General features: G+C 49.0%; 1 protein-coding gene across 1 annotated transcript; it reads right to left on the bottom strand.

The window, feature by feature from the left end:
- Positions 1 to 25034: 25034 nt before the first annotated feature.
- LOC115652711 (testicular haploid expressed gene protein-like) lies at positions 25035 to 56091 on the bottom strand. Its single transcript, XM_030565097.1, has 9 exons — positions 56040 to 56091; positions 54759 to 54789; positions 51664 to 51720; positions 50872 to 51000; positions 46809 to 46946; positions 42980 to 43100; positions 34967 to 35098; positions 32468 to 32643; positions 25035 to 25149 (listed from the first exon to the last, which is right to left on the bottom strand). Exons 1-9 carry the CDS (start codon positions 56089 to 56091, stop codon positions 25035 to 25037), a joined length of 951 nt encoding a protein of 316 aa, XP_030420957.1.
- Between the last annotated feature and the right edge of the window lie 14937 nt (positions 56092 to 71028).

The raw sequence follows: 71028 nt of genomic DNA, 5'->3' as shown, positions 1-71028 counted from the left end.
CGACCCACCCCACACCACCCCATAACTCCATTCCTCGCCTGTAACCCTACAGCACCAACACACCATAACCCTACAGCCCTGACCCACCCCACAACCCGCCCCATAACTCCATTCCTCGAGCCGTAACTCTACAGCCTGACCACCCCAACAAACCACCCATAACTCCACTCCTGCCCCGTAACCCTACAGCCCCGACCCACCACACCGCCCCATAACTCCATTCCTTGCCCCGTAACTCTACAGCCCCAACCCACCCCACAACACGCCCCATAACCACATTCCTCACCCTGTAACCCTAGCACCAACCCAACCCATAACCCTTCAGCACCGACCCACCCCACAACATGCCCTATAACTCCACTCCTCACCCTGAACCCTACAGCATCAACCCACCCCACAACCCCCATAACTCAATCCTCCCCCCGTACCCTACAGCACTGACCCACCTCACAACCCGACCCATAACTCCACACCTCGCCCTGTAACCCTACAGCTCTGACCCACCCCAGAACACACCCCATAACTCCATTCCTCACTCCATAATCCTACAGCCTGCCCCCCCCACAACCCACCCCATAACTCCTCCTCGCCCCGTAACCCTAGAGCCCTGACCCTCCACAACCCGTCCCATTACTCCCTACTCACCCCAGAAGCTACAGCCCCAACCCACTCCACACCACACCCCATAACTCCCTCCTTGACCCATAACCCTACAGCCCCAACCCACCCCACAACACGCCCCATAACTCCATTCCTTGTCCTGTAACTCTACAGCACCAACCCACCCCATAACCCTACATCACCGACCCACCCCACAACATGCCCCATAACTCCATTCCTTGCCCTGTAACCCTACAGCACCAACCCACCCCACAACCCTCCCATAACTCAACTCCTATCCCTGTAACCCTACAGCACTGACCCACCTCACAACCTGACCCATAACTCCACACCTCACCCTGTAACCCTACAGCCCTGACCCACCCACAACACACCCCCATAACTCCATTCCTCGCTCCATAACCCTAGCCTGACCCTCTCCACAACCCGCCCCATTAATCCCTACTCGCCCCAGAAGCTACAGCCCTGACCCACTCCACACCACACCCCATAATTCCCTCCTTGCCCCATAACCTACAGCCCAGAACCACTCCACAAACCACCCCATAACTCCCTCCTCGACCCATAACCCCACAGCCCCGACTCACTCCACAACCCATCCCAGAACTCCATTCCTCACCCTATAACCTACAGCCCCATCCCACTCCATAAACTACCCCATAATTTCATTTCTCTCCCCATAACCCTACAGTCTTGACCCACCCCAAAGCCCACCCCATAATTAGACTCCTCGCCCCATAACCTACAGCCCCAACCCACCCACACCCCACCCCACAACTCCACTCCTTGCCCCATAACCCCACAGCCCTGACCCATCCACACTCCACGCCATAATTCCCTCCCCGCCCCACGACTCTACAGCTCTGACCGCCCCATAACTCCACTCCTTGCCCCATAACCTACAGCCCTGACCCACTCCACCCCATAAGTCCCTCCTTGCCCCATAACCCTACAACCCCGACCCACTCCAAACACTCCATAACTCCATCCTCGCCCCATAACCCTACAGCCCGACACCCTATAACTCCACTCTTCGCCCATAACCTACAGCTCCGACCCACTCCACCCCATAACGCCCTCCTTGCCCCATAACCCTACAGCCCCAACCCACTCCACAACCCACCCCCTAACTCCACATCTCACAACACACCTTCCTACAGCTGCATCACACTGCCATAATCCTGCTGTCCAGAGCACAGCCCCACAATCTCACCGCTCTGCCCCATAACTATGCTGTCCATCTTCACACCCGACTCCCACCCCACCACTCCTCACCCCCACGCCACAGCTCCATTCACCCTATGCTCAACACACACCCATGAGCCTGCTCCCATCCCGCCCCATACCCCTGTAAGTGCTCCCCTACTCCCTCCCAGAGCCTCAATTTGCTCGCCAGACACTTCGCCAGCACCTGCCTTGCTACCCCAGGGCTCTGTCCCTTCCCACCAGCCTGCCTGGCCTGCCCCTTTTCATCTCTCTCTCTCTCTCTCTCTCTCTCTCTTCCTTTCAAGCATGTTTCTTTCCCGCTGGCTGGCTCTAGCTGTCACTTCCCCTCCTGGCTGGGCTTCTCGTGGCTCCTCTATTGCTGGGCTCCCAGCAGCAGCCCTGGCTGTCTCTGCTTTTACAATGCCAATCAGGCAACTTACAGCACCTTGACAACGGCCCCTTTCCCATTGGCTGTTCTCTCCTTTTTGCCGCTCCACCCCCAGCCGGCTGCTTTGTGGCCCCTTTAACTCTCTGTGTCCTCATTCCCGTCCCTTTCGATCAGATCAGTAGCATCAGCAGAATTCTCTGTGGACTAAAAGGGGTCAAAGAAATCCTGGAAGTTCCTTCAGCAGGAGGCAGGAGCTGCCAGACTGGCTGCAAGATGCAAGGTCAGGCCTGGGAGGTGGGGCCAGACTGTCCGTGGGGTGCTGTGCATGCACACAGAGTCTTTGGAGGATTGTCCACACACACAGCTCACTCACGGCTGAGAAACTCCAGGCCATGGATTTTTCTTGGGGAACTGCTTGGACAGACTCACACAGACACACACTTACTCGTGGCAGGACTACTTATGAGCCACGTGTGTTTGGGTGCAAGGCCCGGGTCATGGAACGGTTTGGAGCTCACCACTGGAAAGTTAGTGCATAGCTGAAAGGTCGTGCTGGCGCCCAGGTGTCATGCATAACATCAGAACTTACAGACTGCACAGCAGCAGGCCGCAAATCCCAGAACTGATTGAACCTGGTGATATGCTGAACAAAAAGCTCTCAGCCATGCTCGTAGCTGCTCCCATCGCTTCTCGCTGACTCAGCTATTCAAGGCTTCTGTGTGACACAGGCAGAGACAATCCTGGCATCTTATTATATGGATTAAGGCCAAAGTGAGCAGGTGCTGGTGGGAGAGAACACACAAAAAGTCTCCAGCCCACCCCTCCTGCTTGTGCTCCCAAGCACCCCTACAGAGGGCAGAGAGGAGATGGAGTCAGGGACCACCCCCGGGCCAGCACAGGCTAGCTGGGTGCACCGGGAAGGGCATGCGGCATTCTCCTTAGGGACGGTGCAGCGCACACAGTCCCCCAGCACGCAGGCAGGGAGGACGTATTATGATTCCTAAGCATAGCCTCCCCATGGCACAAGCTGGTGCCATGCAGCTCAGTGCTGCCCCCCAGTGCAGGGCTGGACCTTAAAGGCCCCTTGATGTGTTGCTCTTTAGCCAGCCACACGCAGCAGCTGGAAAGCTTGCTTCCTGCCTGCTGTCAGTACCAGGATGAAAGGGCACCAGGGACATTAAAAAAGCAACTGGATTAAAAGGAGCCATGGGAATGCATTTCGATGCAGCATTTCATTAGCCTGTGGGAGTAGCTTGGGCTAGAAAGCTGCAAGGCGAAGAGGGCCAACAAGAAGAACAGCAGCTTCAGTGCCCAGCAGGGCTGCCATTACAAGGTTAGCCAGGGTCAGGAACCATTCCCTCTCTCGGGAATTGCATTGCTCAGCTGGCTAGTTGCACTTTACACCTTCCCTGGAAGCATTTGGTTAGCAATGGGCATGGCTGGAGCTTCCCTGCTGAGGTCAGAGAGACGTTTCCTCCCGCAGAATGTCCCACCATTAGCAGCATGACATGGCCCACCACAGCCTCCAGCCTTGACCCGAGATCAGAGGCCTGTGGTTGGTTGCAGTATGTTCTTCCCTTCTTTGGGACCAAAGCTAGTTCCCAGGCCTGAGCAGGGCAGACAGGCTAACTCTGCACCAGCCAGCACAGCTCCTGTGCACTGTGGAGCCAGCACTGGTCAGGGCAGTCAGCAGAGTCAGGAGCTTCCCTCAGGCACGCTGCAGCCTGAGTTCATTCCAATACCCAGAGACACAAGGGCATGCATACAGCTCAGGCTGATACCTGGGTGTAACCTAATTACACGCTCAGCATGGGCTGAGGATCTTATCCTCCACCCCTGGGCATTACAAATGTGTTTGTTTTCATTCTTCTCTGGAGAAGACCTGTGAATATATAGGGGCAGGGGGAGAACAGGGCCTTACTACTTCCCAAGACAGCTGCCATACTCTTCTCCAAGCTGCGTGAGGAGACACCAGCTCTCCCACATTCAGATCAGATCAGTGAAAAAGTCCCCCATCTAAAGAGCTTGCTACCTCCTTTCCATTCCTCATCACCTTGGGGCCCTGCCCTCACTTTCTTAGATCAGGCCAGGGCCAAGCGGTACTCTTGGCCTGTTTCGTGCACTTGAATGCCCATACAGCCAGGACACCCCACTATACTCTCTTCCCTCCATGGCTGGCCAGAAACTGGTGCTCCGTGCTGTTGGGCACAGACCTGCCCAAGGTGATCCATGCTTTCGTGGCCAGCTCAAGGCTGAATTGATGCAGCTCATTCTATCTAGGGCTGACGCCACCAGCCCTGAGAACATTCCAGTCCATACTCATACACACAACGCAGCAGCCCGGGTCACCGAGAACACATAGTCCTGGTGTTCTGCTTTGCACAACAGCTACAGCCTACTGGAGCACAGACACTGCTGGCCAGTAGGAGGCAAGCTCATGAGTCCAGGAAACAGATCATCCCCAGCAGGTAGGCCTATGTGAGACTCATGCCCACCAGAGAGTAGAGTGACTGCAGACCTAGCCACTTACACAATGAAAGACAATCGTCAGCTATTAGCTTCCCCCCGGGAAGTGTTTCACTCAAACCCACACCCAGAGACACCCAGTCATACTACATTAGTTCTCCTACAGGCTGAAAAGCAAGACTATGATTGTTACGTCTCTTCTTAAGGTCTTGGGAGGCCAGTACAGTGAAGGGGGCCAGATGAGCCCAGATAGCACAGAGACCAAGCACAATGAGCAGACCCAGGAGAGTGGAACAGCAGACAGGGCTGGCTCTAGGCACCAGCACTCCAAACATGTGCTTTGGGCGGCACTTTCCAAGGGGCTTGGGGTGCAAAAAGCCGGGAGCCGGCCCTGAGCGGAGGTGAGCTGCGGCGGTGGGGGGACACGGGGAGGGCTGCAGGAAGTAACCCTCCCCCCCAGCTCACCTCTGCTCCACTGCTGCCTGCTCAGCTGTTTTGCGACAAGCCTGGGGGAGGGGGAAGAAGCAGACTGGCGGCTGTGAGCTCAGGAGAGCAGACAGAGCAGAGGTGAGCTGGGGCGGTGGGGGGCGCAGGGAGGGCCGCAGAAAGTAACCCCCCCAGCTCACCTCCGCCTCCTCCCCCGAGTGCGCCGCTGGTCCGCTTCTCCATACTCCCTCTCAGGCTTGCCTGGGAGGGAGGGGTAGGAGGGGAAATGCGGCACGCCCAGGGAGGAGGGGTGGCCGGGGATTTGGGAAAGGGGTTGGAATGGGGTGGGGAAGGGGTGGAGTTGGAGTGGGGCCAGGGGACACAGGAAAAAATTTTTGCTTGAGGTGGCAAAAAACTTGGAGCTGGCCCTGATAGCGAAGCACTCACTGGGCCATTTCCATATGATAGTTTTCTTTTTGAAAATTGCCAAAGTTGCATCTAAAGAGAAAGCCACGTGCTGCAGGCTGTCTCTGAGCTCAGGGGAAGTGGAATGGAAAGGGTCCCGTCCAGCTCTCACACTGTATAACTCAGAAGTACCATTGCAGTCAATGGCGTCACAATGGTGTAAACATAGTGAGAACAGTCTCTGGCCTGGCCTGCATAAGTGGAGCTGGTGTAATATTCATTCCTTTGTTCACAGCACCCTTCTCCCTCTTCAGTTTACCCAGAGTGCAACTGACATGAGTGAGTGAAAGTAACACTTCAATGGGGTGCAGTGCAGGTCTCTGTGTCTAACACCACACTGCGCTGCTGGTTCCAGGTCTGCTGCGGGGTGGGAATCAGTCACACACGAGCTTCTTTGTGCTGATCTCCTGATTAAAACAAGCTACAAGAGTGAATCCGTGCTCCTCACTGGAGTCTCCCCTTAAGAGACTTATTTCCCTGGTTAAAGGGTGACATCAGATGATGGGCAGAGGCCCTGCTGTTTGTTAGAGATGTGCTGTGGCTCTAAAGTTTCACTTCTTCTTTCTTTACAAAGTAACGATCAAACATCACACAGGGCAAAGGGCACACAGAACCCTCTCTCATGAAAATTACTGCACATTAAAATTTGACCTTCCTAGACAAGCTTGTCTGCTCCTGAACCTGAAATACTCCTATAGAGCTGAGGATGTTTGAAAAAAGGGTTGTTTATGTAATAAATCAAGACTGAGGTTTTAGTTATATAGCACATGTACTGCATCTCATACTATTAATATCAGTGTTTTCCGTCTGCAGTGCCCTGCAGTCACTAATCAGACACCAGAGAGACTACTAGTGCAAAGTGGTAACTGGTCAACTGTTTAGGACAGGACATGTCAAACAGTCCATCTAATTGAACTGACAGGGAGAAGTTTAAGTAGCTAGTTACCAGGCTGAAGTTGGGCCAATATCCCTGTTAATGATGATAAGTGTTAGGAAAAGTGTTGTGGCACTCGTGTTTCTAGTGACCACAATAGCTCCAGAAATAACTGCTAACTGCAGAATAGTAGATCACAGGCACAGGAGTGCTGTGCTTATTCACAGACAAAGAGCAACATTGGACTGTCTGTATGGATGACTTATTTCAGCTGCTGGCGTTTTATTGAAGGCGCATGGAATTGATGACAGGACACATTTTATTATGTAAGTGTTAAAAGGTGGCAAAGGCAAACACTAAGGAAATACAGCAGAGCTGAGGCATTATAACATTGTATAGTAGGCATCTACTGGGGATGACTCTTTTTAGATTAAAAGAAACAAGAGGCAAAGAAAAAACAATATGCAGTCTCCTGTGGAGAGCACAGTGTGTGTGACTCACTCTATACTAGCTGCCATCTTGGGCTAACTCACAGGGCACGCCCCTCCAGACAGGCTAGGGAGTTCACTTTACTCTTAAAGGTGCAGAACCTAGAAAATAGCCTACCTGCACCACAGGGATCTAAATTTTTAACCAAACTGTACCTATATCCACAGAGAGCCATTCTGCTTCTTCCTCTTGCACTTTGAAATAGTTTCCTCTTTGATTACCACCCTTGTCATCTAAAGCATATGTTGGTCCCACCATTGGATTGGAGGACAAGGGTAGTTTCACTACTCCAGGTTTCCCAGCATTGCTGCTCATGCAGTGCCAATCATATTCTGGCCATTTAGGCAATACTTACTTCTATGAATTAGAAAATCAAAAATGCCAGTGTTAAAAATGTGACTTAGATGATCTGTCCTACAAAATCTGCAGCAAAAAGACAGAATTTAGTCTTATAGTGAAGATAATTTCCACACTTATATTAAAGTGCACTGTGATCACAGCCTTCAATATGCACATACACTTGTACTCGCTACCACCAACCAAGCCCTATTTGTGTGCTTGGAGATGCGCAAACATCAACTCCCATCGTGCACAAATCTGCCTGCAGGTACTTTGCCCATGCAGGATTAGGGCTATAGTCCCTGCCCTAGGGAGCTTTCATACCTATTTTATATGTAAAAGATTCAGTCCAGTGACTCACATTTCTTTCCCCACTCTCTGATGTCTATATGAACTGGGAGCACATGACTGCTGCACACCTGGTATCAAAGCAGACCCTTGCTACAAGACAGCCACATCTCTCATTCTCTCTGATGCTCTCTCCCACCCTGGATTCATCTGGTTGTGATATAAGACTATTGGAAAGCTAGATCCTGCTGACAGAGTCTTTAGAAAGCAAGAACGTAAGAGTATGGGTAACACTGTCAAAAGCACCTAACTGACTTAGGGACTTTACTCCAGTTGATTTTTGGTGGGACTTTAGGCTCCTAAATCAAATCTGCACTTCCGAAAATTTTACCTTATGTGTGATTGCAATGGAACTTATAGCAATTCAAAGAAGTTAAGTGCATCATTCTAATTTCCTTCAAAATATTCATCTTTGTACAATTCTCTGTTCTCTAGAAATGGTTCAAGCAGCGCCTTGCAGAATGGAGAAAATCCGAAGGACTCCCATCAGAGTGTGGGTCCGTTAGAGACTAAGGAAGATGACTCGCTTTTTCCCTACGCACTGAAAACAACTGAGTTTGCTTTTCCTTCTCGCAATAGATTCTATGATCCAAAGTAACATCCTGCTATTTAACATGGTGTTTTATTTAAAGTGTACATAACCAGAAAAAAATAATGATATAAAAATGTATACAGCTCTTGTAACGTATTACAAGTGACTAAGAGGAGAGCAGCTGTACCCTGTGTGGAATAGAGTTCCATATGGCATATAAATGTAATGTCAGCTGCACAGAGCAGAACCAGTTAAGGACCTCTGAGCAAAGCTACTATGAAAGGGCAGAATGATAGCATGAAAAATGTCCTTTTCTTCTGATCCCCGTATGCACACTCAGTGCCAGCATTAACATCCTCTCGGTTCCCGGAACAGAAAACCAGATGTGTCATTAACTGAGCTTCCTCAGCTCAACACACAGAGCATTGAAAGTCACCACAGAGGAGAACTGAGGACATTCGTAATTACTAGATCATGCCAAGAACCCTTGATTTTATCTGAAGTGTGTCTAATAAATGTCACTAAAGGAAAAGGAATATTTCTCTGACATACTAATAAAATTATAACTTTTTGTTAAAACTGAAAATATTTGTGTTCTGGTCACACTAAAGTCAGTTCAACGCCAGACAAGCCCCCACCCTCAGCTCACCTAGTCTGACCTGTATATCACAGGCCAATGACCACCATCCTGCCACCCACATGCCAAGCCAAACAACCCGAAGTAGATGTTCACATTCTTCAGCCTGTTTGCATCAGCCTCGGGTGCTCTTAGCACATGCTCACCACTTTACTCACAGCCCATCCAAAGCATTCACTATGACAACACAGGGATTTTCTTCCCTTCCACAATAACTGTCTTTAAAAGGTTGCTGGCCATTTTGCAGGCCTTCCACATGTGGCAGACCGTGGGGCAGTCTCATGACTGGAGGAGTTTTGTCCCATCTACTGTATTTTTAAAAAGCTTTTGGATATGTATTATTTGTCCTCCAAATTCCAAGCTCAGGCAATGACGTGTGGCAATGCAGGTTACTGAGATGACTCTGATTTACCAGAGGTTCTCAAACTTTTTCTTTCTAACCCCCTCACTCCCCACAACATGTTATAAAAACTGCACAGTCCAGCTCAGATGCTCAGGCTCAGGGCTCCAGTCCCGCTGGGCACCAGCCAGTCTAATGCCAGCTCTGTTTGGCAGACCCCCTGAAACTGGCTTGTGGTCCCCAAGGGGTCATGGACCCTGGGTTGAGAACGACTGCTTTAGACCAAACCAAGGGGTGGGAATCATTAGTGTACCCAAAAGCTCAGTTCCCACTGTACTGGTGAGAGTCACTAGTCAAGCTAAAGCAGTGTTCTCAGCCTGGGGGTTGTGACCCCCCAGGGAGGTCACAGGCCAGGTTTGGGGGGGTCGCAAGTGCAGGACTGGCTTCCTGGTGCGCTTTAACATTGTGCTGTTTGAAAGCTTAATGCCTGGGCACTCCTCCAGCCCCTGGAACTCCCAGCCCTGAGTTAGGGGCCCAGGCTCCCCATAGAATGCATGGGCAGAGCTAGGGGCTAAGAAAGGGAATCTCGAAGCAGGAGCCACCTAAGCTAACCAGGACTGAACTGCAGAGGAAGGAGGTGGGGTGCAGGCACCTAACTTCCATTGCTTTTGACAGACGGATCTGTCTCTGCTCAGGCATCTCAGCCACGAACCTGTTCCTGGCATTGGCCCCACGCTCAGCCCTTTCTCATGAAAAAAACAGAAAGGGGCCCCTCCCATTACAGCCAGCAGCCATGAGACACCCAGATTCAAACCGTGCTCTGACTGATTGGAGCAGGGACTCGCAGCCAGGGCTCCCAGCTCTCAGGAGAGGCCCTGTGGGATATTCAGGGGAGGGGATAGCTCAGTCTCTCCTGTTAAAGACATTCCACCAGGTATAAATAGGCACCTGGCTCAGAGAAAGCAAGTGAGGGATTGACTCTAACCCAGCGACTGGGGCCCTCAACTTGAAGATGCCAGAGCCTGGTTGAAGTCCCTTCTCCTAAGCAGACAGAGCAGGGATTTGAATTTGGATCTTCCCTCTCCCCAGGAAACACCCTGCCCACCTGACTCCTGGGACACATCCCCACTCATCCTGTCTGGGTGAGATCGGAGCACACCTACCAGAGTCGGTCCCTCACAGGAGAAAGGCAGGGAATTGCCTGGCTGGAGCATCCTGCTGGGGCAGCATCAGGACTTAGGCACACACAAGGCTGCCCACCAGGCGAACCTTAGGTGTCTGTGGGCATTGAGATGGCAGCTGAGCAGGGCTTTTGAGAACATCAGTGGCACCTAAATATTGAAAGAGGCAGTTAGGTGTCCACATCCCTTTGTGAATCCAGCCCAGAAACCTGTGTCATAGGGTGACCTGGTCCTTCGGGGGGGGTGTGGGGAGGTGGGAGCTAAGCTCAGCCCGCCTTCCAGGCACGTGATGGGTTTGGACTTGGGGCTGGTGACTAGGCATCATGCGATGGTAGCCCCAGGCAAAGCTTCCCATGAGAGGGGGCTCAAGAGCCCAGGAAGGCCCTTGGAGAGCTCTTTGGAGCAGGGTTGGCAGCACTCCCCTGCGCAGAGAGCTGTGGGGGCTGAAAGAAAGAACTGGGGCTGTCCTGATACAAAGGTAAAGGGGAATGTACAGGCAAGCCAGAGTCAGAGCAGACTGGGGAAGGGGCTCTCCAGGCTTCCCAGAGAGAGGGGCTGGTAAAAGTGCCAGGCCATGAGGGGCAGAAGCTCCAGAATGGGAGCATTGGAGGGAAGCATTCAGGCAGAACAAGCTGGCTCTGGGAAAACGGGTACTGAAAAGCCGACAGCAAAGAGGGACTTGGACACTTGCCCTTATTTATTAAGGGGGAGGGGAAGTCTCTCTTCTATCGCCCTGATTTGCTCAGTGCAAGGCCCTGGTAAGGCACCTCCTATCAATCCAGGGAAGGCCCAGCATGAAGTTGCCAGTGTCTGTTTTGTTTAGCTGACCTGGGGTGTTTTAATACCATCTCCTGGAAGGGATATTTGACTTGCCCAAGCATCTGGGACATGATTTGAAAGCCTGAGAGCAGGGAAGTTGAGGCAGCTAGGGGCAAAGGTGCTGAATGAGGTGAGATCATGTTGCTCACAGTTTTCATAGAGATTTCTAAATATTAGCTGTGCTGGCCCACAGCTGGGTGGGGTAGGTGGGGTAGGTTTGGGAGTATGGCAACAAAAGTGAGAGGGAAGAACTATTGCAGTGTCAGACCAACAGGCCTGAGTGCAATGTAAGCTTTTCTCCCTGACAGGCTGGAGTGGAATCTCTGCTATTTCCTAACTGGCTGACATGCATTCCTTTCCTATCTCAAAGAGGACCCAATATGGCAGCTGTCATGAATGCTAAATATTTATTCCCCCCAGTGCTCTGAATACCAGCCCTTCAAAGAGCTGTGGAATTGCTCGGCCCAGCACTGGGATGTGTCACATCACCATGGAGAGTAGCAAAGGCTAGACATTCACGCAGGAGCAGAGTTACAGTGCAAGTAGCTAGAGTCCTAGCATCCTAGGCCCTTGTATTTAAAGCAATATCACACTTATCCTTGCTGGAGTTGGTCTAACTGATGCAGTGATGTCTGAGTCACTAGAGAAGAGAGAAAAGCAGCAGGTTATTTTTAGCGGGGAGGGGAGGTTTAAGAACTGATGCCAAGGAGAATCACTTAACATCCTGCATTCAGCTTCCAAACAATGAGCATGAATACAGCCCATAAAGGGGGCAATATTTAAAGGGCACTGCATGGCACACTCAACACCAGAGCCAGAAGGTGACTGAGCATCAGCATTCCAGCATCTAACGACAGCTGCCCTACCGCTTAGCGGATTGTTCAGCCTTGACTTAGGCCTTGGCTACACTGGAGAGTTGCAGCGCTGTTAGTGGCTTTATAGCGCTGTAACTCCCTCCCTGTCCACACCGGCAAGGCACATACAGCGCTGTATCTCCCTGGCTACAGCGCTGCTTGTACCCACCTCCACAAGAGGAATAAAGAGTATAGTGCTGCTGCTGCAGCGCTGGGGTGCCAATGTAAACAGGGAATAATCCTACTACGCTGTAACTGACCTCCGGAACCTTCCCATAATCCTTTTAAGTAAAGATAACACTCTTTGTTTTGTTGTGAACTCCAGGCTCCCAAAGCTGCCTATCAAAAAACCAAACCCAGCTCCTGTTTGCTGTGAATGAGCAGCGGCAGGCAGGGGGCTCGCTTTGGAACGCCCACAGCTAGCTTTTGCTTGAAGAGAGAGGGAGGGAGGGGGCTTGAGGAGAGAAGCGGCACGGCATGCAGGAGGGAGGGAGCGGGGGTCTGTTTCAGGGAGGCTGCTTATCAGCTGCTGTTTGCTTTAAGTGAGTGAGAGTGGGGTAGGGCAGGGGGTCGGAACTTGCAAGGCAGCTGCTGACAGAGGGTTGGCTCCAAAAATCCACTCTCTCTGTCTCCCCCACGCTCCCTGTCACACTCCACCCCACCCCTCTCTTTTGAAAAGCATGTTGCAACCACTTGAAAGGGGGATAGCTGCCCATAATGCACCACTCCCAGATGCTGCAGATGTGGCCACAACAGTGCGCTGGCAGCTGTCAATGTGGCCACACTGCAGCGCTTTCCCTACACAGCTGTATGAAGACAGCTTTAACTCCCAGCGCTGCATAGCTGCAAGTGTAGCCAAACCCTTAGGCTCTCTGCCCAGGACACAGGGAGCATCACAGCGCCCAAGAATGGGATCCACAAAAGCAGTATGCTGAGCAGGGGAGCTGCCCAACCTACCCAGTAGAATAGAGTGAGGAGAAGGGAAGTGGTCTAAGCCCCATCCTCTTAGCCACCTTCTTCTGCTTGGGATTCACGGCTGCAAACCCTCTGCTGAAGCCAGGCGCCCAAGCCAAAAAACCAAGGTGTTGGTAGCAGTGCCAGCCCCCCTTATGCCCAATAGCCCACTAGGTAGAGAACTCAGTCCAGGATGGGAGAGATTGTGATGGGGCAGCGTGCTGCACCCCCACCTCTTCTACAACACAGGCCACACAGAGACCTTGCTTGTAACCTCCTGCACAGTGTATTTACAGTGTTTTAACCCCTCCACAATACACAGCAGTATCTCTGCACATTTACACACCACATCTCAACTTTCTCTCCCCTTCGCCAAAATGAAATGAGGGGGAGGTGAACAGCCGAGCTCCATCCTCTTTCAACCCCCCCCTTTCAGATAGTTGAAAGCTGCTATCAACCCCCCTCCCCCACTGTTCTCTTCTGCAGACTAAATAAGCCCCAGTTCCCTCAGCCTCTCCATGTGCCCTCCACTGGACTCTCTCCAATTTGTAGTGAGGGGCCCAAAACTGGACACCATACTCCAGATGTGGCCTCACCAGAGCCAAATAGAGGGGAATAATCACTTCCCTCCATCTATTGGCAATGCTCCTACTAATGCAGCCCAAAATGCCGTTAGCTTTCTTGGCAACAAGGACACACTGCTGGCTCATATCCAGCTTCTTGTCCATTGTAATCCCCAGGTCCTTTTCTGCAGAACTGCTGCTTAGCCAGTAGGTCCCTAGTCTGTAACAGTGAATGGGATTCTTCCATCCTAAGTGCAGGACTCTGCACTTGTCCTTGTTGAACCTCATCAGATTTCTTTTGGCGCAATCCTCCAATTTGTCTAGGTCACTCTGGACCCATCCCTATCCCTATCCTCCAGTGTATCCACTTCTCCCCCCAGTGTAGCGTCAGCCACAAATTTGCTGAGGGTGCTTAAGAACATAATAGTGCCCATACTGGATCAGACCAGTGGTCTATCTAGCCTAGTATCCTGTCTTCTGATACTGCCAGGTGCTTTCAAGAGAATGAACAGAACATGGAAATTGGAAGTGATCCATTCCCTGTTGTCTAGTCCAGCTTCTGGTAGTTGGAGGTTTAGGGATATCTGGAGCATAGGGTTATATCCCTGACCATCTTGGCTAATAGTCATTGATGGGCCTATCTTCTATGAACCTATCTAATTCTTTTTTGAACCCAGTTATAATTTTGGCCTTCACAGCATCCCCTGGCAATGAGTTCCATTGATTGACTATGCGCTGTGTGAAGTGGATGTCCCCCTAGTTCTTCTGTTATGTGAAGTCGAAAACAACACTTCCTTACTCACTTTCTCCAAGCCATTCATGATTTTATAGACCCTCTATCATCTTAGTTGTTTCTTTTCTAAGCTAAACAGTCTCTGTCTTTTTAATACCGCCACATGTAGAAACTGTTCCACACCCCTAATCATTTTTGTTGCATTTCTCTACACCTCTTCAGATTCTAATGTACTTTTTTTTAGATGGGGCGACCAGAACTGCACATCGTATTCAAAGTGTGGGTGTACCATGGATTTATATAGTAGCTGTATGATATTTTCTGTTTTATTATTTATCCCTTTCCTATAGTCGCTTTTCGGACTGCCCGCTGCACATTGAGCAACGGTTTACAGAGAACTAGCTACTGACTCCAAGATCTCTTTCTTGAGTGGTAACAAATAATTTACACCTCATCATTTTGTATGTACAGTTGGGATTATGTTTTCCAATGTGCATTACTTTGAATTTTATCAACACTGAATTTCATCTGCCATTCTGTCACCCAGTGCCTCAGTTTTGTGAGACTCCTTTGTAACTCTTCACAGTCTGTTTTGGACTTAACTATCATGAGTAATTGTCTATCATCTGCAAACTTTGCCACTTCACTTTTCATCCCCTTTTCCGGATCATTTATAGCACAGGTCCCAGGATAGATCCTTGGAGAACCCCATTATTGCTTTCTCTCTCCATTATGAAAACTGATCATTTATTTCTATTTTTTGTTTCCTATCTTTTAATCAGTTTCTGATCCAAGAGAGGACCTTGAGAGCTTACTTTTTTTAAGAGCCTTTGGTGAGGGACCTTGTCAAAGACTTTCTGAAAGTCCAAGTGCACTATATCCACTGGATCACCCTTGTCCACTTTTGTTGATGCCCTCAAAGCATTCTAATAGATTGGTGAGGCATGATTTCCCTTTTAAAAAGCTGTGTTGACTCTTCCTCAATATATCAGGGCCATCTAAGTCTGATAATTCTGTTCTTTCTAGCCATAGAGATTTTATGAGACAGTTTGATTTATTTAAGATTTGTAATTTATTTGACTCTATCCTTTCTGTCACACAGTATGCCACTCCCCCACGAGCACAAACTACTCTGTCATTCCTATATATTTTGTACCCTGGTATTACCACATACTATTGATTATTATCATTCCACCAAGTTTCTGTTATGCCTGTTATGTCAACATCCTCATTTATTGCCAGGCATGCTAGTTCACTCTAGTATTTAGACATCTAACGTTTGTATATAAGCACTTGTACAGTTTGTCAATATTCAGTTGCTTTCCTTCATAGCTCATATTTAAATGGGACGCTTTTACACTTGACTGTTTCTCACTAGCTTCTTCCTGTACTTTATCAGCTTCTTTCCTATCCTCTTTACTAGTACCCCATTTAATAACTGCTTTGCTAAGGGGTGCTATTATCAATGGCTATTAGCCAGGATGGGCAGGGATGGGGTCCCTAGGCTCTGTTTGCCAGAAGATGGGAACTGGCGACAGGGGCTGGATCACTTGAGGATTACCTGTTCTGTTCAATCCCTCTGGGGCTCCTGGCACTGGCCACTGTCAGAGGACAGGATACTGGGCTAGATGGACCTTCGGTCTGACCCAGTATAGCCGTTCTTATGTTCCCTAAATATGTGCTCCTCCCCACCTATTGGCATTCCTTATGGGATTTTCAGTCCATAAAGCAAAGAACAGATTACACTTCAGCATATACACATTGTCACAGACTCACAGATCGTGCCCACTCATGGCCCCATGTGGTCCGTGAGGGGTGCCTCTTCCAGTGTGACAGCCCTTCTTGGGGGTTCACTCTCTCTTGGGGTCAGGCCTCTCCACCTCCTGGAGCCGCACCTCTCTGAGCCTTAGCACATCCGTCTCTCGCCGTGGGCCCCCAATCAAAGGGGTTGATGCAACTCTGTTCTCTAGACCAGAGCAACTCTCAGCCAGCCTAAAACAGGAGGGTTTATTGAGAGTTGAACCCAGCACAGGAAACTCTCAGGGCCTCAGGCCTAGCCTCCCTCAGCACAGCACATCCCAGTCCCCCTGCAGCCAGGTGGGATCTGCTTGCTCCCCATCTCCAGCCCAGAGAACCCCTGCTTCCCAGTTGGGCCTCCGATATCCCCGGCCCCAAGCCCCGCCTCTGTCCATTGTCTTCTCTCCAGGTAAACAGGGTCATAAACAGGAAGGCCTGAGTCTCCTCTCCTCTGGTCGGAACAGGCTGGTCAGGTCACTGGGGTCCTCTCTTCGCAGCCCATTGTCCTCCCACTGGCCAAAACCGGCTGTGACTCCTGAGCTGGGTGTCCTGGTCCCCAGATCACATCATGATCACTGGGGTCTCCATCCTCCACGCCATCAGCTGGGATCTCAAGTTCCCTCTCCAGTCCTCTGTAACAATAAACTCCCTCGCCCCTCACCTCATTAAACCTGTAAAACCTGGAGACAAGGAGTCCCCCTCTCTCTACATGCAACCCACTGGAAAACACAGAAAACCCAAGAAAAACCCCCCACTTTGTCACACACATCCCTTTTATCTGTTACAGTAGCAATATGTGAATAATATCCTTCATTTACAAAGTAATCCAAGTGTAAATCTATCCTAAGTATTATTTAACTGTTTCAGAAAAGTATGAGAATAGAGCTGGTTGACTGACTGATTTTTTTTCAGTTCAGTGGCCAAACTGAAAAAAACAGAAAAATGTTTTGTTTCGTGTCAACTCAAAATGATAATTTTTCAATATTTCCTCACCCTAAAAGAATTTTTTTTTGTTTTGGGTCAAACAAAACATTTAGTTCAACTCAAAATAGAATATTTCGTTTCATTTTGGGAGCTTTTTACACTTTGGGGGGAAATTAGCTAAATTTTTAAACAAATCATCATTTTGAAACAAAAAATCAAAATGTTTCACTTCAGCATGTTCAGATTATATTTTCCTTTTTTTTCCAGCCAAAACTATTCACTGAGTTCAACCCAAATTTGCAAATAGTTTCAGTCAACCTGAAACTGCATTTTTTGATGAACAAACTATTTGCGAGAAAAAATTCACCCCGCTCTAACAGTGAAAGGAAATCTCTTACGAAAAACATCAGAAAGGATTTCTGCATTGGATTGTAGGTGCCTCCTGGTGAAGCGAAAGGCATATCTTTGCAGACCATGGTGGTTCAGGACCCACACATGAAGATGAAACTAAAACATGTTATATAAGGGCAATGTGGCGTTTGATGAGCTACAGCATCATGGACGAAATCCTCTCATAGGGTGCCACTTTGAAGAAAAGGAACTTAGGGCATGGGGAGCATAATACAGCCCTAATAGTGCAAAGAGATACTCTGAGTTTCTTTTATTTTTGGACACATTTTTATTTGAGAATTTGGGTAGAGACACAGTGTATTTAAAAGCAGCAGCAGTTGAATCACGGAGGGCTTTTGCCTAGATCTCCCACCTCTTCTTTATTCAAACTCCCCCAAGCACACAGTCTATCTACAACAGGGTCTCAAACTCCCAGCCCGCGGACATCTGCAGCTCACGAACCTCCCCAATGTGGCCTGCGGGGCTCCCAGTAGTTTTGGGACCGGGTCTCTCCCTTGGCCCCACCTGCCGCCCCTGGATGCTCCCCACTCAGGGGTCCCAGCAGCTGAGAGGCATCTGCCTGCTTGCTGCAGTGTCTGCCGGACCCTCCCTGCAGCCCAGGGCCTGCACCCCCTTCCCACTCACCCAAGTCCCCAAACTCCCTCCCAGAGCCTGCACCTCATCCCACCAGAGCCAGATTAACCTTTTGTGGGCCCAGCGCCCAACATATTTGTGGGCCCCCCTGGGGGCAATGGAGCATGGTGCAGGGGATTGGTCCCTAGAGAGAGCGGCTGGCCTGGGGCACCATAGTGCCCAGTGTGAGGGCACTGTTTACAAACCTGCAGTTGCCAGATACACAGTGGCCTGCCCAGCCCTTTGCTGCCACGCACAGACCCCCCACCCACCCACCCAACACTGGAACAGCCCTCCAATTCCCTATGGCCAAAGCTTCCTAGGACCCACTATGCCCAGCGCCCCTGCCCCCCAGACCCTGCCACAAATACACAACGCCCTGCATAACACCACCCCTGTCAGCACCCCCACACCCCCACCACAGCTGCACAGAACTCCCACTCCCTAGTACCCCAGCACACACAGATCCCCCCTCACCGCCTAGCACCTCCACCCCAGTCCCTCCTGACACACCCTCTCCCATGCCCTGCCTCCCAGCAGCAGTCACTGGCCCTGCTGGAGGTGACTGTCGGCTGGGCTGAGCCGCCAGTGCAGGTCCTGAGGCAGGGAATCGCTCTGGCCCCTCGGGACTAGTGTGATCAGCCAGGACAGGGCCTGTCCCAGCCAGCCTCCCTAAGGATCCACTTGCCTGGAGGGGCCCAGCCAAGCCCCCCATACTGTTCCCCCCCAACTGGCTGAGACTGGCCAGGATTCTGCACCAGTCCCAGACAGCTCAGCCCCAGGGAGACAGGTGGGACCCCACAGGTGGTGGGAAGCAGAGACTGCCCGGAGCCGGAGGTTCACTGGGGTCTGGCCAGGGGGCAGAGAGAAGCCGGAGGGTGGGGCCAGGGGATGAAGAGGAGCCCTCGGCGGGCAGGGCAAGAGGAGCAAGTGGTGGGCAGAGTGGGGGGAACCAGCAGCCTGGTGGGGTCTCAGGGAGCACTGCAAGCAGAGGAGGCTGGGGCCCCTTCTGAGCATGGGCCCAGCTCCACGGTTCTACTGGTGCCATTGTAAACCTGGCTCTGATCCCCACACCTCCTCCCAGAGCCTGAGCCCCATCCCTACACAACCTCTCAGCCCCCAAACTCCCTCCCAGAGCCTGTGCCCCCATCTCTACAGCCCCTCCCATCCCCACACTCCCTCCCAAACCCTGTGCCCCATCTCTACACCCCCTCCCATCCCCACACTCCCTCCCAGAGTCTGTGCCCCATCCCCACACATTATCCCAGCGCCCAACTCCCTCCCAGAGCCTGCACCCCCACCCCCTCCCCACATACCCTTTCCTGCCCCCAAACTCCTTCCCAGAGCCTGTGCCCCCATCTCTACAGCCCCTCCCATCCCCACACTCCCTCCCAGACCCTGTGCCCCATCCCCACACAACATCCCAGCCCCCAAACTCCCTCCCAGAGCCTGTGCCCCCATCTCTACACCCCCTCCCATCCCCACACTCCCTCCCAGAGCCTGTGCCCCATCCCCACACAACATCCCAGCCCCCAAACTCCCTACCAGAGCCTGTGCCCCCATCTCTACACCCCCTCCCATCCCCAAACTCCCTCCCAGAGCCTGTGCTCCCATCTCTACAGCCCCTCCCATCCCCACACTCCCTCCCAGAGCCTGTGCCCCATCCCCACACAACCTCCCAGCCCACAAACTCCCTCCCAGAGCCTGTGCCCCCATCTCTACACCCCTTCCCATCCCCACACTCCCTCCCAGAGCCTGTGCCCCATCCCCACACAACATCCCAGCCCCCAAACTCCCTCCCAGAGCCTGTGCCCCCATCTCCACACCCCTTCCCATCCCCACACTCCCTCCCAGAGCCTGTGCCCCATCCCCACACAACATCCCAGCCCCCAAACTCCCTACCAGAGCCTGCACCCCCACTCCCTCCCCACATACCCCTTCCTCCCCCCAAACTCCCTCCCAGAGCCTGTGCCCCCATCTCTACAGCCCCTCCCATCCCCACACTCCCTCCCAGAGCCTGTGCCCCATCCCCACACAACATCCCAGCCCCCAAACTCCTTCCCAGAGCCTGTGCCCCCATCTCTACACCCTCGCCCATCCCCACACTCCCTCCCAGAGCCTGTGCCTCATCCCACACAACATCCCAGCCTCCAAACTCCCTCCCAGAGCCTGCACCCCCACCCCCTCCCCACATACCCCTTCCTGCCCCCAAACTCCCTCCCAGAGCCTGTGCCTCCATCTCTACATCCCCTCCCATCCCCACACTCCCTCCCAGAGCCTGTGCCCCATCCCCACACAACCTCCCAGCCCACAAACTCCCTCTCAGAGCCTGCACCCCCACCCCCTCCCCACATACCCCTTCCTGCACCCAAACTCCCTCCCAGAGCCTGTGCCCCCATCTCTACACCCTCTCCCATACCCACACTCCCTCCCAGAGCCTGTGCCCCATCCCCACACAACATCCCAGCCCCCAAACTCCCTACCAGAGCCTGCACCCCCACCCCCTCCCCACATACCCCTTCCTGCCCCCAAACTCCCTCCCAGATCCTGTGCCCCCATCTCTACAGCCCCTCCCATCCCCACACTCCCTCCCAGACCATGTGCCCATCCCACACAACATCCCAGCCCCCAAACTCCCTCCCAGAGCCTGTGCCCCCATCTCTACACCCCCTCCCATCCCCACACTCCCTCCCAGACCCTGTGCCCCATCCCCACACAACATCCCAGCCCCCAAACTCCCTCCCAGAGCCTGCACCCCCACCCCCTCCCCACATACCCCTTCCTGCCCCCAACTCCCTCCCAGAGCCTGTGCCCCATCTCTACACCCCCCCATACCCACACTCCCTCCCAGAGCCTGTGCCCCATCCCCACACAATATCCCAGCCCCCAAACTCCCTCCCAGAGCCTGCACCCCCACCCCCTCCCCACATACCCCTTCCTGCCCCCAAACTCCCTCCCAGAGCCTGTGCCCCCATCTCTACACCCCCTCCCATCCCCAAACTCCCTCCCAGAGCCTGTGCTCCCATCTCTACAGCCCCTCCCATCCCCACACTCCCTCCCAGAGCCTGTGCCCCATCCCCACACAACCTCCCAGCCCACAAACTCCCTCCCAGAGCCTGTGCCCCCATCTCTACACCCCTTCCCATCCCCACACTCCCTCCCAGAGCCTGTGCCCCATCCCCACACAACATCCCAGCCCCCAAACTCCCTCCCAGAGCCTGTGCCCCATCTCCACACCCCTTCCCATCCCCACACTCCCTCCCAGAGCCTGTGCCCCATCCCCACACAACATCCCAGCCCCCAAACTCCCTACCAGAGCCTGCACCCCCACTCCCTCCCCACATACCCCTTCCTCCCCCCAAACTCCCTCCCAGAGCCTGTGCCCCCATCTCTACAGCCCCTCCCATCCCCACACTCCCTCCCAGAGCCTGTGCCCCATCCCCACACAACATCCCAGCCCCCAAACTCCTTCCCAGAGCCTGTGCCCCCATCTCTACACCCTCGCCCATCCCCACACTCCCTCCCAGAGCCTGTGCCTCATCCCACACAACATCCCAGCCTCCAAACTCCCTCCCAGAGCCTGCACCCCCACCCCCTCCCCACATACCCCTTCCTGCCCCCAAACTCCCTCCCAGAGCCTGTGCCTCCATCTCTACATCCCCTCCCATCCCCACACTCCCTCCCAGAGCCTGTGCCCCATCCCCACACAACCTCCCAGCCCACAAACTCCCTCTCAGAGCCTGCACCCCCACCCCCTCCCCACATACCCCTTCCTGCACCCAAACTCCCTCCCAGAGCCTGTGCCCCCATCTCTACACCCTCTCCCATACCCACACTCCCTCCCAGAGCCTGTGCCCCATCCCCACACAACATCCCAGCCCCCAAACTCCCTACCAGAGCCTGCACCCCCACCCCCTCCCCACATACCCCTTCCTGCCCCCAAACTCCCTCCCAGATCCTGTGCCCCCATCTCTACAGCCCCTCCCATCCCCACACTCCCTCCCAGACCATGTGCCCATCCCACACAACATCCCAGCCCCCAAACTCCCTCCCAGAGCCTGTGCCCCCATCTCTACACCCCCTCCCATCCCCACACTCCCTCCCAGACCCTGTGCCCCATCCCCACACAACATCCCAGCCCCCAAACTCCCTCCCAGAGCCTGCACCCCCACCCCCTCCCCACATACCCCTTCCTGCCCCCAAACTCCCTCCCAGAGCCTGTGCCCCATCTCTACACCCCCCCATACCCACACTCCCTCCCAGAGCCTGTGCCCCATCCCCACACAATATCCCAGCCCCCAAACTCCCTCCCAGAGCCTGCACCCCCACCCCCTCCCCACATACCCCTTCCTGCCCCCAAACTCCCTCCCAGAGCCTGTGCCCCCATCTCTACATCCCCTCCCATCCCCACACTCCCTCCCAGAGCCTGTGCCCCATCCCCACACAATATCCCAGCCCCCAAACTCCCTCCCAGAGCCTGCACCCCCACCCCCTCCCCACATACCCCCTCCTGCCCCCAAACTCCCTCCCAGAGCCTGTGCCCCCATCTCTACATCATCTCCCATCCCCACACTCCCTCCCAGAGCCTGTGCCCCATCCCCACACAACATCCCAGCCCCCAACTCCCTCCCAGAGCCTGCACCCCCACCCCCTCCCCACATACCCCTTCCTGCAACCAAACTCCCTCCCAGAGCCTGTGCCCCCATCTCTACAGCCCCTCCCATCCCCACACTCCCTCCCAGACCCTGTGCCCCATCCCCACACAACATCCCAGCCCCCAAACTCCCTCCCAGAGCCTGCACCCCCGCCCCCTCCCCACATACCCCTTCCTGCCCCCAAACTCCCTCTCAGAGCCTGTGCCCCCATCTCTACACCCCCCCATACCCACACTCCCTCCCAGAGCCTGTGCCCCATCCCACACAACATCCCAGCCCCCAAACTCCCTCCCAGAGCCTGCACCCCCACCCCCTCCCCACATACCCCTTCCTGCCCCCAAACTCCCTCCCAGAGCCTGTGCCCCCATCTCTACATCCCCTCCCATCCCCACACTCCCTCCCAGAGCCTGTGCCCCATCCTCACACAACATCTCAGCCCCCAAACTCCCTCTCAGAGCCTGCACCCCCACCCCCTCCCCACATACCCCTTCCTGCCCCCAAACTCCCTCCCAGATCCTGTGCCCCCATCTCTACACCCCCTGTCATCCCCACACTCCCTCCCAGATCCTGCACCCCCTTCCCACACACCACCTCCCAGCCCCCAAACTCCCTACCAGAGCCTGTGCCCTCACCCCCTCCCCACATACCCCTTCCTGCCCCCAAACTCCCTCCCAGAGCCTGTGCCCCCATCTCTACACCCCCCCATACCCACACTCCCTCCCAGAGCCTGTGCCCCATCCCACACAACATCCCAGCCCCCAAACTCCCTCCCAGAGCCTGCACCCCCACCCCCTCCCCACATACCCCTTCCTGCCCCCAAACTCCCTCCCAGAGCTTGTGCCCCCATCTCTACATCCCCTCCCATCCCCACACTCCCTCCCAGAGCCTGTGCCCCATCTCTACACCCCCTCCCATCCCCACACTCCCTCCCAGAGCCTGTGCCCCATCCTCACACAACATCTCAGCCCCCAAACTCCCTCTCAGAGCCTGCACCCCCACCCCCTCCCCACATACCCCTTCCTGCCCCCAAACTCCCTCCCAGAGCCTGTGCCCCCATCTCTACACCCCCTGCCATCCCCACACTCCCTCCCAGATCCTGCACCCCCTTCCCACACAACATCCCAGTCCCCAAACTCCCTACCAGAGACTGCACCCGGTTCCCACACTCCCTCCCAGAGCCTGTACCTCCTCCCTGTTTTGCCCTCCATCACCAATCTCCCCACCAGAGCCTGCATCCTCTCCCCACACACCCCCAGCCCCCCAACTCCCTCCCAGAACCAGGGCTCCTTCCCCTTCCCACACATCCCCTCTCGCCCCCAAACTCCCTCCTAGAGCCTGCACACCCTTCCTCTTCCCACCCCCAAACACCCTCCCATAGCCTGCGCCCCATTCCTACACACCCCCAGCCCCCAAACTCCCTCCCAGAGCCTGCACCCCTCCCCACACCCCCTCCCACTCCCAAACTCCGTCCCAGAGCCTGCGCGCCATCTCCACACACACCCCAAACCCCAAACTCCCTCCCAGAGCCTGCACCAGTCCCCACACACCCTCCCACCCCAAACCTCCTCCCAGAGCCTGCACCCCATTCCCACACACTGCCTCCAAGACCCCAAACTCCCTCCCAGAGCCTGCATCCGGTCCCCACACTCCCTCCCAGAGCCTGCACCCCCTCTCCACACACTTCTCAGCCCCCAAACTCCCTCCCAGAGCCTGCATCAGTCCCTACACACCCTCCCGCCTCAAACCCCCTCCCAGAGCCTGCACCCCCTTCCCACACATCGCCTCCAAGACCCCAAACTCCCTCCCAGAGCCTGCACCCAGTCCCCACACTCCCTCCCGGAGCCTGCACCCCCTCCCCACACACTTCTCAGACCCCAAACTCCCTCCCAGAGCCTGCAACCCCTCCCCACACACCCCAGCTCCCAAACTCCCTCCCAGAGCCTTCACTCCATCCCCACTCTCCCCAGCTCCCAAACTTCCTCCCAGAGCCTTCATCCCTTTCCCACACACTCTCTGCCCCCAAACTCCACCCCAGAGCCTGCACCCCAGACCTCCTCCCCCACCCAAACTCCCTCTCAGAGACCAACCTCTCACTCCTTCTGCACTCAAACTCCCTCCCACAGCCTGCACCCCAATCCCCTACCCCAGACCTCCTCCCCCACCCAAACTCCATCCCAGAGTCTTAGGCAAGTGGGAGGTGGCGTTGTGGGGGGTTGGGTTCTGGGCAGCATGAGTGACATTGGGCCATTGAGAGGATTTGAGGAGAGGGCACTGGACCTAAGGTAAATTGAGTTTGAGACCCCGATCTACAACATGTAATCAAACACACTAGGGAGGGGGACAGCATACAAGACAGCCATGAATTTTCAAAGGATTTAATGAACTTAAGAGCCAGCGGGTTCAGCGCTCAATAGGGTGTGCTAGTTTTTGAAGCCTGCTGGAGCAAACTGCCTTCTTGGCAGACTCCTTTACTAAAAAGGCATCTGGATCAAACTGAGCAAGGTTCGCAGTGAGCCTGAAACAGTGAAAACACAGAAGAAGAATGGGTTAGGAGTATGAATTGTGGCACAGTGATTTCTGAAGACTCCCTCAGTTTTAACAACTGGAGCCTAAGTTCTGAGTCTACAGCTACTAATAATAAGAACTTATGTTCTCAGGAGACCTTCAAACTGCACCCCTTACACTCTGCACAAATCACTAGTGACCTCTCCACCTCTCTCAGCCAAGATTTAATAGTAGTACTAAAATTTCATTATTTTTGCAAAATATATCACAGAACATTTTGTAATACAAGGTGATATATTGCCACAGATAATTAAGGTTGACATGCTGACAGGCCAGGTGCCAGCGCATGCCAGATTCTCAAGGCACTTTCCTTGATTGTGAATATCAAAGATGTTGATTATATTGTTTTCATCTGTCTATATTCCATAGTTTGCTATTATGTTACTTCTACATTATGTATATCCTGTAATCAAAGGTGTGTTCATGTAAGATTGTAATCAGGAGTTAAAACTTCATAAAAACTAATGAAGGATTGTTGTTTGATATTATATTACCTTTTACATCGTGTATATCTCTGTGACTAAACTCATTAGATATAAATGGAACTTTGGAAATGCTAATGAAAGACTTAATGGCTATAACAGGAAATGCTCATTTCAAAGCCAGGGATCATGGAGGAATAAAGACACTTATCAGATTACCTTTTGTGGGGGAAAGCTATAAATATGGCTTCATGGAATGATCCTGCATCTCTGGACTATCTGGATTCCAACAGGGTGGAAAAACTAAGCGAGTGGACAGAAAATCCCAGACTTCTCCTGTGTAACTAATTAATGATCTGGAGGATGGCATGGACTGCACCCTCAGCAAGTTTGCAGATGACACTAAACTGGGAGGAGTGGTAGATATGCTGGAGGGTAAGGATAGGATATAGAGGGACCTAGACAAATTGAAGGATTGGGCCAAAAGAAATCTGATGAGGTTCAAAAAGGACAAATGCAGAGTTGTGCACTTAGGACGGAAGAATCTCATGCACTGCTACAGACTAGGGGCTGAGTGGTTAGGCAGCAGTTCTGCAGAAAAAGGACCTAGGGGTTACAGTGGACGAGAAGTTGGATAGGAGTCAACAGTGTGCCCTTGTTGCCAAAAGGCTAACAGCATTTTGGGGTGTATAAGTAGGGGCATTGCCAGCAGATCGAGGGATGTGATCATTCCCCTTTATTCAGCATTGGAGAGGCCTCATTTGGAGTACTGTGTCCAGTTTTGGGCCCCACACTACAAGAAGGATGTGGAAAAATTGGAAAGAGTCCAGCGGAGGGCAACAAAAATGATTAGGGGGCTGGAGCACATGATTTATGAGGAGAGGATGCAGGAACTGGGATTGTTTAATCTGTAGAAGAGAAGAATGAGGGGGGATTGATAGCTGCTTTCAACTACCTGAAAGGGGGTTCCAAAGAGGATGGATATAGACTGTTCTCAGTGGTACCAGATGACAGAACAAGGAGTGGGGGAGGTTTAAGCTCGATATTAGGAAAACTTTTTCACTAGGAGGGTGGTGAAGCACTGGAATGGGTTACCTAGGGAGGTGGTGGACTCTCCTCCTTAAAGTATGAAATTAATTCGAACTTATTCTATTCGAATTTTCAGAAGCTATTTTATACATTCGGTGTTGCGTGTCCCCAATAAAATGCATGAATTCGGTGGAGTGCGTCCACAGTACCGAGGCTAGCATCGAAAGTCAGAGGGTGCACTGTGGGAAACTATCCCAGAATTCCCACAGTCTCCGTCGCCCATTGGAATTGTGGGTTAAGCTCCCAGTGCATGATGGGGCAAAACATTCTCATGGGTGTTTCTGGGTGTGTGCCATCACTCGCTCCTCCCTCCGTGAAAGCTACGACAGATGCTGTACTGCCAGCAGACGGTGCAGTATGGTGCACCGCCTGTCTCCTGGTACTGAATCCAGCTCGCATGTCCTCTTGTCTTTCTATCTACTCTTTTATCTAACCATTTCCCACCTTTTTTCAGCTACCGTGAACCAAGCAGCACAGCTTCAGCCGCAAACTCTGCTCTCCCACTCTTGCATTGCTAGCTAATTTTTCCGTGTTCTCTGTCATGGGCTCGAGTGCAAGCTACAGAAGGCAACAATTCCCCGCCATTTTTTGGCCATTGTGAATGGAGACACACAGTTTCCACAGCTTTTTCCATGTTGTCGGTCCTGGGCTCCTGTGGAAGCTACAGAAGGCAACAATTCCCTGCCATTTTTCGGCCATTGTGAACTGAGCCGCACAGCTTCCGCCGCAAACTCTGCTCACGCTTCCGCCGCAAACTCTGCTCTCCCGCTCTTGCAGCTCTAGCGAGCGTCCCAACCCTGTGAAAGCTACAGAAGACAACCATTTACCGCCTTTTATTGGCCATCTTGAACTGAACAGGCCTCTTACGTTTCGTGCCCTTTTTCCAGGATTACCTGTGCAGGCCCCATAGCATGGAGCCCGCTCAGATCTTCACTGCAGTTTTGACCATTGTAAATACCTCGCGCATTATCCAGAAGTATGTGCAGTACCTGAAAAACCAGGTGAGGAAGCGACGACAGTGCGATTACTATACTGATGAGGTCATGGACACAGACGTTCCTAGAAGCACGGCATATGGCAATTGGGAGATCATGGTGGCATTGGGCCAGGTTCATGCTGTAGAACGTCAATTCTGGGCCCAGGAAACAAGCACAGACTGGTGGTACCACATAGTGTGGCACGTCTAGGATGATTCCCAGTGGCTGCGAAACTTTCGTATACGTATGGCCACTTTCATGGAACTTTGTGACTTGCTGTCCCCTGCCCTGAAGCACAAATACACCAAAATGAGAGCAGCCCTCACAGTTGAGAAGCAAGTGGCCTTAGCACTGTGGAAGCTTGCAACACCCGACAGCTACCAGTCAGTCGGGAAGCAGTTTGGAGTGGGAAAATCTACTGTAGGGGCTGCTGTGCTGCAAGTAGCCGGTGCAATCATTGACCAGCTGCTATCAAGGGTAGCGACTCTGGGAAATGTGCAGACCATAATGGTTGGCTTTAATGCACTGGGGTTCCCTAACTGCGGTGGGGCAATAGATGGAACACATGTCCCCATCTTGGCCCCAGCACACCATTGTGGCCAGTACATAAACCGCAAGGGGTACTTTTCCATGGTGTTGCAAGCACGGGTGGATCACAAGGGACGTTTCACTGACATCAACGTGGAATGGCCAGGAAAGGTGTATGACACTCGAATCTTCAGGAACAGTTGCAGGAAGGGACTTACTTCCCTGACCGGAAAATAACCATTAAGGATGTTGAAATGCCTATAGCTATCCTCGGGGATCCAGCCTACCCCTTAATGCCATGGCTCATGAAGCTGTACACAGGAACCCTGGACGGTAGTAAAGAGCAGTTCAACTACAGGCTGAGCAAGTGAAGAATGGTGGTAGAATGTGCTTTTGGACATTTGAAAGGGCGCTGGCGCAGTTTACTGATTCAGTTAGATCTCAGCACAACCAATATTCCAACTGTCATTGCTGCTTGCAGTGTGATCCACAATATCTGTGAGAGCAAGGGAAAACGGATTCCCCACTTGCTGCCTGTGCCCTGTCCTCCTCCACGTCTTCGTCCTCCAATGACTCTTCCTCCTCGCTCCGTGGCACTCCCCTCTTGCAGGTGTCCATGGACAGTGGTGGGGCAGTGGTGGCGTCACCCCCCTAATTGCATGGAGCTCACGGTAGAAGCGGAATGTATGGGGCTGTGACCCAGAGCGCCCGTTCGCCTCCCTGGCTTTTTGGTACGCTTGCCTGAGCTCCTTGATTTTTGTACGACACTGCTCTGTGTCCCTGGAGTAGCCTCTTTTTGTCATGGCCCTGGAGACTTTAGCGTATGTATTTCCATTCCTTTTTCTGGAACGTAGTTCTGCCATAACAGACTCACCTCCCCAGCATGCAATGAGAGCCAGTACCTCCCGTTCGGACCATGCTGGGGCTCGTCTGCGATTTGGGACTATGTGATCTCCTGTGATGGTGGACTCTGCATGGTCATCTGTGATGGTGGACTGTGCTGATGGTCACCTGTGCTGATGGTGACCAAACAGGAAACGAAATTTAGAAGTTCCCGGGGCTTTTCCTGCCCACCTGGCTAGTGCATTGGAGTTGAGAGTGTTGTCCAGAGCGGTCACATGGGAGCATTCTGGGATAGCTCCCGGAGGCCAATAATGTTGTATTGCGTCCACAATACCTTTAACCCAGGATTACGATCTCAATTTAAGCACTACTCCACTTGCGAAGGTGGAGTACAGAAATCGGATTAAAGAGCCCTTTAAATCAAAAAACCAGTTTGGTCACGTGGATAGAATCATTTTTTTTTTCGAATTGGGGGTTGATCCTGCTTTGAGCAGGGGGTTGGGTTAGATACCTCCTGAGTTCCCTTCCAACCCTGATATTCTATGATTCGATGATTCTATGATGATTCTATGAACCATGAAAGACTTTTGGAGATTGGCAGATTACTACATCTCTGCTAACATTTGGACTTACAAACTTTGACTCACCTGTTAATATGTTTTACCTACTTTAACCTCCCAATAACTCGTTTCTTTTTCTTAGCTAATAAATCTTTACTTAATTTACTAGAGAACTGGCTACCAGGATTGTTTTTGGCATAAGATCCAGAGTATCCCTTGGTTTGGGGTAAGTGACTTTGAGATTGGGAATAAGCTAATGTGATGTGATTTTTGGTTTCTATAACTTTTTAATCACAATGTTAAGTTTGTCTGGGTGGCAAGATAGGCTCGAGGGTCTAAAGGGACTGTCTGTGACTCCAGGTATAGTGATCCAGGCATCCAGCTTCTGATCCACTGTAACCCCCAGGTCCTTTTCTGAAGAACTGCCGCTTAGCCAGTCGGTCCCCAGCCTGTAACAGTGAATGGGATTCTTTCATCCTAAGTGCAGGACTCTGCACTTGTCCTTTTTGAACCTCATCAGATTTCTTTTGGCCCAGTCCTCCAATTTGTCTAGGTCACTCTGGACCCTATCCCTACCCTTCAGCATATCTACCTCTCCCCATCTTAGTGTTATCTGCGAACTTGCTGAGGGTGCAATTCATCCCATCATGCAGATCATTAATAAAGATGTTGAACAAAACCGGCCCCAGGACCGAGCTCTGGGGCACTCCGCTTGATACCGGCTGACACTGAGCCATTGATCACGAGCTGTTGAGCCTGACGATGTAGCCAGCTTTCTATCCACATTATAGTCAATTCATCCAGCCCATACTTCTCTAACTTGCTGGCAAGAATACTGTGGGAGACCATATCAAAAGCTTTGCTAAAGCCAAGACATATCACTGCCACTGCTTTCCCCACATCCACAGAGCCAGTTATCTCATCATAGAAGGCAATCAGATTGGTCAGGTTCTCCCACTGGTGTAGGTAATCCAGTTGCCTGAGAGGTAGTAGCTAGGTTGACAGAAGTTGTCTTTTGCTTACATAGCACTGTCTATGTGCAGACTTAAGTTTGCTGAGCTATGTTGCTCAGGGGTGTGGATTGTCACACCCCAGAGGAATGTAGCTAGGCTGATCTCTCTAGAGTGACCAGCCCTTAGAGGGTAAGTTCTTTGGGGCAGGGACTGTCTGTCTCTCACTATGTGCTAGGGCAATGTTTTGTGCAGTGGGTCTCTGGTTGTTTTCTAGATGCTACTTAATAGAGACAGCAACAAAAGGTGCCCACTATAACTTAGTGCTGCCCTTGCCTGAGGCAAAGCAGCGTCCCTAAGCCTGACATGAGGAATGAACACTGCTCTCAAAGAAAACCTACAGCACTGCTGAGAAGCAGAGAAGAATTCAACAGATTGAATCACAGAAGCCAGAGAAATCAGAGGATCAGATAGGGAGTAGGGTGAGGGACTTCTATCTCCCTGCCAAACCAGGGAGTATATTTTGAAATGTATTGTCCAGACCAGCTATAAAATTCCCCTTGATGCTACTGAAGCATCTAATTCATCTCACGGTCATGGCACATCTCCTGATATTCCACCTATGTTTTATTTTCTCAGTTTCTTCCCATTACCCCAGCTATGTCCTGCACAGTCACACGGACAAATTCCTCTCCTTCCTTGGTGGTTACACCCCTCAAATTTGCAGAGTATCACATCCTCACTGAGTCACTGCTTAACCAAGTTAAGTATATTTAGCTCTTTTCTCACAAGTCAATCCTCCAGACTTGGATTATATTTATTGCTGTTCTCTAAGCTCCCTCCAGCTTGTCAATGTCTTTCTGGTAATGCTTGGCCAGAATGGAGCAGGAATTTCTACCTACTGTCGCCTCAAACCCATCCCAGCTCTGTCACGATACCTTTGTCTGAGGCCTGAAATTGAATTGGCCTCTTTTGCACCATGGGCCACTGCCAACTCCTATGAGGTGACAGACAGCACGTTAAACTGATCTTTCAGTATTGCTACTTACCAAGTGTCTCCTTCTGATTGAGCTGATGTTTCAGTTCATTTTTCTTAGCTATGTTAGCATGTGTGGGGGGCGGAGGGTGTTTCCAAGCTGAATTACACTTTATTTCTCTGCACATGCCATCTTTTCTCTAGTTTCCTGTCTTATTTCTCTGTCTTGGGTGGTGGTAGCAACTCCTCCTAACTCTTCAGTATCTGTTAATTTCATTAGTGTGTTTATTCCACCATCCAGAAGATGATAGATTAGGATGTTAAATAAGATTAACCCTTGCAAATTCCTTCAGTAACCTGCCTTCCGCAACTAGATACATTGCCCTTTACCATTATTCCTTCACATTTGTTACTGGCTTGTTAAAAATTGAATAATATAACACATCACCAGTTTGTGGTTTCTGCCCTTGTTTTCTGACCATCTGCCCTGAGACAGGCACTCACAGTTGTGAGCCACTCCAGATAAAAGCTACATGAATGAACAAAGACCATTGTATGATACATTAGCCTTACTTTTCTTATCGTATTTACTAACTAATGTGCTAAATTCAGTAATTCAGAGTGGTTTTCCCAGCTCTGCCATCTCAAAAAATTTAAAAGCACTTTTCAACTATATAAACAGTCCAATACACATTCACGAGTTGCTTCTTCCAAAACTAACATGCAAACATGTGTTTAACAGCACAACTAGCTTTTGGGTTTCTACAAGAACTAATTATGCTTAATACATTTCCACATTCTGTACGAAATGGCCATAGACCCAGCTGGTGAAACACAGGAACAATGACAAAGAAAAGTGCTCTCTGCACATCTGAGCAACCTCTCACCTCTTCTTTTAGCAAGTCCCTTTGGTGAGCACATACCTTTTGCACGGCTGGGACAGTTCCTCAATCCTAGGCGTAGTCACTGCGTGCTTTGCTGCCTTTGTCACTGGCCGTTCAGTATCATGGGCAGGCAGATACTCAGGTGACACCACTTTTGCTTTAGCCAACTCTAGTGTCCGAACACTTGCTACTGCTTGCTGGGCAGACCTAGATACCTGTGAGAGGAACCATAGGAGGCACTCCCCTCGAGTTCTGTCCTGAAAGTACAGCTGTTAGATTAAAGCCAAAGGAGCATTCTGCTGTGAAGTGCTGGGCTGAATGTTAGGAAGCCACTGGGCAGCCAGTGCCAATCTGCAGCCAGTGCCATACTCTCCTGTCAGGAGACACCATTTCCCAAAGGGATTTAAGGTGTACCCAGTGCAGCCCAGCATAGCAGCCTAGAGGTAATAAAGGCATGGAACACAGTAGCAAAGTCCACAGCCAAGAGAAAAGGCTGGAGCCTCCTGCCCAGACACCGCCTGGCCACTGCTGTTATTTGATCCTCGGGAAGCAGCTGGGAGTCTACCAAGTCTACTAAGTTATACACCCAAGTGACAAATGCTACACCCATCATCTCAATCAGAGGGGCTGACAGTGTCTTTGCTAAACCCTGTAACTGCTTCCCCCAACCTGCCATCATAGGCTCAGTCTCAGCAAGAATGAACCTCATGTCCAGTCCTGCCCAGACCTGGAGAGAAACACACCACCGTACTCTCTGACCTGGGCTACACAGCCCCGTTATAAAGCTGGAGGCATCAAGGCGACTCGTGGTAGGGACACAAAAGGGGGCACCAGCTAAAGGGAGGGCAAGTGAACTCCCCACATGACTCCTCTCCACCCTACCTCCAGCCTAGGGCCCCTGCACACTCCCCATCCACCATTACCTGGGGCTTTATCCTCCCACTGTGCCAGCTCCCCCCTGACAGGTTTGACTGTTCTTGGCAGCCAGGCCCAGAGCCACTCCCAGATGCTGCCTGGGAGAGTGCCTGGCTGTGGCAGCAGCAGGCTGCCCCCTGCCCAGGCTCAGCTTCTGGGGACAGCGGCTGAGCGAGCCGGCGTGCCCCCAGGAGCTGAGCCTGCATGGAGCAGCATCCCAGGAAGGCAGCGTGTCTGGAGACAGTGCCATAGGTGCACATGGTGATGTGAGAAGAGAGGCCCCATTGGTCCAAAGAGCTAAGTTAGATAACTCCAACAAGAGGAGCAGAGGGAGGGAAGGAGACAAGCGAAACGGAGGGAGGCAGCATTGTCTAGGACCCAGGAGACACTGGGATCTATTCCTGGAGCTGCTACTGACAAGCTATGTGATCCTGGGCAAGTCACCTGCCTTTTCTGTGCCTCAGTTTCTCCTCCCTACCCTGACCACGTAGACTAGTCTCATTGGAGAGGGGTCCTGAGTGCAGGATCTCAGCTAGCCAAGGTTTGCTAGAGGCTGAAGTCTGAGTCTGTGGAATGGACCAGAACAAAGGGGCAGGGTCTGGAGTTGAGGGAATTCTTCTCCTTCATTTCCCTCTCATAGCTCATTCTTTCCCATCACTAGCTCTGAAATCCACCCTTTACTCTCCATCCCAACCACTAACACCTTGGCCCTGGACTCGATTCTCTTTTGCCCAAGCTCCTAGCCTCTTTGGTCTTATCTTTGGTATTATAGTGGTGTCCACAGCCATCAGGCCTTGCTGTGCTGGGCACGACCCACATGCAGTGAGAGAACTTTTACAGTCTACATGGACAGGGGAGGGAGGAGACACTGAGGCCCAGAGAAGGGAGGTGACTTGTCAAAGATCATATATCACCTCGGCTTGTCAGGCTATCCTATGCCAAAGCACTTTCATTCCATGCATCACCTTCGCTGCCCTGCATGGTGCACTCTCCATCTTAACCACTGCATCTCCCTCTTCCCATAAACTGGACAAGCTTCAAATGGATCTGTACTGCTGCAACATTTGCTCCTTTTTCTACTAGTCCAAAGTGCAGTGTCAGCCTGAGAACCATGTCAGGTGCCAGGCAAATGCATGGGTGGGAGAAAGAATCCTTGTCCTGGGCTACAGACTGGATGCAGGACTGTTCTGCAGCAGCTACTTCAACCTAATGGCTAGAACAGCTTCTCTGGGCCCTTATGCATGGAGGAGAATGAGAGGATCGATGCAGTGCTGGACCTTCCTGTCCCCTTCTCCTCCAGCCTATCCATCTCATCCACCTGCCATCTATCCATCCACCTCGTGTTCATGCCTTGCACATCTTCAGGGTGTCGGAGCCCCATGTGCCAGGTACCCAGGATCCAGCCTGACCCATGGCACAGCCTGACCCAGGATTGCACCAGAACCATTGCCCAGAGGTTCTCTGCAGGCAGGGAGGAGGGTACTGGCTTGTGAAGCCATAAGCTGTTTTTTATACACTGAATGCCAAGTATTGTCTGCTTAGTCATCTAAGGGAGACCAGTGACAGCCCATCAATAGAGAGGATGGCCCTTCACACCAAAGAGCTGCAGTCACATTGCCTTACTGGACAGATCATGGACTCGGGACTTCCCCGGTCGTAGCACAAAGTATTCTTCCGAATCTTCGGCTGGGCAAGACGCTGTGTTCTTGGAGGGGTGAGAGTCATCCTTGCAGTGTCTGTAATTTGTGTTTCAACCTACAGAGGGCAAATAAACCAGTACACAGGTCTGTTAGATGTTAGAGGCCAATATTATCACAGGCAAGTTTCTCACCTTAGGCACCAGTATAAGAGTATGATTTTCAGAGGAGCTGAATATGCCCAGTTCCCATTGACATCAGTGGGAGCTGTCTGAAAATCAGGCCATTTTTAACGTGGGTGCCTAACCTGGGATGTAATTCCCTAGCTTTAGGTGCGTAAGTTTGAAAAGTTTGATCTCTGACACATACCAGTAACCAAGTCAGCCTTAGACAGCAAGCCACAAAGATTCATTGAAACATGCAGAACGAAACTTTTAAAAATCTCCTCTTGGGGGGGGAGTTTCAAAAGTGCCTAAGTGGTTGAGGAGCACCACTCCCATTGAACTCAAGGGGCCCTGGAAATGTCACCCTGGCTCCCCAAACCAACCCCTGCTGAATGTTTGGAAGTTTGGGTGTTGGCCTTCTTTATGAGAGGAAACAACAGGTGTGCCAAGGATGTCATGGAACTGCTCCTACACATCTGGTGGAGCCGCAGGCAATGGAAAGGAAGGACCTTAGATACTGTTTACAGTGGCGTGGTCACAGTACTGTGCTCAAGGGTGGATTAACAGCAGCCACAGGAGGAGAATACAGGGATTATAAATGAAGAGAGAAAAGGGGATGGCTTTCCAAAGTTTGTGTGTGCACGTGTACCTGGCAGCTACCCAACCTGCTCAATGGAAAATCATCCAGGGTGCCCCAGGCACACAAAGGCTAATCTATCAGAGGGGTAGCGTGTTAGTCTGTATCCACAAAAACAACGAAGAGTCCGGTGGCACCTTAAAGAGTAACAGATTTATTTGGACATAAGCTATTTTGGGCAAAGGCTGATCTGTAAGGCAAGAAAAGCAAGAGGCGGGAATAAAATGCCTCACACATATAGATGGCAGAGAACTGCTTAGTCTCCAGGAGTTACTGGGCCTGGGAAAAGTGCAGCAGCAGTCCCAGTGGGCTCCAGGGGATCTCCGTACAGTAAAGCCATTTCTCACCAGATGTGCAAGGTACTTGTCCTGACATCAGCCCTTCCACTTGCCTCTCCACCACAATGTCAGGCTCTTTATGGTCCACCAACCACTGTACTCTATTACTTTCCCAGACCCTTACAGACTCTTCCCCCGGCTCCTACACTCGTCCTGAACTTCACTCTCAGCACCTAACCTTTCTGGCCATCTCTCCAGGCAGGCTGCAGCAGGCTTCCTGCTCCTGTCCAGCTGTGAGCACTGCTCTGACCCCTTTCACTGCATGTGCAGCTTGATCACATCCCTGCCAGCCCTGGGCCCTACAGTAAAGGACCTGGCAGTGTGGTAGAGGAGAGGACAGAAGGTCTGATGTCAGGCACCTACCTCGTACACCTGGTTTGAACCAAGGCCTATTGGACTTGAAGAGAGGGGGCTGACAGGACTCCCAGGAAGGTAAAGCCACCTGGCATTCACTGAGCTGTCACGGGCATACATGAGCTAGTATAACTGTAGACATTGATCCAGGGAGCTAGGACCGTGCTTCATTGACAATAAACCTGACCAAGTGCCTTCGCACCTTGATGGATCTTGTGATCATTGAGTGGTTCGCTCAAGGTCTGCTGTGCCAGCTACCTGCGCAGGGCTGGGATGGCATATGGAGGAAACACATGCAGCCAAACATCTAACTACACTGGGGACCCCGACTGCTGATCTGTTAGGTAAACGAGCTGCCCTCTGTAGGAATCGCGATCTAACATGGCAGAACAATATGAGTTAGGGAACCCCCAATACCTACCCTGCAAATCCCCACAGAGCTTGATGAAATTTGGACCCGATGAATTGCCAGCAAGGGGGAACTGATATGAATTTTAAAAAAGAAAATGGAGAAATGACAATAGGTGCTGGTGCACTTTTAACCATTACTTGGCTTCCAATTTGCCATTGCTTAATATCACTGTTTTCATCTTGATTCATTTTTTGCTGTTCTGCAGCTGGTTTTGCTGCAGCAGACCCTTGGGCAGTACCCAACCAGTGTTTAAGATTGTTTATCTAGATCGTTGTTGCCATTGCTTTTAGTTTCCCAATCTGGGGGGTATAGCAAGTTTTTCCAGACAGGCATGGGTCTTCCAAAGAGCACCTCAGAAAGGCTAAATCCTGTCATGCAATTTGGACGGCTCTGGATTCTCATATGAACCCATGGGAACACTATATCCCAATTTGATCCCAGTTCATTGCACACTTTGGATAATTCAATTTTAAGAGACTTTTTCATACTTTCCACCTGCCCTCCAGCTTGAGGATGGTAGGGATGTGCAAGGGTAAGGGAATACCAGCCCATGTACCCATGTTCTGGAATACTTTCCCAATGAATGCAGGTCCATTATCAGAATCAGTACTGTGTGGTAGTCCTCATCTGGGGAATACTTCCATCATCAGCATTTTAGCAGCTGCAGGGCTATCTTCCTTCCTGGTGGGAAATGCCTCTACCCATTTACTGAAGGCATCCACCACAACTGATGAGCAATGGCCCCATAAAATCCACCTGCAAGCACAAGAGCCTGCAAGAAACTCTTTAAAGCCTGATGTATTAGTTCTCCCCACCTTTTCCTTCTAGCAGGGCTTATAGGGAATAATCATGTAATCCCTCACATATATCCATCTCTACACCGGTACTACTCTATAAAGTATAAGCACAATACACTTATAATAGTGACCAAAGCCAACTAAGTAGAAAGGTCTCCTCATGTCACCCAAAAGTTATCCCAAAACAACTCTAAACCCCACACATCAGTCATAGTCCCGGGCCTAACATTCCCAGGTCCACCACAAGGAACTAAAATCAATTAAACAATTAAATCTGTCTATCAGTCGTACGAGAGAATGTGCAGATTACAGATGAGGCATGAATGTGTAAGGTGACTACGTAACATTTTTTAGTCCAATGGGTCATCTTCAGTCCATGCATTATGCTTTTCCAGGACAATGGGTGAACATCCTCCGCATAAAAAGACAAAAAGTGGAGGAATGTAGTAGAAAGAGAGCCTTGCATCAGAGGCCTGGAATAAGGTCTGAGGCCTGGGCTAAAGTAGTGATCAAAGTTAGGCTGTGAGCTAGGCAGGACCCGTTCACAGAATCTGGCAAGAACAGGGCTGATATTGCAAAAACACACATTCCAAAGAGGTGCTAGGCACAGAGCTCTCATGCAGACACATTCCAGTAGGGTGGTACCAGAATACCTTGATACCGGCACATTCCCTAAAGAGAACAGAATCATGCTGACCCATACTAAAGATAAGGTCAGGACGACAGCATGATGGATAGAGATGTTTTGATCAAACTAACATGTAAAAGGTGATGGGTGGCACCTAACTACATCAGCGGGGCAATACATAACTTGTTTGCATTGATATGTAAAATGGAGTCTCGGAGGGAGTGTCTTTGGCCAGTAGAGGGGGGAATGGAAAGTCCCGCCATTCACTGAACTGGTCCGTTGTCACAGGCATGCATGTGCTAGTGTATCTATAGACATTGATCTGGCGAGCTAGAACCATGCTTCGTTAACAATAAACCCGACCAAATGCCTTTGCAGCTTGATAGATCTTGTGGTCATTGGGCAGTTCACTCGAGGTCTGCTGTGCCAGCTACCTGCGCAGAGCTGGGATGGCATACAGAGTAAACACACGCAGCCAAATATCTAACTACATTTATTACTCTACATTGTTGTAGCACCAAGGAGGCCCAGTCATGGACTAGGACCCCATTGTGCTAGGTACTGTACAAACACAGAACAAAAAGACTTAATCTAAGTGTAAGACAAGAGACAACAGATGGACACAGACAGACGGGGGAGTGCAAAGAAACAAAAAGACAATATGGGTCAGCATGATGGACAGTGGGATAAGCATACCAGCAGCCTGACCGTTGTCAGGTTTTCTTTCTGTATGCTTCTTGGAAAAGAAGGGTGGTGCAGGATGCCAGTGAGGTGCCTTGGTGGGTGTTTAGGGAAGCTCCTCCCAAGGGGGAGGCACAGCATGGCAGGAAGAACAAAGAAGCTCGTCTGACAATTTAGCAAGTGGAGTTTTGCAAGATCAGCTAGGGGACTGCAGTGCCTTTTGGGGACATGATTATTGTACTCATCTTCTTTGGCTGGCCACACTGTATCTGGGAAATAGAGAGAATCATAGAATATCAGGGTTGGAAAGGACTTCATCTAGTCCAACCCCCTGCTCAATGCAGGACCAATCCCCAATTTTTGCCCCAGATCCCTAAATGACCTCAAGGATTGAGCTCACAACCCTGGATTTGGCAGGCTAATGCTCAAAGCACTGAGATATCCCTCATATCCTGTCAGTTCAGCCGAATGTTGTTCTTGGCATTCACAGCTGGCATGAAGTAGGCAAACACCTGCATCCAAAGATATAAACTGGCTATACACTATGTACCTTCCCATGCAGCCCTACTGTTACACAACAGAAGTCACTAAAGAGAGGGAAGTGTTGCTTTCCTAGACTACATCAATTTCTCAGCTACACTGACAGGAAATACTGTGACAAAGAAATATACTGACCATAAACAGTCCAACTATTGCACAAAGCATCCAGAGAACAGTTATACAACGTCATTAGCATTACATATTTTTGTAGCTAATAGGATTCATGGTTATTATTGTTTTTTTATTTTAGTCAGCTGATTGAAAGGAAATGAAATTACTGAACTACATCCAAATAGAATTCACAGAACGAGTTATGTGAGCAAAATGCAGAAGCAGGTTTCTCCCTGTGTTGTAATAGTGCTGGATGCGGCAATGGCCTGCAATATCTTGGAAGACCTTACTGAATTAAGTTTCTTTGGGGTCCGTTATATGAAATGCAAAGTTTAAGTATTATTGTGGGGCATGATAGTATATAACCTCTCTGAGGGCGGGGCAGCTGTGATGTGAGGCGTGAATGATCAAAGGACTATAGTGAACAATGTGCAAGACAAGAATGGACAATTGTGAAGGGGATTTCTTGGGCAATGCCCAGGGAGAGGTGAATACAAATTTCCTATCTCCAGTTATGCAATAACCAAGCTCTTTGAAGCTCTGCGCTGAGGAGTGGGCTTTTATCTCATCTGTTACATGACGCCAAGATCAAAGGCCCAAGCTGTATACAGGAAAGACTGAGCTATTCATGATTGCTCTGGTTCTGTATCTGAGATGGTTATAAACTTGTAACCATGGCAATAACCCAGCAGTGGGTTTTAAAGGACTGATACCGACCAGAGCCTGAGGTTGGAGTAGGGGTAGCCTCTGGTAAGCTTTTGAGAAGGCATGTAGGTTCTTGTACTGCCATTAACACCTTTCTCTGTTATGCTTTCATCCTAAGAATAATTGTGCTTGCTTAGATAGAGCTGTGTGGTAATTACATTGTTCATAGCCTCCAGAGTGAAAGCAAAGTGCAGACACTGGCTTGTTAAGTACTCTGGCTTGCTGGAAATATCACAGTGTAGGCAGGAAACCATGCAGCCTGGAAAATCTCTGGGCAGGGGGGAGAAAGACAGGTCTGTGCCCAAGAGATGTTATTGCTGAGGAGCTGTCAACCTAGAGTGGGTACCTTGGTAAGGATGAAGGGGTATACAGGTGTAGTTGCCCTGATCCATGACAGTAATATTTCCCACAATAAAGCAATTTTCTAATCCTCCTTCCTGACAGTCATAACATTTATTTGTTAAATATAGATATTCATGTTCCATTAAAAAACACTTTAACAAAAAGGATGGTCTCTTAACTTGCAGCTTCAAAGGCGAGAGTAATTTATGTACTGGAATAGGATTTTTAATTCTCTTTTTGCAATAGTCATAATTGGGGCCAGAAGAAACCACTATGATCACCTAGTCTGACGTCCTGCATACCACAGGTCACAGAACCTCATCTAGTGATTTCTGCAGTGTAAGCACTTCTGCTTCCCTACTATGTACATGAATGAATATGACTCATGTTGTCTGAGATCCTGCCTGAACCCTCTCACTCCGTAATAGAGAGTGACCGACTGAGGAAGAGAGACTTCAGAGGTCACTCTCAATTTAGGTTTCCTGTACAATAGCATAAAAAAGGGGGGAACTGCAGTTCCTGGCCCCTTCTTCTGTCCTTCTACAGTGGGTAAGTATGTCTGATGTGAAGGTGGCTAATATATTCCAAATGTGGTTTGCATTATCTAGTAATAATAGGTGGTCATAATTCTTATCAGCCAATCAGTTCTTTCCATTTTCCCAACCCACTTTATCATGCACTATAGCCAAGAGCATTATTTTGGCTTGTAGTTATTTTTGGTCATTTAGACTAGTCTGTTTTCAATCCCCGTCAGATGTCTTTTGGAATTGCTGTAACACATAAAGAGAACATGTAGATTCATAGATTCTAATACCAGAAGGGACCATTGTGGTCATCACAGGCCAGAGACTTTCCCTCAAAAAATTCCTAGAGCAGGTCTTTATGAAAAGCATCCAATCTTCATTTAAAAATTGCCAGAGACGGAGAATCCACCATGACCGTTGGTAAATTGTTCCAATGGTTAATTACCCTCACTGTTAAAAATGTACGGCTTATTTCCTGTCTGAATTTGTCTAGCTTCAACTTCCATCTGTTGGATTGTGTTAGACCTTTCTCTGCTAGACTGAAGAGCCCACTATTAAGTATCTGTTTCCCATATATGTATGTATAGACTGTCACCAAGTCACCCCTCATCCTTCTGTTGGTTAAGCTAAATAGAGTAAGCTCCTGGAGTCTGTCACTCTAAGGCAGGTTTTCTAACCCTTTAATTGTTCTCGAGGCTCTTCTCTGAACCCTCTCCAATTTATCAACATCCATCTTAAATTGTGGGCACCAGAACGGGACACGGGATTCTAGCAGCAGTTGCTTCAGTGTCAGTTACAGAGGTGAAATAACCTCTCTGCTCCCAGCCAAGATTCCCCTGTTTATGCTTCCAAGGTCACCTTATCTCTTTTGCCAATAGAGTCACACTGGGAGCTCATGTTCAGCTAACTATCCACCCCAACCCCAAATCTTTTTTGGAGTCACAGGTTCCCAGGATAGAGTCCCCCAGCCTGTGAGTATAGCCTGCATTCTCTGTCCTCAGATGTATCCATTTACATTTAGTGTTAAAATGCTTGTGCCCATTTCCAAGCATTCTAGAGCATTCTGTAACAGTGACCTGTTCTCTTCATTAGTTACTACTCCCTCAATTTGTGTGTCATCTGCAAACTTTAACAGTGATAATTTTGTTTTCTTCCAGGTCATTGATAAAAACGTTAAACAGCATTGGGCCTAGAACCAATCCCTGCAAGACCCTGCTGGAAACAGACCCAATGACAATTCCCTGTTTACAGGTACAGTTAGACCTATCAGTTAGCTAGTTTTAATCCATTTAATGGGTGCCAGGTTAATTTTGTATCAGTCTCATTTTTTTAAAATCAAAATGTTATGCAGTACCAAGTCAAAACCCTTACAGAAGTTTAGGTGTATTCTGTCACCACTATTATCAACCAACCAAAGCAATAATAATAATTTTAAAAAAAATCATGCAAACAGGCCAACATTTAAGTCACCACTAAACTACAAGAAAAAAGACGATTTAAAAATGGCATCAGTTAGTGTGGCTGAGCAGCCATGGCAGGTCTGGCACAACTTTCTTAACCTAGTAATTAAAAAGCATATCAAGCAACTTGTGCTCCAACTCCTGAACTGGCAGAACCATCCAGCTGTTTCTGTAGCGGGAACAAGCCATTGTGTCTATTCCATGGCTAACCTCAGGCTGCAGCAACCAAAATGAAATTGTTGCTGAAAGCCAGTACGGGGGGAGCGATGGTTCCCCTTTCCCAGTTTGGCTGAACATCACCATCACCTTTCTGTCTAGCAGGAAGCCTGGATGCACTGATTTGGGACGTGCAAGTTCTAGAACCCGCTGAGAAGCCTCACAGGTGAGTGCAGCTGTTGGTACGGGCCACTCTGGAGAACTACGAGGCCTAGAAAAAAACACAAACATGCAACATGGACACAGTTTCAGGGTGTTCCCAGAATAGGCTTGTTTATTTGAATTAAACTAGTGAAGTTGTTGCAGAATTATTGTAGTTGTTTGTCTACAAGGATTGTGGTGGTGATGCTGTAACAACCAGCCCTAAAAATGGTTTGTGTTTAATGCCTGGTGTAAATAAAACCAAAGCCACAGAGATGGTGTAACTTAGGGAGTGCATGAAATTATCTGGAGTAGGTGTGTGCTTGAGGGAGCCATCACCCTGCTAAGCAGTGAGCTGGGTGTGGAGTCCCCACTCCACATGGGCCTGGGTCCAGTGTGAAAGGTCCAGTCCTACCCACCAGCCCTGATTGAATTGGGAGGCAGAGAGCGGAGCTGGCCCCAGAGCTCTGCTGGCTAAGGGATGGCTGGCTTGACTCCGTGAAGCCAGCATACCACCCCCCATTGGAGGAGGGGAATGCCACTCCAGAGCAGGGGCTCCGCCTGGCCCAAGGTGGGGCAAGGGATTGGCTGCAGCCCTGGAGGGCTCTGGGACAATCACCAGGCACAGGGGTGGAGCTAGAGAAGACTGTGGGGTTAGGTGGGGAGCACATGTTTCTGTGGGAGGGAGCAGGACCACATGCAGCCTGGATCTGCAGGCTGGGGATCAGCCCAGGGAGCAGAATGGGGGCATGGGCAGGGCAAGGTGGAAGGAGCAACCTGGACCCAGCGAGGAGCCCAGTGACACAGAGATGGATGCCAGGCAATGCAGCAGAGACCAGGATTCACCCTCCCAGCTCATACCCCATCCAGGCACCAGCCAGTGCTGCCAGGGGCAAGAGGGGCCTGTCCTGGGACTGGAGCTGGGGGTTGGATGGATTCTTATTTGGGCTAGTGAATGCTGGTGTGTATGTCTGGGATCTGGGGACTCAGTACACTATGCTCTGGCTGGAGGAAGGATGCGAGACTCCCCATGGGCCCACAAATGGTCTCCTGTGACATTTGTGGGTTTGTCCAGTCCACATAAAGCCACTGGCCTGATAGCTGAGTGCAGCTTTTATTTCCTTGGTTAATTCCTGCCTCCCCGAGGGCAGTGGAGGGACCCAGGGGGGTGGGAGGCAAGCAGGCTTCCCTCAGGCATGAAGCCTGGGATCTGGGGTCCACATGATGAACCGGGGGTGCTCCACCCCGAGACTGAGTTGCCCCAGATTCTGGAACTGGGAAGCAAAGTGAGTTGTTGCTCTCTTTGTCACCTATGTGGCTAAACCCTCCATCACCGTGCACCTCGCTATGATGCAAAACCATCAGCCCTGAACCAAAACATGGTCTAAGCCACTTTGTACATGAATATTTAGCTGCTCTGGTGCATAACTCCAGTGGTCAAATGAACAAAGGAAGCTAGGGTGATTGTGTGAATGAGATCAAAAGAAAGAGCCAGGGAATTACGATGAGCTGCTGCGTGGCCAAGGGGAAATCCTGTCATCTCACACCTCTCCCCATCACAAAGCAAGGTAGAAAAACTGCCCGAGAAGATAGTGCCCATCCCCAAGCTCATGTTTCAGATCAAAGTCTGGAAACATTGTTTAACAAAACGGGGGAAGGGGAGCATTTTCATTTGGTGAAGAAGCAAAAGGCAGCAGCTGAAAATAAAGAATATGGGCATCCTAAGTAGATCTGCAGTGATGCCCAAATCCCATTGACTTTCACTAACTCCTCCATTTCCCGGTTTAAAGGTGCACACAGTTCATGGCCTGGTGCTGCAAACTTGATGATGGACAGCTGCTAGTTTTGATTATCTGTTCCCCAAGCGCATTCTGCCTCTGCTTCTCTTGGGAGATACCATAAACAGGGCCTTTCTTTTTCTACACTGCAAACAACTTGCTGCCTGGTTAGCCCATCTCTCTGGTGAAAAACAGATAAGCCATTCAGTGCTGCACTTAGCAGGGGGAAGCTGTTAAGAATTCTATACCTGTCCCCTAGCTGCTACCCTAAATGGACCCAGAGCAGAGAATTCTTATGATCAGGTTCACCATTTCTGATGGTTTCTGTCTATCCAGAGCTTGATAGTGGGGCCATCACAGCAGAATCTGTCTCTCCCCAAGAGTTATAACCAAGCCCGGGGCTTAATTTGTTTCCCTACTTCCTCAGAGGAAGTCAGACAGTTTCCTTTCTTCTTTCCTTTTCATCTTTCTTCCTCCCCCTATCCACTCCACTATCTTTTCTACCCTTAATCTCTTCACCTCATTTTCCTCCTCTTCCTCTTTGATGTTTTAGATGCAGCCGTGAGGAAGTTATATTGAACAGGTGAGTTTCACCTGTCCTTCTGAAGGCAGCCAGATTAGTGGTCACTCATCTACTCAGCCCTGCTCAGACCCTGTCTCCCACTCTCACCAGCATCACCCTGGAGCCTGACAGCTGCACATATGCTGAGGAATGCAGCTGCTACGGGAGGTTATGGTCACACAGGGTTTGTCTAGACCTGGAAAAGAGGTGGACATTAGGCCGGGGAAGAGCTATTGGGGAAACAACCCCTTTTTTTTCCAATGCAAAGAACACTCATTTTCATCTAATTTTCCACAGAATAATCAGATTTTTTTTGGCAGTAATTCAAATACCAAAAAATTTGTCCAAAACTGAAAAAATTCTATATGGAAATATGGCCATGGTGCCTCATGGGAGTTGTAGTTCAGAGGCCTCATGCTCCCTTTCTCCTCTATAAATTGGGCTCCCTGGTTTCACCAAGTCTCGCCTTTTGGAGGTGGGAGGCAGTGTATCATGGAGTCCTTGGCAATTGTCCAACCGGAGAGCCTGATAGATAGAGAAGAATGGAGACATGAGGGAACTGAACTACAACTCCCACAAGGCACCACTGCAACATTTCCAGATTGAAACACTTCTATTTCCACCATTCCATTTTTTGGCTAATCAAATTTTCCCATGGAAAGCAGAAGCTTTTCGCAAAAAAATTAATTTAGTTAAAAACCCATTTTCATGTCAAAAAAATTTTGGACTGATTATTTTCAGCAGCCCTACTCAGGGGCAGCTAATATGTGTTAGCTAATACAGACCTATCCTCACCATTTTTCCTAATCTAGCCAAACCCAGAGACAAAGGAACTTTCTCAGAGCCTATGGTCAATTCTATGGAGGGTCTGTTACATCAGGACTGCGCTTTGAATCTGATCCAGTGCTCTATTCTTTTCATCAGATGAATGTGTGTTTATGGTAAATGTATCCTTGTCTCATATTTATAGCCCTTGCCTATTCCAAGTATACCACCCGTTTTGCCCTTGAAGGAGTCCCTAACGTAATGATGTGCTCTCTAGGATGGTTCTCAATCATTTTCATAGTGTGGAGTTTGTTGGCCACACAAATACAGAGACTTTCAGCCCTCCCATTCACATTTATGCTGGCCACTTCTCTCCCTGTGCAGGGTATGGCAAGGGAAGATGAGGAAAGCACTACATGTATGCTTAGCTTCTTTCAACCCAGTTTGGCAGCTGGAATGAGGCAAGTCCACACAATGACAGCAGCCAGCTAGCTGCAGATCATCAGCAAGTGCCACACAGAGCATAGCTACACAGCACCTCTGCTTTCCCCCCTTTTTTTGGTCCTGTTCGTTTTGCTCCTACTCCAACCAGGCATACTGCTTTTGAACGCTAATTATGCTGAAAACCCGTTTGAAACACCTGTAGCACGATACGAGCTGTGTCATTTTTTACCTTTGTTTTAAGTACGCTGTTTGGTATTTTTTAGGTTCTGCCAACTTCAATATTCGAGGAGATGGTAAAGCTAAATCCATCAATGGTGGGCGCTGCCAGATCTCTGACATCCGGCCACAGCTGGACAAGAAGAGGCACCTTTGGGAATGTCATGGAAGAAGTAATGAAGAGAGTCAGCCAGGACCACAATCTCATTAAAACACTGACAAACAGGCATGCATGGCCAAACCAGGATAACTTAAATCCATACACAGACATTGCACATGCAAAAATCCACATTTCTGCACTCAAACTAGGTACACTGCCTAAACAAATGGGTATTTGCACATGGGATTACCCGACCTGGCCATGAAAATACCTGCTTGCTTGCATGCACAAAGGACTTTTTAAGCACAATGGGGGGAGTGTGGGGGGAGTGAAAATGTAGTCCTTTTTATGGGCAGTTTTGAGAAACTACTTCACAATACGTATCCCACAATATCTCTGTTGTTTATTTATGCAAATTAGAATCCTTCTAAGTATAACATTTAATAATATATTGCACTGTTATAGCTCCTTTCACGTCAGGGTCTCAGAAGTGCAGAATTAACTTGGCCTCATAACAACTCCCTTGGCAAGTGGAGTCAGGATGATTATTCCCACTGTTCTGGATGAGGAAAATGAAACACAGTGAGGTTTGTCCAAGGCCACACCGAATAAATCAGGGGTGGAGATGGGACTACAATGCGGTAGTCCAGATTGCCAACTGCTTCTCCTCATCGCCTTGTTATTCTCACCCCACCTACGATGCCGACTTTACTGAACACTGGCATTTTGTTTTGTGTATGTAAATCAATGTTTTGTATTAATTCTGAGTAGCAAAGAGACGAGGAACTAGTGACAATGGCAAGGGAGAAACAAATACAGTTGTACTATCATGACATCCCCAATCCTTATTCTGGCTACTGAGCATCATATTCAACAGCACAAGAAATGCATAGACACATTCTCACAGGGGCTAGAAATCTGCTCTACACCCTGACAGAGCTCTGGCCTAGTCTCCTCACCAAAACCACCCCCTCTCGTAATTATTTCAAAACAGGAATTGAGACTTATAAGCACTTAGCGAAACCTTCTGCTAAAAAATCTGCAGTTAGGCTCCTGGGGTCTATAAAGCATTGGGGACAGTGAACCATTAGGAACAGACTGGTGAATGATTTCAATGATTAGCACCTGATAAGCAAAAAATATTGTTTATTCTTTTGGGACTTTATTGAAACTGCTACCGGAGAACTGCAAACTTGGGCATTGTCCCCCTGAAACAACTTCGAACTACGTAGCCGTATGGCCAGTTTGTCCCCTGGCTTTGCCTTTTTCCAACAAATCCGTAAGTTATGAAAAAGAATGCTCATTTGGAGAAGGGATAGCTCAGTGGTTTGAGCATTGGCCTGCTAACCTAGAGTTGTGAGTTCAATCCTTGAGGGGGCCATTTAGGGATCTGGGGCAAAATCAGTACTTGGTCCTGCTAGTGAAGGCAGGGGGCTGGACTCAATGACCCTTCAGAGTCCCTTGCAGCTCTATGAGATATAGGTATCTTGCCATGTATACAGATTTTTATGATGATAAATACAATTGGCAGATGTTAATGAAACTGAAGATTCATTGCCATAATATAATCAATAGTGCTAATAATCATTCACCTATGCCTCAAGATGGGCATTTTAAATATGTACATGTGATGAACCCTCTTTTGAAAGAGGAACTAAATAACTCTGCTCAGTGACAACACTTGTTAAGGCATGTTTTCTTCTTGAAAGTTGTTGGCAGTGGGTTGGTTAATTTGTTGCCTTACAGCCACATTCCTTGGATGATATTCTGCTCTCGTTATTTGCCCTCATTTGGTATCCTGGCTCATCTTCCATATCATCACATGCAGTCTGGTATGTTAACAAAATTCCATGCAACAAATTCAACCTTATTAATTCATATATCTTTCCATTCTCTTCATCAGCATGTGACACAGGGATGTTTGTTGAACACAGGGGGAATTTACACAATGTAGACCAGGAGTCGGCAACTTTTGAGAAGTAGTGTGCCAAGTCTTCATTTATTTACTGTAATTTAAGGTTTGGCATGCCAGTAATACATTTTACATTTACAAGGGCCGGCGGATGGAACCCCAGACTGTCAGTGGGCTGAGCGGGGCCGGCGGGCAGAACCCCAGACTGGTAAGCGGGCGGCAGACAGAACCCCAGACCGGCAGCAGGCTGAGCTGCTCAGCCCACTGTCGGTCTGAGGTTCCATCTGCCAGCCCCTGCCAGCCAGGGTCCTGGCCACTGGCCCCGCCCAGCCCGCTGCTGGCCTGGGGTTCCATCCATCCAGGCTGGCAGTGGGCTGAGCAGGGCTGGCAGCAGAGTGCCACTAAAAATCAGCTCACATGCCACCTTTGGCACATGTGCCTCAGGTTGCCGACCCCTGATGTAGACGATTTGCTGAAGGATGCATATCTTCTCTCCTTCTTCTCATGGAACAACAAGGTCATGAAAGACAGAGGGCTACGGTCTGGGAGAGCACACAGGGCATTGCTCCCAAGGGTCTCAGCCCTGGGGCATCAGACAGTCTGTGCAAGAAAGGACAGCTGTGGCTTGCTGAAGGCCTTTGGGTGCAGGGGCCTGCAGACCAGGGGAAATGGAGAGGTCAAAGACAGCCCCAGCCTTATGCAAGTTAGCAGATCACTGTAGAGAATCCTGTGCTCTTACAGTGGTGGGGAGGAGGGAGGTGGAGTGGACAGCAAGCCCAGAGCTTTTGACCAGGCAGTCTTCCCACCTGGCCCTGCACACCAGCTACCTAATTATGGAGTGGGACTCTGCTCCTTCTACCCTCAAGCTGCTGGATCTTTATGCCTTTGAAGTGGCAGCACACGTGGGACAGGCAGTTGACTAAATGGGTGAACAGTGAAGGGGAGAGAGGTTGGGCAGGGGACAGTGCCACATAAATCCTGGTCTAATGCTGCATAGGACACAGGGCTTTGCACCTGGGCCATGGTATGACAATCCACACCCACACACATTACACAGACACAGACACCATCAGTCACATGCCACACACCCAGCATTCCACTCCAAAGCCACACGCCACATGGAAACCAAGATCAAATTGGCACTAGGCTGAACCTGGTGTCACTGGAATTCTAATAAAAACAAACTGTTGCTCCAGCAACAACAGCTTCCCATTACATGACTCATACCCTTCTCACAGCCCATCACTGCTCCACCCTTCTACCTAATCCCTGTATTGCCCGCCAGGTTTTGGAGGAACCCTGAATTAAAACTGAAGTACAACTTAACCTTTCCAATTTCCCTTTGAAAAATCAACCTGCTCCCACTTTTTTGGAACAAACATATATTTAGAAGGAGACTATATTATGAAGAACCAAGACTTTCTATTATGAAGAATTGGGATTTTCAGAAGTGACTAGTGATTTGCTGACTCCGTATTTGGGTGCTCAACCTGAGATACCTTAAAAGGATGGCTTGATTTTCAGAAAGTGCTGAGTGCTTGCCCTCTGAAAAAATGAGACTCCTTAAAGTGTCTCAGTTTGGCCACCTGAAAATGGCAGCACCCAGAATCATTAGTCCCATGTTGAAAATCTCAGCAACAACATTTAGTGACCAAAACAATCACAAAGATGAATAGATGGGAAACACTGAAAAAACATTCTTTTTAGAGACATTTATAATAAATGCTTTACACTTCTGCAGCCCTTTTTCATCCAGAAAATTGCAGAACTCAGCCAAACTTACAGGCACCTTAAGATGGCAAAATTGAACAATTGCCTTACTCAAAGATAGCAGCTGTGCTGAGCTGATCTCAGAGGGAAGCTGTTCATGGTGGACTGGGCTACAGTCATGATGTGAAAGTGCAGAAACTTCTGCTTTCTTCTCCTTGCCCAATGGTCTGGATTCACCTCTGTACAGTTGTCATGCCTTTAATTGTATTAATTATTATCAATAAACCCTAAGATGTTGCATTAATTAGTGAATGTTTTCCAACAGAAGGAAGAGTGCTCCTGAATACAACCAACCTGCGCTGAAGGTCACCATTGAAAATTTTCTTGGGTTTGGCCAGAAACAAAATTCTTGGCGTTGGCTGAGCCGTCAAAGCACTCAGGGAGAGCGGCCAAATTGTCTCCTGATTTCCCCATTCTAACCTACTGTTAAAATAGGGAACAAAAGGGAAACAAAATTCCCGGTTAGATGATCACTAAACTAAGCTTGGCACTGAGCCTCTGATGCTCTTCCAAACTTGCAAAACAACTGAGGAGCAACGTGCATGTTTATTGGTTGCAATCATTATTGTTGCACAATGTTAGCAGCCCTCTCAATGTCATTCCTGAGGAACAGCATGACCTGCTCCATCCCACCATCCCCAGGCATGTCCACTCTCAGGAGGGGCCATCTCCCAGCCTTTAAACACACTGGTAAGGGTGGGTGATAAGTCTCCCCCTTGCTCTCCTCCCAACTATCCAAAACGAGCAGTGGAACAAAAACTGGCCAGGCATGACAAGAACCGGCAAAATGCACAGCCACCCAAGTGGCAGGTGAAACTTGAGGACTACAGTAATCCTGACCACAACCAGTGCTAAACCAAGGTGTAAGCACTACATGTTCATGTCTTAGCCTGACCCTGACCACAGCTTCTGTGGATGAATTTAGATTCTCTAGCACTGCAAACGAAAAGCCAGTCTTTTGTCTTTCCCAGATGTCAGATGGAGACAGCTCACCAATGCAGAAGAAACCCATTCTCGACACGCTGCACTTTTTATTATCTGACTGTTGTCCATTGAGGCCCAAAGCTTTGTACTTTTTCCACTCACCTACTATAGTTCTCCCAAGCTGCTTTAGGCTTCTTTGGTCTTGCTAGTTCTCGGATCCTAGTAAATGCAAATCAAGGTTACATGAGCAATTGAACTCAGAGACTGATAAAACAAGCACAGAGCAGGTGTTACAGTATTCTGAGTCTTAAATAATTCTTGAGTCACTCAAAGACTTTCATCATGAAGCCAACGTGACAAAAGAACACTGATTCTTTTTTAAAGTAATGGGCCTGGCTAGTCATTGTCTCTATAACATCACCTATCTTTTCAGTACATGTATTGATGTAAGAATTCTCTCCCTCTCAGTCCAGCTTCTCCTTTGCTCAGTTCTCTAGTGAACTCATAATCCAGTTTTTTTCGGTTACAGTAGTCTACAGTAGTAGCCAGAATTGCACAGAAAAAGACTTCATGGAGATGGGCCAACGTGGAAGCACTTTTTATTGTTTTAATAAAGTGATATTAATACACAACGACTAGGAGGTCAGAGATTCTCCCAGCCAACACAAAAATAAACAGAACAAGCACCACACAAAAGTGCATGCATCATTATCATCATCATGATTATTAAATAAAATCATTCACATGGTGTTTTACAAGTATAGATTAAGTCACATTCCCTGCACTAAACTGCTTACACTTAAGATCGATTTATTATATTACTATTATTATTAATGTTGTTTGCCTGTTTCCGCTAGTACCCACAATGTGCAAGGCACTGCAGAAACACACAAAATGCGCAGTCCATATCCCTAAAAGCTTCACTGCAAAGAAGATAAGATGGTTACACTGACTGATCAAGAATTCCCAACAAAGTACTGTCTGTGTCTGTTTATACAGTGTCTGTGTCTGAAGCATGGGCAGGCACACTTCACTGGTGTTTCCCCAGATGCAGTTGCAAGATTAAATATTCAGACTGCATATCCAATCAGGGAAGGGATACAAGTAATTGATTTAGCAGTTCAGTAGTATTTGCAAGGTCTTTGAATTAGAATCAGACTAAGTCCTCCGTCAACAACCTCTCTGCTTGCTGGAAGTTAGTGGCAAAAGAGTCCAATAAAATAGATGAAGTGCCTTCAAATTCTTCCTCCTTCTCCATAAGTCCCATATTTCATATGTTGACATCCTTGGTGTCTATTCAATTCTTTCTCCAGGCAGGAAGAGGGCTGGTGGCTTCCCTTTACTTTGTGACACTTCCCTTACCAATTGAACAGAAGCAGGTGTACAAATTATACACTATGGGCCTGATCCAACGCCCATTAAAGTCAATGGTGTCACTAGGCTTTGGATTAGGTTCTCTATTAGCCTGGCAATGTGAACACAGCCTGGTGAAGGGGCGGGGCTGGAGCAGTGTCTGCAAGATGTTGGTTAAGAATGCGTGTATGATGTGATTATGCTATTGGGTTCTCTTAAGGCATGGGGCCCGATTTGAAAGTGCTGAGAACTTGCAAGATGCTGAGCACAGTAAGCTCTCCCTGAAGTCAATGGGAATGGGGGAGATCAGCATTTCGCAGGAAGCTGGAAAGATGCCTGCAATAGCAGATTATCTTTTAGGCAGTCTATTGTTTACTTGATGCAAGAGGCAAGATAATAGACCATACTCATTATACTTAAACTCTACCATCCTCACATCATGTACAAACTCTGCTCTCAGAAAGATCAGCACAACTCCCACAAGCTTCAGAAGGATTTGCTCATGAAACTCTGGTCCTGTGCCTTCAGCTCATGGCAGAACATGTCCAGGTATGGCCTTGTCTTTTAAGGAGCCAAGCATCAGTTTCATTTTTTAACTCCAAGTCAAGTTGTTCTACAATGGTCTTCCCTTGAGAAGCAGCAGCGGGCCAATTACAATTTCATCTAGAACTATTTTTAGTTCCAGCCTTGTCACAGAATAAGTTTAGCAATAGATAAACTAGTTTACTGAAAATGAGATTATTACTGGGCATCCTCTCAGCAGAAGAGGCTCATGAATATCTCTCTAACCTTTACTCATCCATGCTGGCCTAGATCCGTTTTCTAACTATATCCAATGGATTATAAGGAAAGTCTGACTGTAATGCTTTATGTTTTCCTAAGAAACAAACCACCTCACAAAATATGTTCTGTGCAACAGATTCCTCTCAAGAAGCACGAAAAACACCAAGACGACCTTCTGCTTGTATGCTGTTTTTTAAAAATGACAGGATGGCTGTAATTTACATCTCAAATGGGGACCTTCCGTTTGAAATGTGTCACTTTACAGAAATAAGTTTAAAATATTTTCATGTCCTACTCCTGCCCCTGAATTCCACCCACAATTTTTGTGTTTTTTTTTATCAATCACATTTTCCTGTTTTTAAAAATATGTCATTCTCTCCTCTGTTATCACGTGAAAGACTCCCACAAACAGGAGAAAATGACTTTCTGAGGTCCCAGCCCAGCAAATGATTTACATAAGTCTGTAACTTTAAGCACGTGTGCAGTCCCATTGACAGGGGAAATGATGAAATTGACTATACCGGTCTACTATTTGGGTTTTTTTACAAATTAAAATAAATAAGCCCAAATCCTCTGCATACAATGAATGCATTTCTATTCTTTATGTGGGCAGTATAATCAAAACTAGCATGTCTCCAGTTTTGTATGCATGGGAATTTCTGGTAAGAGATTCTTCTAGTTGGGACAGAATGGTCTTTCACATTAAACCGCCTGCATTCACAGGCTGCTCTTTCACAAAGGCGGTCAGGGTCAGCACCACACACCTGTACACTGCTACAAACATCTATATCATGGAATAGATATATTTTTTTGCAGTTGCTACATTGAAATAATGTGAATAATTCTTGTAATAACCAGTTGACACAGACCTCCAAAAGCACATCAGTACTGTAAGAAATGTAACTGATTTACTCATTCAAGTTCCCTTATCTGCAGGAGACATTGCCTCCTGATATTTATGACATTAGCCCCGGCCCGATGAATCCCCTTGGAGCCAGGCCTGCAGTCCACACTCAGGCAAAGCTCCCATTAGGTAGGCTGGGAGCTCTGTCTGAGTGTGGAAGAGGACTTTGAGCTATGTACTTGCATTTCCAGATGCCTGCTGGGTTGTTTTTTCTTACCTGTCACTTGAATATGAACAGAAGTAAGAAACTGCGAAGAAAACAAAAATAAAGTGAGTATTAAAAGGCTGGATAACATCTGCATTCTATGCTGTCATTTATTTGCATTCATTGTAAGTAGGTGACTATACTTTAATCTCTATAAAATAACTGGCAAGGGAAAAGAAGTGTGTCCAACTACTTAGGCCTCAGTTATCTGACAGCTTTGTGTATGTTTTCCTAGGAGTTATCCTGAAGGTAACTACAGTGCAATGTACACATCATCTCTCACACTGCCCTGTGGTTAATGGTTGTAACAAAAAACGTTCAGGTATCTCTTTGAACCATGTGAGTGTAAGCAGGGTCTGAATGAATGCTTTCCTGACAGCTAGCTAGGAGGAGGGGAGACTACGGGTGTGTTTATGTAAATACAGTTTGCTCCTGCTCTGTTTACATATTCATCATTTACAGCGGTGTCAAAGACCAACTTGGCTGGTGTTGGGTACAAATCATCTTAGTACTGAATGCAAGGGTAGTGAACTATGGTTACCAATGATTGCTTCTTGGCTCTGTGAACTAAGATGTGAAAAAAATATCTAAATTATTGTAGGAATACAGGAAAGCAGGACTGTGCTTACTCCAGTGGTTCTCACACTTCTGTAGTGATGACCCCTTTCACAGAGCAAGCCTCTGAGTGCAACCCCCCTTATAAATTAAAAACACTTTTAAAAATATTTACCACTATTATAAATGCTGGAGGCAATGCGGGGTTTGGGGTGGAGGCTGACAGCTCGCAACCCCTCAGGTAATAACCTTGTGACCACCTGAGGGGTCACAACCCTGTTTGAGAACCCCTGGCTTAACCTGTCCCAAATGGGGGGGGCACCCCTAGTTGAAAGAACCTCATTAAGCAGGGGCTTGAATGTCAGAGCCTTGTGAAAGTAAGAGGGGTGGGGACAGGAGTCCTGGTCAGGAGGCTGCACAACCCCACCCCCACCTCGGGTCCTCTGTAGACTGGCTTAACCTGTTCTTCCCCACTGCTCAAAGAACAGAGCTAAATAAACTTCATTAGGAGCCTCTTTTGTTATTTTAAATGCTCAATTTGAGTTGAAACCAGCTGTGGTAGGACTGTGTTTCTGCCCTGCCTGCTAACAGCTAAAATCACCAAGAGCTGAAATCACTTGAGATGGGGCTAAGATCAAAGTGTAGGAAAAGTATGCCCCCCCCCCGGCCAACATGGCACCTGGAACCCCTGCAACCAGCGAGTGCTACGGACCTGCGGGATTGGTCAATGCTACGCACAGAGCATGAGGCGCCTCATGGTCTCTGACACCATCCGATGGTCCAGGGACATCTACATGGAGCACATCACTGGCCACCGACAGTACCAGGAGGTGTGAGCCAGAGTGACATCGTTCTCTGACTACGAGAAAGGGACCAAGACACTTTCTCCGTTGGATCATATGAACTGGAACCATAAACTCCCTGAACATTAAATCTCACCAAATGAGGGTCAATCCATCCTCCTCATCATATCCACTCATTATACTCCACACCCGAACATAGCCACTTTATGAACTTCATACCCTCATATCTCAATGTCTGTACTTTGAACCATCAACCTTTTACCCCCAATCGGGGATATTACAGATTATATATTCCTTATGCCACCTGATCTTAAACCAAACTTTGCACCCTCGATAATGTGTATGTTATTCCCTGGTAAAAAGAAACTTCTATGTTTAAACTCTGTACCATTCACTTTTTTAACATCATCTTAATAAAATTTTTAAATCTGTTCTTCTTATCTGTTCTTATCAGTTCAATATCTGCAAAAGAGCTGAAAATCACTGAGAGGCTGATGTGTAGAGGTCACAGCTGAGAGGCAGAAGGCAGAAGCGAATGAGTGACCAGCAGGGTGGCGGCAGAGAGGCATCACAACAGAACAGCAGGGTGGTGGTAGAGAGGCGTGATGTCTGAACAGCAGGGTGGTGGCAGAAAGGCGTGATGAGCAGTCTGCAGGGGGCAGTGGAGAGGCATGATAAGTGGCCAGCAGGGCAGCTGGTGGAGGGGTGCGGTGAGAGTGGTGAGCAGGCGGCCGGTGAGCGAAGCGAGTAAAGTACCTCTTTTTGAACTCTGCAGATGCACCTCTGAACTCTGGGTCTGCACTGATCAAGAACAGCAACTGTGAGTGGGGTGCAGAAAAGGGTTGGGCATGTGAAAGGGACTTTTGGATTGCTAGACTTAAGAACCTGAGGGGAAAATGGCACTGCCCAACCTACTTGGGGGTGGATCTTAGAATAATAGAATATCAGGGTTGGAAGGGACCTCAGGAGGTATCTAGTCCAAGCCCCTGCTCAAAGCAGGACCAATTCCCAACTAAATCATCCCAGCCAGGGCTTTGTCAAGCCTGACTGAGAGCTGGCTCCAGCTTTTTTGCCACCCCAAGCGGCGAAGCAAAAAGCAAAAAAACATAATAAGCCGATTGGCGGCAGCTCAATCATGCCACTTCGTCCCTCGCTGCCTCTCTTCCTCTTTGGCGGCACTTCAGCGGTAGCTCAAAGAGGAAGAGAGGGACTGAGGGACCCGCTGCCGAATTGCCGCCAAAAACCCAGACATGCCGCCCCTTTCCATTGGCCGCCCCAAGCACCTGCTTCCTTTGCTGGTGCCTGGAGCAGGCCCTGGCCTGACCGTAAAAACCTCTAAGGAAGGAGATTCCACCACCTTCCTAGGTAACCCATTCCAGTGCTTCACCACCCTCCTAGTGAAATAGTTTTTCCAAATATCCAACCTAGACCTCCCCCACTGCAACTTGAGACCATTACTCCTTGTTCTGTCATCTGCCACTACTGAGAACAGTCTAGATCCATCCTCTTTGGAACCCCCTTCAGGTAGATGGAAACAGTTATCAAATCCCCCCTCATTCTTCTCTTCTACAGACTGAATTATCCCAGTTTCCTCAGCCTCTCCTCATAAATCATGTGCTCCAGCCCCCTAATCATTTTTGTTGCCCAACGCTGGACTCTTTCCAATTTTTCCACATCCTTCTTGTAGTGTGGGGCCCTAAACTGGACATAGTCTCCAGATGAGGCCTCACCAATTCCAAAGAGAGGGGAATGACCACGTCCCTCAATCTGCTGGCAGTGCCCTTACTTATACAGCCCAAAATGCCATTAGACTTCTTGGCAACAAGGGCACATTGTGGACTCCTATCCAGCTTCTCGTCCACTGTAACCCCTAGGTCCTTTTCTGCAGAACTGCTGCCTAGCTACTCGGTCCCTAGTCTGTAGCAGTGCATGGGATTCTTCCGTCCTAAGTGCAGGACTCTGCACTTGTCCTTGTTGAACCTCATCAGATTTCTTTTGGTCCAATCCTCTGATTTGTCTAGGTCCCTCTGTATCCTATCCCTACCCTCCGGCGTATCTACCACTTCTCCCAGCTTAGTGTCATCTGCAAACTTGCTGAGAGTACAGTCCACACCATCCTCCAGATCATTAATGAAGATATTGAACAAAACCGGCCCCAGGACCGACCCTTGGGCCACTCCACTTGATACCTGATGCCAACTAGACATAAAGCCATTGATCTCTACCTGTTGAGCCCGACGATCTAGCCAACTTTCTATCCATCTTATAGTCCATTCATCCAGCCCATACTACTTTAACTTGCTGGCAGGAATACTGTGGGAGACCCTATCAAAAGCTTTACTAAAGTCAAGGAATAACACATCCACTGCTTTCCTCTCATCCACAGACCCAGTTATCTCCTCATAGAAGGCAATTAGGTTAGTCAGGCATGACTTGCCCTTGGTGAATCCATGCTGACTGTTCCTGATCACTTTCCTCTCCTCTAAGTGATTCAGAATTGATTCCTTGAGGACCTGTTCCGTGATTTTTCCAGGGACTGAGGTGAGGCTGACTGGCCTGTAGTTTCCCGAATCCTCCTTCTTCCCTTTTTTAAAGATAGGCACTATATTAGCATTTTTCCACTCATTCAGGTCCTCCCCTGATCACCATGAGTTTTCAAAGATAATGGCCAATGGCTCTGCAATCACATCCGCCAACTCCTTTAGCACCCTCGGATGCAGCACATCTGGCCCCATGGAGTTGCACTCATCCAGTTTTTCTAAGTAGTCCCGAACCACTTCTTTCTCCACAGAGGGCTGGTTACCTCCTCCCCATACTGTGCTGCCCAGTGCAGCAGTCTGGGAGCTGATCTTGTTTGTGAAGACAGAGGCAAAAAAAGCATTGAGTACATTAGCTTTTTCCACATCCTCTGCCACTAGGTTCCCTCCCCCATTCAGTAAGGGGCCCACACTTTCCTTGACTTTCTTCTTGTTGCTAACATACCTGAAGAAACCCTTCTTGTTACTCTTAACATCTCTTGCTAGCTGCAACTCCAAGTGGGATTTGGCCTTCCTGATTTCACTCCTGCATGCCTGAGCAATATTTTTATACTCCTCTCTGGTCATTTGTCCAATCTTCCCCTTCTTGTAAGCTTCTTTTTTGTGTTTAAGATCAGCAAGGATTTCACTGTTAAGCCAAGCTGGTCACCTGTCATATTTACTATTCTTTCTACACATTGGGATGGTTTGTTCCTGTGCCCTCAATAAGGATTCTTTAAAATACAGCCAGCTCTCCGGGACTTCTTTCTCCCTGATGTTAATCTCCCAGAGGATCCTGCCCATCAGTTCCCTGAGGGAGTCAGTCTGCTTTTCTGAAGTCCAGGGTCTGTATTCTGCTGCTCTCCTTTCTTCCTTGTCTCAGCATCCTGAACTCGACCATCTCATGGCCACTGCCTCCCAGGTTCCCATCCACTTTTGCTTCCCCTACTAATTCTTCCCTGTTTGTGAGCAGCAGGTCAAGAAGAGCTCTGCCCCAGTTGCTTCCTCCAGCACCGGCACAAGGAAATTGTCCCCTACACTTTCCAAAAACTCCCTGGATTGTCTGTGTACCGCTGTATTGCTCTCCCAGCAGATATCAGGATGATTAAAGTCTCCCATGAGAACCAGGGCCTGCAAACCTGTAACTTCTGTTAGTTGCTGGAAGAAAGCCTCGTCCACCTCACCCCCTGGTCTGGTGGTCTATAGCAGACTCCTACCACGACATCACCCTTGTTGCTCACACTTCTAAACTTAATGCAGAGACTCTCAGGTTTTTCTGCAGTTTCACACCCGAGCTCTAAGCAGTCATCCTGCTCTCTTACATACAATGCAACTCCCCCACCTTTTCTGTCCTGTCTCTCCTTCCTGAACAGTTTATATCCATCCATGACCGTTGTCAAGGTTTTTTCCCCCACTTTGAACTTTAGGGTACAAAAAGTGGGGACCTGCATGAACACTTTTAAGCTTAATTACTAGCTTAAATCTGGTACACTGCCACCAGCCAGAATTTAGTATCTGGCACACTTTCTGTTCCCCCAAAAACCTTCCCTGGGGAACCCAGACCCAAACCCCTTGGGTCTTAAAACAAGGAGAAATTAACCATTCCCCTCCTTTTCCCCCCAGACTCTCCCCTCCCTGGGTTGCCTTGAGAGGCTTCACACCGATCCAAACTCCTTGGATCTTAAAACAAGGAAAAATTAACCATCCCCCCTCCTTTCCCCCCACCAATCCCTGGTGAGTTCAGACTCAATCCCTTGGATTTTAAAACAAGGAAAAATCAATCAGGTTCTTAAAAAGAAAGCTTTTAATTAAAGAAAGAAAAGGTAAAAATTCTCTCTGTAAAATCTGGATAGAAAATGCTTTACAGGGTACTCAGATTTATATAGACCAGAGGGACACCCTCCCCAACCTTAGATTCAAAGTTACAGCAAACAGAGATAAAAATCCTTCCAGCAAAAAGAGACATTTACAAGTTAAGAAAACAAACATAAGACTAATCTGCCTTGCCTGGCTATTACTTACAATTTTGAAACATGAAAGACTGATTCAGAAAGCCTGGGTGTACGTCTGGTCCCTCTTAGCCCCAAGAGCGAACAACCAACAAAACAAAAAACACAAAGACTTCCCTCCACCAAGATTTGAAAGTATCTTGTCCCAAGATTGGTCCTCTGGTCAGGTGTCAGCCAGGTTCACTGAGCTTCTTAACCCTTTACAGGTAAAAGAGACATTAACCCTTAACCATCTGTTTATGACAACAGTACTCCAGTCATGTGAGTTATCCCACCAAGTCTCTGTTATTCCGATCACATCATAATTCCTTGACCATGCCAGGACTTCCAGTTCTCCCTGCTTGTTTCCCAGGCTTCTTGCACTTGTGTTTAGGGCACTTAAGATAACATGCTGATTGTCCTGCTTTCTCAGTGTGAGGCAGAAGTCCTCCCCTCTTGCGCTCTCCTGCTCGTGCTTCCTCCCAGTATCCCATTTCCCCACTTACCTCAAGGCTTTGGTCTCCTTCCTCTGGTGAACTTAGTTTAAAGCCCTCCTCCTTAGGTTAGCCAGCCTGGTTGCAAATATTTGCAAGAGGGAAGTATTGCCTCTCAGAGGTGCCCAGGGGTGGTGTGTAAATTTCCCAGGTTACTGAGTGGGGGCTCAAGCCGGTTCTGTGTTGTATCAATGGAAGGAACCCTGAAAGATTGAACCCGGCCCTGGTTGCTGCTGGCTTCCCCTGGCAGAAGGATGACATGAGCAACAGTGGGAAATTACCATTGGTTGTAACAGGAATGTACAGGTCCCTCTTTGGCTAAATCTAATAATCTATTATGTGCTTTAACTGCAACTTCAAGGGAATTTTTCAGAGCCTTAGGTAAGTAGTATTATATAAACTGTACAAGACAAAGGAATAGTGCCATTTTTGGAACTGGGATGCTTGAGGAATAGGAAAAATCCAGGGGAAGTGATGTGTGTTGTAAAGGCAGAAGTGAAGCAAATGATATCATACTTGTGTCATTATTGGGAAACAATGCACTATGAGGACCTCAACAAAAGCCAATCTGCAGATGGTGTGAGTTGTTATAGTTAATTTCTTCAGACACTGTTATTTCAACACCACTACTTGAGTCTTTATAGCTGAGGTTGTCATTTGTTCCACATCCTTTTAATCTGTTACCAAACACTACTTTTTACGGAGTGATAGAAATCAGCTTTAAATATTCATTCTGGGCAGTAGCCTGGCATATAAGAAGAGCAAAGCAGGAGAAAAGAGCAGTTATTGCAATGTTGGGATTTTTTTGCAATTCCTAGTTGATTTCTACATAATTTAAGTTGTACATTAAAAGGAAGTTGCTAACCCTTTCTTGTGCAAAGACAACTTTCCGAATGCACTTTTGCACAATTAAGCCAGCCTTGCAAAAATCTGTGCCCAGCTAGACAATTGCAACAACAAAACATGTAAACTGTTCCCTCCCTTCACCCAAATGGGAGGTTTACTTAATTATTTTCCTGAGATCACTACAGTGCTGGAATCAGATTTTTTTTTTAAAAAAAACTTACCTTTCCTTTTGGGGACCAACAACCATGAATCACTGCTTGGAGGCATGGGAGACAGAGTGTCATATCACTCTCCCCGCTCCTTCCATCTACAATTGTGAAATCATGTTATTCTCAGTAGCCCAGAGACTTGGAAAAGTGGTGCTTTGGTTATGAACACAGCATCAGCAGATGAGCTGGGGACAGAGTGTTGTGACGTCCAGTCTCACAGACTTGGACAGCAGAACCGTGTCAGGATTTCCTCCCACTTACATGAACGATGATTATTTCCATTGAGGTGGCACCTAAGGACCCCAGTTGATGATCAGGGCCCCATTGTGCTAGGTGCTGTACAGGTGAATGACTGCATAAATGTTCCATGTGGCCCAAAGACAACTGATATGGACACAGTGGCAAAATGAGGACAGATACATGCATGGAATTAAATGGCAGGCTGTAACTTTTATTAAACAAGAGAGGGGCACTACCCACCCATCACCCACACTCTCATATACCAGGCATTTAATTGGTGGTTATGATATAGCCCATAACGAGGGGTAGGCTCTCCTCAGCCCACTTCCATGGGGGGGACAGATGGTGCAGCAGGATAGGGATCTCGGCCCATGAGGGTCACAAGCCCTGATCTCAGCCCACAAAGGCCACAAGGTCTCATCTTATCACATGAGCCAAGGACCATTACCCAAGTCCCAGGTCTTTTACCTCTGGAAACCACACACTTTGTTCTCTTAATCGCACTGGAAACCAGCAGCAAGTTGCGATGAATAAACACCAGCACCTCTGTACTGCAGTTAGGTGCTAAGCGCATTCCTACTCAACCCACTGTGGCTTGCAGGTGCTGCAAAGAAGGCCAAAAAATCCTCCCAGGTCCTCTGCCAATTGGTCTATGGGAGAAAAATTCTTTCCAGACCTCCTAAACAGGCAATTGGCTACACCCGCAGCATCTGTCAGGCCGGGCTCCCACTCCTAGTTCGAGGGATAGGGTGGGCTGCTGGAATGGAGCTCAAAGAGGCTTCACATGGCCCCTTCACTAGGCTAAACCCTGGGAGTTGGGGAATACTGGCCAATTAGCACCCCTCTCCTCCAGCTGGCCAATAGATGCCAGAGACTCCTGGGGGAGGAACTACCTATTGTCCCTTGGCCCCATCAAGTTCCCTCACCCATTGTTGTGGGTGGTGGCATTTCATACCATCATGGAAATCTCAAATCATAAGTACACTGCAGAGGTCGTGAGTATGCATTATCCTAGGGAGACAAGGTGCCTAGACTTACTTTTGTGGCATTCAGTAACACCCTTTAATGTGCCTTTTTAATTAATTTATATAAGCGGTTGTGCTTCCCTGCCTCTTGGTTGTTGAAGCAAGGTTCTGCTCTGGAACACGACCCTGCAGAAATGAGAGAATCGCTGTAGGGCTCACTCCCTGTTGATTATCTCTCTCTGATTTCCATATCAATTGTCCTCAGTTTCTAGGTAAAACATATGCCTCTGGCTTCTCCCAGCTGCTCTGCAAAGAGGACGGATTCTGTCTGGGAAGGGCTGTAAGGGGATTCTCTGACGGGAGGGCTGAGGGAGGCAGAAGAACCATTCCTGCACCAGCTGACCTTATTAAGAACTTTATGCAAGGGCTGTGACACTCGAGCAAGCCCCAAGTGGCTATAGCTTCTGCTGGGGCTGACTGGCACTGGGCTAAGATGCCACTCAGGCCTCATCCCCCCTGCACTCAAGTAAAGCTTATGGGCCAGGGGAGGGGAGAGAATCCCACCTATTGTTTTTCTAACAGCCAGCTCTGCACACTCCACTCATATCTTAAAGCCAAAGTGGGCTCTTTCTGACTGCTGCGTATCCTCAGTCAGCCTCTGTTGCAGGGAGCATGACCAGTGTGCAAGTAAAATCAGCCAGGTGCCCAATTCTGTGAGCAGGGTCATCCCTGGGGTCAGGGCCGGCTCCAGGCACAAGCCCAGCAAGCAGCTGCTTGGGGCGGCCAACGGTGAGGGGCGTTACGTCCAGGTCTTTGGCGGCGGGTCCCTCACTCCCTCTTGGAGCAAAGGACCAGCCACTGAATTGCCACCGAAGACTGAAGCGGCGGCAGTAGAGCTGCAGATCGTGAGGGGTTTTTTTTGTTGTTGTTGTTGTTGTTGTTGTTTTGCGCTGCTTGGAGCCACAAAAACCCTGGAGCCGGCCCTGCCTGGGGTAGGGGTGAAGCTGGATGGTCCCGCATGGGTGGGGAATGAGTGGCAGCGTCACTTTGGACTGGAGAGTGTCCTGTGATGGAAGAGATGAGCATCGGTGACTGGAGTGGGTTGAGAGTCTGCGAATATGAAGGCTGAAAGAGGGGGCACGTGGCTCTCAGAGAGTGATCTGAGAACAGGGTCACATGATTGTGAGCAGGTTAAAGCAGGTACTGGTGTGAAGACAGGCTTCCTCTTCTCTGGAGGAGAGGGTTAGGAGCGGCTTTCTGGCTCTAACCAGCAATGAGCCAAGGCCCCTGCCCCTAAGCAGGAGCCAGCCCCTCTGGTGCCTGTTTTCACATGATGAGCACCCCAGTCCCACGGCTTTCAGGTACCCAGCTGAGACTATAGCTTCCATGAGCTCTAGCCATCAACCTCCCAGAGCTCCCATCGTCTATCAGCTGAGTGTCTTAAGTTACACAAACCGTGGCTACGGCTCTCATGGAACCTGCACGCACTACAGCCCCTATACATATCACTCCTAATGGCCACAAGGCTGGATTCTCCTCACGCTTACACTGGTGTTACGCTGTCATAACTCCACTAACTGGACTGGGGTTCTCTTGACTTATACCTACGTGCAGGAAGAAAATTAGGCCCATAATCTCCACAGGGACCTTAGTACAAAACCCAGAAATAAAAAATGTGGGATTGCCTTGCATCTTGAGGAGTCCTTTACCCATGTGCAAAGTGTGTGTGCAAAGCACTACCAGTGTGAGTTGGGAGCACTTCACACCAGTTCTGCACAGGAATAAATAACTCTGCAAGGTGAAACAATGGAGAGAATCAGACCGTGATCTGTACTAGCTCTAAAATTTTCAATGCAGCCTTAGTAAAAATAGTCCTATGCTCAAAGTCTCAAAAGTACTAATAAATACATTGTTACATTTCAATCTTCTCATAGTTATTATATTTTGTATCTATTAAGTAAACAAATGCACGCTGGAAGCTTTTACAAAAAAGGAAAGAACACTTTTTTTAAAAAATCCCTTACTGCAAAAATGATGAGCCTCCAGCTCCTCGGGTTAGAAACTGAACATGAAAAACGTGAGGAGGAAAGAAACATCTTTTGAAGAAGTTACACAGTTGTTTGCGTGCGCTTGGAAAACTGGGCCTAAAACCTTAGCTGTGGAGTAATGTAGCTCCACACCTCCATGTCTAGTATCTGAAGTCAAAGCCTGCCCTCTGCTGGAATAAGAGACGTAGCACAAAGAAACAGATTCACGCCAAGCTTAATCAAAAATCGTGATCAATGTAACATTGTACCAGACTTGTGATATAGGACAGAAATGAACACTGTTTACTGTCAAGGAGAAAAGGAGAGAGAGTCAAGACAACATTCAGGCTTTATGCCTTCCTCCATGTATGCTGTTCTCTCATCAAGCACTTCCTGTGTATCTTACCTAAAGCTTTACCATCCCCTGATGATAACCTAGGCAGACCTAGTTTCTTCAGATACCCCAGCAAGTGCCTGGCCGTTAGCCTGGCTCCCACAAACAACTCCCAGCTCTCTTGAGAGACTGTTCCTTTTTAAACAGGTCAGGATCCTTTTGCTCTTCTGTGTCCCTAGGCCTTTCCCCATTCTAGCATTGTCTCTTGGCAACCCGCAAATGCTTGCTGAAAAGTGGCTTACTGTGAGCCATTCTTTTTCCTTCCTGACAACCCCTTAGTAAACTAAACCAGTATATTCATACAGCAAACATCCCGCTAACCAGACCAAGACACAGCATCCATCGCTGCAGGCACTACCGATTTGGGAGACTTGCCCTTTCTACACATAATACATCATTTGAAAGTTTATTATGTCTACTTTATCATGAGCTGACAAGTGGTGCCATCACCACAGAAATGGGGATAAACAATCACATCATCAACATGTTAAAATATTTGCATTTGTTTTTGTCAGTTTAATGACTCTATGAATTGTTTTCAAGAAATAAAATTAGATTTCTTTGTGATCTCAAAGCATCATAACAAGAAGGGTGAAATAAAATCTAATTATAAATGTGTACAGGGATCATTAAAATGTAATCACACTTGTGACATTTCGCCCTGGTATACACTACGAGTTTAGGTCAAATTTAGCAGCGTTAGATCGATTTAACCCTGCACCCGTCCGCACAACGAAGCAATTTTTGTTGACTTAAAGGGCTCCTAAAATCAATTTCTGTACTCCTCCCCAGTGAGGGGATTAGCGCTGAAATCAACATCGCCGGGTCAAATTTGGGGTAGTGTGGATGCAATTTGATGGTATTGGCCTCTGGGAGCTATCCCAGAGTGCTCCATTGTGACCACTCTGGACAGCACTCTCAACTCAGATGCACAAGCCAGGTACACAGCAAAAGCCTCAGGAACTTTTGAATTTCATTTCCTGTTTGGCCAGCGTGGGGAGCTCATCAGCACAGGTGACCATGCAGTCCCAGAATTGCAAAAGAGCTCCAGCCTGGTCTGAACGGGAGGTACTGGATCTGATCGCTGTATGGGGAGAGGAATCCATGCTATCAGAACCAGGCACTAGGGTTTTGAGCGCCCTAGGCGGACGGCAATTTTGCCGCCCCACACGCTGGTCCCGCGGCTCTGGTGGAGCTGCCGCAGTGGTGCCTGCAGGTGGTCCGGTGCTCCGCGGCTCCGCTGGAGCTGCCGCAGTAGTGTCTGTGGGAGGTCCATCGGAGCCGCGCGAGTAGCCGACCATCCGCAGGCACGACTGCGGCAGCTCCACGGGAGCTGCCTGCCGTCCCCTCCAGACACCCTGGGCTGCCGGCTGCCGCGGCGGCCCGGGTTTCCCTGGGCCAGGGGACCCCCATCCCTGGACTGCCGGCTGCCGCGGCGGCGCCCTGACCCAGGGGACTCCCTCTCTGTCCCAGCAGCAGCGGCTGCTCAACCATTTTTTAAAAATGTGGGGGCACTTTTTGGCGCCCTCAAATCTCGGCGCCCTAGGCAACTGCCTAGTCCGCCTAAATGGTTGCACTGGCCCTGATCAGAACTCTGTTCCAAAAGAAGAAATGCCAAAATATTTGAAAAATCTCCAAGGGCATGAAGGATAGAGGCTACAACTGGGACCCACAGCAGTGCTGCGTGAAAATTCAGGAGCTCAGGCAAGCCTACCAAAAAAACAAAGAGGCAAACGACTGCTCCAGGTCAGAGCCCCAGACATGTTGCTTCTATGATGAGCTGCAGGTAATTCTAGGGGCAGCCCTACCACTATCCCACCCCTGTGCGTGGACACAGGGATGAGGATTTTGGGGATATGGAAGATGAGGAGATGGAGGAGGAGGAGGATAGCGCACAGCACGCAAGCAGAGAAACCATTCTCCTTGACAGCCAGGAACTGTTTATCACCCTGGGAGCCAATACCCTCCCAACCTGGGCTCACGGACCATGAAGCCAGAGAAGGCCCCTCTGGTGAGTGTATCTTTGTAAATATACTGCATGGTTTAAAAGCAGGCGTGTTTAATGATTAATTTGCCCTGAAGACTTGGGATGCATTCATGGCCAGGACAGCCCCTCCTTTTAAATGGCCAACCCAACGGGTGCTTGGTATGGGAAAGGAGGGTGCTGCTGTTGGAAACCATTCCCATGTGTTATGGAGGTTGAAGAAGCCGAAAGACTGTGGCTTACCATGGCTGCCTGCAAGCTGAATTCTGTTGCCCAGCCCTGCGTGTGTGATCTCTCACACCAGACTGGCAGGCCCTCAATATAAGAGGCAAAATGTGACCTTGTACTGAAAGCACATGTGCTATATAATGTTAACATCTTGGTTCACTGTGAAAGAGTCTACCCATTGTTCTCTAAAATGTGTCTTTTTTAATACTACTCTCCCTTTTTTTCCTTCCGCGGCTGCAAATGTTTCAACGCTCCCCCTATCATCTCCGTCGCAGAGGCTAGTGCAAATAAGATGAAAAAAACTGCAATCATGATGAAATGTTCTCTGAGCTCATGCAGTCCTCCTGCACTGAAAGAGCTCAGCAGAATGCATGGAAGCAAACAATGTCACAGTCCAGGAAAGCAGAAAATGAACAAGAGGACAGGAGGGATGAATGAGATGAAAAGTGGCAGGAGCAAGATGAGAGATAGTGGCATCACGATGAGTGGAGGCAGGATGCAATTCTGAGTCTACTGGGGGATCAAACTGATATTCCCTGGCGTCTGGTGGAGCTGCAGGAAAGGCAGCAGGAGCACAGAAAGCTATTGCTGCCCCTGTGTAACCGCCAGCCCTCCTCCCCAAGTTCCATAGCCTCCTCACCCAGACGCCCAAGAACCCGAGGGGAGGGGGCTCTGGGCACCCAAACACTTCACCCCAGAGGACTGCCCAAGCAACAGAAGGCTGGCATTCAATAAGTTTTGAAGTGCAGTGTGGCCTTGTTCTTCCCTCCTCCCACAGCGGAAGCAGTGGATGATGATGGATGACACGAGAACAGATATTTATACCGAACGATGAGAGGACCTGCGAGGTGGATTCATGGCACCAAGAGAGCAGGAGAGCAGAGTTGCAGCAGAAGCAGTGGTTGGATGATGATGGTTAGCAGTCCTACTGCACTGTCTGCCGAAAGCAGTATGGCGTCTGCACAGAAAAAAGATGTGAAACAATTGTCTGCTTTTGCTTTCAAGGAAGGAGGGGCAGCTGATGACATGTACCCCCATCCACCTGCGACGATGTTTTTGCCCCATCAGGCATTAGGAGCTCAACCGAGAATTCCAATGGGCAACGGAGACTGCGGGAACTGTGGGATAGCTACCCACAGTGCAATGATCCAAAAGTCAACGCTAGCCACGATACTGTGGACGCACTCTGCCATCTTAATGAGCTTAGTGGGAACACACACTGTCGTATAAATTGTATAAAATTGTTTCCTAAAAATCAACTTCTATAAATTCGATCTAATTTTGTAGTGTAGACATACCCTTCCAGTCATCATCATGGTCTCCGTGGAGAGTGCATGGGACCCGAGAGTCTTCATTGCTTTGGCAGTGCACAGTTCTGTGAAGGGAAGATTGTGCCTGTACTGTAGTTAGAATAGATGATTGTGGAGCAACCTCTACTGGCAGAGACACAAATAAGGTGCTGTAGAAGCTAAGCTGCCATTTAGCCCTTGAATACAGAAAGTAGTTCACTAGCCACATTTTCCCCATCCATGTTGCAAAGATGTCCAAATCTTTGTTTGCCAATGCTCTTTTGACCTGCTCTTCACAAGGTGGGAGTTTGGCCAGTGACCTGTCCTTTTTGATGGCTAGAAATTTTTTCCAAGAAGGTATAGGGCACCCACCAATCACCTGCTATTTCTTGCAGTTTTCACAGTTACTTTTGTCATATCTGTCAAAGCCTTTGATTACAGAATTAGCTTTGTCAAATCGTTTTAGGCCCTGCCTCAAGTATTCAGCAGTTAATTCATCACATGTGTGGAATTTGTCTCCAGTCATCATTTGTATGACAGACATGGCATCTCTGGTGTACACTGTAGTTTCTTCGTTGCCTGCTCTTCGCTCATGGATTCTTTCAGCTTGAACTTCCAGCTGATTCCCTAATTCAGCTTTGTCTGATCTTCCCACTGTTCCATGGAAGAGCGACATGGACACAGGTCCTACTGGGTGACTAAGAGCAGCTGCCATTGAAACGTCATCTCTGCCTCCTGCTAAGGACAGGGCTCTGTGGAAAACTATTTCTGCACTAACAACTGCTGTGATTGGCCCTCCCTTGCCAGACTTAAATTTGGTCTTCTTGGCCATGTCAGCAAATGTTTTGATGTCAGGTCTCTTGTCAGGGCTGAAGAAGCTACATGTCCCATCAAAATCAAGTGCACCTCTCACAAAATCTCTTCATACTGTTACCTAGCAGCTCTGTGTTCGTGGGGAACCAGGGCGCAGTATCCAGCCTGTCTGACTCACAAAAGTCCTTCTCCCCCGCACCCGCACCCCAGCCTCTGCTTGACCCAATGGAGAACAGAGATTCCAAGGCAAGAACCGCATGGAACTCTGGGACCAGAAAAGCAAGGAAGCACAGCATCATGGGGGGGCGGGAATCTCTGCTCCAGATGTTAATGAATCCATGTCTGCACACACCCAGCTCAGTACTTATCAGACCAGTTCTAGTAATAAATCCTTTATTGGTATCCAAACTAGTGAAGCTCCCTAACTGCATTGTGAGCTCCCTTCAAGGAACACTGCCCAAAGCCAGGAATGATCAGCTCCCATGTTTAGCCTGAACAATACAACTTTGGTATACTCCCTTGAGCCATCAGTTTACATAGAAACAAATCTAGTGTTCTCCCTTGAACCACTGTTGTTCTCTACAAAAAAATCCCACTCGTGCTGAAGTAAGTGTTCTGATGCCTGGATCCAAAATCTGCATCAGTTCCACTGGGACTTCATCTTCTCCTGACTAATCATGCTGGGGGCTCTGCCTGTCTCCAGCACTCTGGACCCTCAGTTATCACCACCACCTGGGACCCCCAGTCGATTCAGGCTTCACGGAGTGGTGAGAACCCAGCTCTCTCTCTCTCTCTCTAGGTGTAGCCTTCTGACCCTGACTTGTGTGATCAGTTACATTTTCTAAACCTGACTTTTATAATCAAGTTTAAGTTAGACTGAATATTATAACTGTTTTGTTTGTTTGGCTCCCCTGTGGTTATTACCTGTCAA

The sequence above is a fragment of the Gopherus evgoodei genome, chromosome 5, assembly GCF_007399415.2.
Source record: "Gopherus evgoodei ecotype Sinaloan lineage chromosome 5, rGopEvg1_v1.p, whole genome shotgun sequence".
NCBI classification, from domain to species: Eukaryota; Metazoa; Chordata; order Testudines; family Testudinidae; genus Gopherus; species Gopherus evgoodei.
The sequence above is the reverse complement of the archived record's forward strand: the minus strand, read 5'-3'. Positions and strand labels throughout refer to the sequence as shown.

Coding starts and splice junctions, on each gene's coding strand:
- LOC115652711 (XM_030565097.1), bottom strand. CDS start 56,091: ATGTCCCTGGACCATCGGATGGTGTCAGAGACCATGAGGCGCCTCATG. Junction 54,790..56,039: donor CATGAGGCGCCTCATGCTCT/GTGCGTAGCATT, acceptor TTTTCTTCGCAG/TTTCTTACTTCTGTTCATAT. Junction 43,101..46,808: donor ACAGCGTACTTAAAACAAAG/GTAAAAAATGAC, acceptor GTTTTTTTCTAG/GCCTCGTAGTTCTCCAGAGT.